The sequence below is a fragment of the Salmo trutta genome, chromosome 16, assembly GCF_901001165.1.
Source record: "Salmo trutta chromosome 16, fSalTru1.1, whole genome shotgun sequence".
NCBI lineage: Eukaryota > Metazoa > Chordata > Actinopteri > Salmoniformes > Salmonidae > Salmo > Salmo trutta.
The window spans coordinates 40637822-40709910 of record NC_042972.1 but is presented as its reverse complement, the minus strand read 5'-3'; positions in this window follow the sequence as shown (position 1 = coordinate 40709910).

Below are 72089 nucleotides of genomic sequence, written 5' to 3'. Positions count from 1 at the left end.
TCCACTAGATGTCAACGATCTTTAGAAAGTTGTTTGAAGCATCTGTGATGAATACAGACCGAATTAGAAAGCTTACAAGTTGACACGTCATCACTTCATTTTTTTGCGCCTGCGCATGAATCTGAGAAGAGTGTCTTTGTCATAATCGTTTATTCTAGACACTTGATAGGTTGTGTGAAAATATTACTGATGTTTACTGATGTTTCACGTTAAAAATGGACCAAAAGATTAATGCTAAACAACGTTTGACATGTTTGAACAAACATAAATAGATTATTTACTAGGTTTTTTTTAGCTTTTCGGCGTGACTTTACACTGCCCACCTCATTTTGTGGGAGCCTACTGAACGCTAACTATTTGGACATAAATTATGAACTTTATCAAAAGAAACCACATTTGTTCTGGACCTGGGATCGCTGGCAGCGCCTTCTGATGGAGATAATCAAAGGTAAGGGGATATTTAGAATGTTATTATCGATATTAGATGATGCTAATGCTAACGGTATAGCTTAGCTTAGCTTATAGCTTAGCTTATGTTGTTAGCATAGTACCCAGTTTATAGCAAAATGTGATTTCCCAGTAAAGTTATTTTGAGATCTGGCCATTCGGTAGCAATTACGAGATGATAATATATTATTCTTTGAATGACAATATTATAATTTACCAATGTTTTCGAATAGTAATTCCGTGATTTGTAATGCTGGATTCACTGGGAGCATTCGAGCCGGAAAAAATTCTGAATTTCACCGCGACTGTAAATGCTGTTTTTGGATATAAATATGAACTTGATGGAACTAAAAATGCATGTATTGTCTAACATAATGTCCTATGAGTGTCATCTGATGCAGATTGTCAAAGGTAAGTGCATAATTCTAGCTAGTTTTCTGTCTGTTGATGCCCTTCTTTGAATTGGCTAAACATTACACGCAGCTATTGTCAATGTACTCTCCTCACATAACCTAACTTTATGCATTCTCCGTAAAGCCTCTGAAAATCGGACAGCGTGGTTAGATTTAGGAGATATATCTTTCAAATGGAGGAAAATAGTTGATTATTTGAAATGATTACTCTTGCAGTTTTGAATTCCCTGCCATGGTCACATGACAATGAATCCCAATACCGGGATAAGATCCTGCCCCCTGGCCTCAACAGGTTAATCATTGGCATTGATTAATTCATTCAATTTGCTTTTGCAAATTCATTCACATCCAACTTCCACATTACTGGTACAGTACTGATGGTTCGTCAACATCTATAAATAGATTAAACTTGTCTTTGCAGCTTCCAATGAATTCCAAACCCAAACATTGAAAAAAAAAATAGGAACATTTTTCCTCTAAATTTTTCTAATAATGTGCAAGCTACCAAAGGAGGTGGTCACCACTCCTCCACTAATTAGTGAACCTCCACCCATAAAAGGATTGATCTCTGACCTCAGCAGCGATACCAACCCTAATTATGCCATTAGTGAAAAATCAGCCGAAATTGCGAACGCTGTCCAAAATCAACCATCAAACACAGGCTTTGTGACCATTCTCTCCACTTTAGCACTTATGTATCGCCATCAAAGGTTGGCATCGATCCAATACCATAGTGCACAGCTGAAGCACGTGCAAGACATGGCTAACATGAGGGCACAGGTGGAGAGAACTGAGCAACTATTGAGCAACTATTGCTAGTCAAGGAACTGCGTTTGAAATCGGAACAATTAAAAGTAATTGCAAATACTTATGACGATGAACGAGCACAAGCTCTTCAACAAAATCATATGCTACAGGAACAACTCGATTTAGCCAAAACTAAATACGATGATGTCCACGCCAAACTAGATAAATCTGAAGAGTTATCTACAAACAGGAGCGCTCAACTTGACAACATGCATGCTGTTTTGTTGAATGTTACTCAAAATAACACGGTGCTCCTCAAAGCGCTGCAGACCAAAGACGATCAGTTAATGAACACAGTGACAAAGTTGGATGATAAATCAGCAGAACTTATTGAAGTCGCTGACCAATTGAATGATGAGAGAACTCAGGTGATGAGGATGGAAATATTGATTTCTAAGTAAGCAAAGGAAATCTCATCACTGAATCTCTCGCTCCGTACTCGAGACCTCTATCTGCAAACCATGACAGATAAGTTTGAGACCGAAAGGAGCAGGTGTGACACTCACGTGTCCAAAATTGGTACTCTAAGCGCTCAAGTGGACTCTGCAATGCAGCAGAAGACCACCCTTAGGTACCAGCTGGAGGAAGTCCAGAATGGTCACGCTCTACAGCATGACTACCCATCCAAGCAACCGGAGTCCGGTACTCAAAGGAGTGAAGATGATAGGTTTCAGACATTGCCTCCATCATGTGTCCCTCAGTCTTCTCCTCTTGGCCATTTGGCACTGAGTAATATGGAGCCTCTTGGCCAACAAAGCCAAAGCTTGGCTTCTCCTCTTGGCCTGTCGGCCCCAATTTCTCCACAGGATGAAGCCAACCCACTCCGCCCGCTTGGCGCGGAATACCTTGACAAACTCCTCAAGAATTTCCCCACCTTTGACCCCGTTCCAGGTCAGCCAAACGATACTGAGACGTTCCTAGCTGACATAGAGGACGCGTTGGATGGCTACCCGAATGCTACGGGTTCTGACAGGGTTTACCTGTTGAAGCGAACGTCGAATAGACACGTGACGAGGTTCATTCGCCTACAACAGCAACACGTGCTAAATGACTATGCTAAACTTGCCACAGCTTTGAAATTAGAATTCAGTGGTTCTGCGACTCGCAAACACGATAGCTCACTGGCTAACACGGTCAAACAAGCTCGAAACGAACACCCACAAGCTTTCTATCATAGGCTTCGTTCAGCTTACTTTGGCCTACTCACGGAAACAGGAATGGAAGAGCTGTTACCATTCAAACAAATGTTTCTGTCGAACATGTATCCCACCTTCATTACCTACTTGGGCCCTGCAGCCCACGTTGGCTTGCCTATCTTACAACTCAGAGAGCTTGCAAGCACAGCTTTTGAGGCATCAAAAGTTCACAACGCTAAGAGCCCTGACCACTCGGTTTTGAAGTTTAACCAGGAGCACTCACTCCAGTTAGAGGGTGCATTATCAGGTATTGGAGAGTCGAGAGATGACGCACAACAGTTTCTACCACGAAACCATGATTCCAATAACCTCTGCGGTCAAAATAACTGTAAAGTACGTAGCCATCAACATGACTACCGCTACAATCGACCCGTTCGCTACGTTCCTGCACCCAACCCACAAAAAGTGTCAGAGCACAAGGGTAACAAAGGGTTGAAGGACGATCAAAACGTAGACCAATGTTCTCCAGAAGTCCCACTATGGGAAGAACTTAACCTGTTAGGGTATAGGGGGCAGTATTGAGAATTTTTTGAAAAAATATGTGCCCATTTTTAACTGCCTATTACACCAACTCAGAAGCTAGAATATGCATATTATTGTTCAGGTTTGGATAGAAAACACCCTGAAGTTTCTAAAACTGTTTGAATGGTGTCTGTGAGTATAAAATAACTCATTTGGCAGGCAAAACCCTGAGACAGATTCTGACAGGAAGTGGATACCTGATGTGTTGAATTGACTTTAAGCCTATACCATTGAAAAACAAAGGGAAGGAGGAATATTTTGGCACTTCCTATTGCTTCCACAAGATGTCCCCAGCCTTTACAAAGTGTTTTGAGTCTTCTGCAGTGAGATCTGACTGAAGAAGAGCTTTGGAACGGCGATGGCCCATTAGACACCTGGCGTGCGAGTTGATGGTGGGTACTCTCATTCCGAAACGTTTTAAAAGAGAACCCAATGGTCCACCTTGAATTTTATTCATGTTCTGGTTAAAAAAGGCCCTAATGATTTATGCGATACAACGTTTGACATGTTTGAACGAACGTAAATATATTTTTTCCGTTCTTGAAGTGAAGTGAAGTCCGGCTGGCTTAGATCATGTGCTACAACACGGAGGTTTTTGGACATAAATGATGAGCTTTTTTGAACAAAACTACATTCGTTATGGACCTGGGATTCTTTGGAAGTGACATCTGATGAAGAGAATCAAAGGTAATGGATTATTTACATAGTATTTTCGATTTTAGATCTCTCCAACATGGCGGTTAGTCTGTATCGCAATGCGTATTTTTCTGGCGCAGTGCTCAGATTATTGCAAAGTGTGATTTCCCAGTAAGGTTAATTTTAAATCTGGCAAGTCCATTGCGTTCAAGAGATGTAAATCTATAATTCTTTGAATGACAATATAATATTTTACCAATGTTTTCTAATATTAATTAATTATTTTGTTGTCATGACTTGACTGCCGGTATTGGAGGGAAACGGTTTCCTGAACATCAACGCCATAGTAAAACACTGTTTTTAGATATAAATATGAACTTGATAGAACTAAAAATGCATGCATTGTCTAACATAATGTCCTAGGAGTGTCATCTGATGGAGATTGTAAAAGGTTAGTGCATAATTTTAGCTGATTTTATGGTTTTGGTGACGCCTGTCTTTGAATCGACAATACACTACACACAGCTATTGTCAATGTACTCTCCTAACATAACCTAACTTTATGCTTTCCCCGTAAAACCTTTTTGAAATCGGTAAACGTGGTTAGATTAAGAAGATGTTTATCTTTCAAAGGCTGTAAGTTAGTTGTATGTTTGAGAAATTTGAATTTGGACATTTATTTGGTTTCAAATTTGCCGCTCTTGAAATGCACCTGCTGTTGATAGGGTGCGCCACGGGGGGCACACTAACGTCCCACATAGCCCTAAGAAGTTAACCGAGAACAATTTGAGAAAAGGGTAAAAGATAAGTCACAAGGACTAGACGGGGAATTACCGGACACCAGGTCCGCAGGAATTAACACCCATAGCAAGGACGTTAAAGTTCAAATTTCTCCCGCTCTCATTCAAGACCCTATCCAGGGCCCGCTTGATCAAGAAACAAGCCCCCGGGCTCTGTCTATAGACTCTGATACAAAAGTTGCGAAGAAAAAGGTCAAACGCTTCATTAAAGCCAAGCCCACTCAAAATCGGAAAAGTCAATCTGCTTCCATCTTGAACAGACATGGCACATCACGTCGTGGCGAACGACCACTCCACTTTGTGGGGAATATGTCCACTAACCACGAATCTATACGGCCATACCTGGAAACAGTTCTGGAGGACTGCATATCTTGTCATGCGCTAATTGATTCGGGTGCGACAATATCACTCATCTCTCAAACACTGTTTGATGATCTCAAAAGGGCTTTGAAGCCAACTAAACGTTGGTTAAAAGTGGAACGATGCGACACTACACTTCGAGGGGTCACTCAGACTACCTCGCCTCTCACATTGAGAGTCATGCTGAAACTACACTTCCAGGATGTATCGCTCGTTCACCCTGTGTATGTTACCAGTCTCGAAACTGTAACCCTGCTACTTGGAGCAGACTTGATGGATCGATTACTCCCATTGATGGATTGGAAAACCAACCAGGTATGGTCACAGGCCACAGTGCCTTCTCCACTGACCACACTGTCTTCCCCTAACGCTAGCTGCAACGCAGTCCTTCACGAGGGGTATCTGTCAAAAGCACCCCTTGGGAAAAAGACGTGCAGAATCCGATCCAAGGAGATATTACAATATCTCGACACATTCCATCAGCCAATCTGATTGACCATTCTTTTCATGATTTCGAGCCAGCTGTCTCTGTGAATGAGCAACTTCCCTCCTCCTTGCAGTTGTGCAATACGGTAGTTGAGATGAACTTCTCTTGCTCTTCGGACACTTCCGCAAGCACTGCGGCCGTCTCAGCAAGAAAAACATTGATGCGCAGAGTACACTCTGCTTCCGATGATACACCTTCTGCTTTGTTGGGGACTGTCACCCCTTACGATGACACTAATGGCGTCAGTCCAGCAACTGACCCGATGACTCCCACTGGTGAAACACTTTGCGATATCACAGACCGATATCCTCGTCTCAGTTTGCAGGTACTGAAGAGGTTGCCACACGCGGACGCGGTGGTGACTGACAGACCTCGACAGCCACTGAGGGTGTTGAAGAACAAACACCAGGAGATTTGGTTGAAAGGTTACAGCCATTCTCATAATAACGCGGCCACTGACAACTCGTACATAGGGTCCGACCTTTTCGTTTGCGCCTCGGACACCAACACCACCCGCTTGTGGGGGGGTCCCGAGACACAAAGGGGGGGAATAGTAGCCCAGACCCATGATGAGCCTCATCGAGGCCGGTGGGGGGGTCGAGACTACGGACAACACCGTACGAGGCCGCCAGAGCATAAATCAAATCTAGTTGTAAACTCCCCTATGAGAACAGTGAGGAGCAGACAGGCCCCTAGACGGGGATTATCTTAGAACACATCTAAGATAGTTCTGAGGTGTACCACACTGGTCGTAAAGGAAGTCCAGTGGACTTGTCCACCTCCAAAACAAATGGCAACAATAATCATTCCTTGCCATGTGTAGGTTCAACTACAATACAACTAGTAATATGCTCCAATCATGTGTTATATATAATATTTCAGAATAAATCGGTAGGACAACTGGACCCCTTGAATACCAGTACCAATACCACAGTCAGTCCAGCAACACTCAGTAAGAGGATTAGTAACCTCACAAGTTAAATTGCTATTGATAATAGCGACATAGGAGTCACTCAGAGTGCAACACGGGGAAGGGAATCTCCATTGCACTCCTCCAATGGTTAACACATGCCACTAATAAATAGAACCCTCCGTTCAGGAGAAAAGTTATTAGAAGTCATGAACCATGATCACACCACGTACAACTGGTCTAATACTTAGAGTACTTCCGTCGTGAGGTTAGCTCCTCCGTGGATAACATAGCTATGAAATAGACTTCATACCTACCGCCACTACAATAGTGGAAGACACCGTGACTTGTAGAAACCTACTACAGACTCCCTTGACACCAATTCTGACTGACCTCCAGGCATTGACCTGAAAATTACCTGACTACGTCAGACTCATTCTGAACAAGTTGTAATCTGCCAGGATACTTGGTTTTCTTCCCTTGACATGCGCGATTGTGTAAGCATAAACGCACATGCACAACGGAACATCCAATTAGGATTTATGCTAGGATCACTTAAGGGTCCAAGCAAAATACCAGCCTTAGTAAAGTTGAACATTTACTTCTAGGCCTTTGACTCTACAGCACTCACCAGTTTTCTAACCAGAAGTCCATAGGTCATCCTGTAGACTGCCCAAAACTAGTGCCTTACAGCTGTAGACTTATCATATAGTTGTCAACTTAGGATAGTACCCTAAGCGCCACCCCGCAAATTAGGAAAGCCCTAGATATGACATTAGACAATGCCATGATAGGGTCATTTTGCCAAGACCATGGACGTAGATAGAATACAGTCCAATTAGATGATTAAGGTGGCATAACTATTTTGTTTTGTTTATGCTTTCATTAATTTTGTTTCATTTTCTTTGGCACATAGAAAGTGATAGAGCCATAAACAACTCCCCCATACAACCATCAGTTAGTGCCACAACGCCGCTCATTTGGGAGGAAATGTAATGATATATTTCATGAGTGTGTGTGCGTTGTTAACCTCTGCCTAAGTTACTGCCCAGATATTCCAGTCTGGACGACCAGACGACGGGTCCGGAACGGCGATCCCAATCCGGACATCCGCTGCCGAGTCATGGAACGGACATCTTCATTTGCAGAGACCCTACCCGGGTCGACCACCAGAGGGGGGACTGAAATAGCAACCACCAACTGGACATCTGCTGCCCAGCCTTGGAGCGGACTTCTTCATTTGCAGACACCCTACCCGGGTCGACCGCCAGATGGGGACCACAACGATGATCCACAACCAGGACAACCCACGTTCATTTTTATGTTGGTTTACAACATGCAGGTTAATCGCAAGATTCAACCCAACATGGGGGGACTGTCATGACGTTGGCCTGTGGGTAAGGTTTATGACCCCCCCATAAATACCTTTCTCCCTTCCCCTCTCTCTCTGACCCTACTGAAGGACTTGAATAGCCTGTGTTAAATATAGAGAGTCTGGGAACATCAAACAAATGGGGAAAAGGAACCATCTTTTGATAATAAAACCAGTTGGAAATATGCTTGATAACGTAATGAGTATGTATGTCAGTTCATTGTTATCTGAGACATTATGATTGATGACAGGACAACATAAACTGTACCTGAGAAAGTATACACCCTCTAGTTATCAGAGTCACATGGAATTGTTATGCAATTGAAATGTTTGATATTGAAATTGTTTGTTAGGAGATTAAATGTAATTTTAGCTTCCAAATGAGAGAATTGGGTTTTCATAAGGAATGTGCCCTGCTCGATCAGTGGCCAACCCTGTGAAGAGACAGGGGTTATAAACGATGAAACACCTCCTTCCCTCCTCTCCACTATATAAGTCTTTGACGAAAAGACATTCACGTGTTCCAGTACGGGAGGTCTGCAGCCTGCGTCAGAAGGACACACATGTTAACTAAACCATATCAAGGACAGAACTAAGCCAACCTCGGCGTGAGTTTTGATGGCGAATGGTATGAACTTTGAGCTTATTCACTACAGAAGTGATACTTCCTAGCCGTTGAGTTAGCGCTGCTAACGTGGGCTAGGAAAGGACGGACGACGGATCCAGTCTAACAACCAGACGAAGATACCACCACGTATCCAATTTGCCACCATTGACATTCTTCCACCACAGGAAGATCTGGTGGCCAACCCGGCCAGCATCTACGACCAATCTACCGAAGCGCAGCTCAGAGTAAATATTTATTGCATTTTCCTTTTCCAAATGGGCGGTAATTTAGAATGCATAAGATAATGTATTTACGATAGCATAGCTGCTGTTTCTTTGTTCCTAAATCTTCCCGCCCTTTTATTCAAGCCAACCCCCTTTCCTTTGTGTAACCAGCCATGATACAGGTTCCGTCCACCAGGACGTTTTCTGTATGACATCATATGTATTCTGTGTATTTGTAATTCTGTGTGATTAGTTAGGTATTTCGTAAATAAATAATTAAACCCAATTTTGTATTGCTGATTCAACTTGTTAGCCAGGGTTCGTGAAGATAACCAAGAATTTACAACTTTCATTATGAGACTGAAAATAAGATAAGGGTTAATATTGACTGCTATCGATGTAAAATATTAATTAGTATTTTAAGAGTTTATTCGGAAGATAACAGCTCTATAAACGTTCTTCTGTGGTGCCCCGACTTTCTAGTTAATTACATTTACATGATTAGCTTAATCAGGTAATATTAATTACAGAGAAATAATTTTATAAGTTAGCATGTCATATCAATTAATCCGGCATAGCCAAAGACACGACACTACATTGTAATTATTTCGCCACTATAGCCTATTTATTGCCTTACCTCCCTTATCCTTGCTCATACGTACACACTGTATATAGACTTTTCCCATTATACTATTGACTGTATGTTTGTTTATTCCATGTGTAACGCACAGTTGTAAATGAGAACTTGTTCTCAACTAGCCTACCTGGTTAAATAAAGGTGAAAAAATTATTATTATAAATTAGCCTATCAGAAGCTTCTAAAGCCATGACATCATTTTCTGGAATTTTCCAAGCTGTTTAAAGGCACAGTCAACTTTGTGTATGTAAACTTCTGACCCAGTAGAATTATGATACAGTGAATTATAAGTGAAATAATCTGTCTGTAAACAGTTGTTGGAAAAATGACTTGTGTCAAGCACAAAGTAGATGTCCTAACCAACTTGCCAAAACTGTAGTTTGTTGGAGTGGTTGAAAAAATTGTTTTAATGACTCCAAAATAAGTGTATGTAAACTTCCGACTTCAACTGTACATATCCCAAATTATTGCAAAACGTTAGCCTAATATGATTCGCTAGTGCTAGCGACCTTCAGGAACAACTACAGGGATGTGACAGTGGAATGAAATGTAAATAGAATGGAATGATGTAAAATGTAAGATACAAAAAGAAGAAAACTAGCATAAAAGTGACAGTTATAAATGTATGTGTGTATTACTGGCGGTGGCTCCTGATAGTAGGCCGTTATTGTAAATAAGAATTTGTTCTTAACTGATTTGCCTAGTTAAATAAATAAAAAAAAGAGTGGTTAATATTTAACATGATACAAATTGTAAAATAAAACAGGGAAAAGCCTGGGTATATTAAAACATTCTAAAGCACATACATCAACTCAACAGGTTCAGCTGTATAGAAGCCTACAGCCTTTGTCTCCAAATTTCATCCACTAAAATTATGAGGGCACACAATACAAATTCCGGATAACGGCACACCTATTTATAGCTTACTTCACTGTGGAAAAGGGGCCACAACAGGTTGATCAGATTTTCAGTTAGCTTCCATATGACTGGTTTCACATTAATCTCCAGGGATAATAAGGAAAAATTACCTAAAACAATCACTGTGTATTTACAATCCCCTTCTCCAAACAGATGACTAATTTATCTAGCTCTTATCAATATCTCTTATCAATTGATACATTACAATGCATGGATAATTATGTTATTTTTATCCAAAAATAACTAGTAAATGCTTTTTCCACTTGGAACAGGCAGGTTCGCGCCACCTTATTCATGGTTTCCTCGAGCAAAAAGGTGGTGGCATGATGAGGGCATTAAGTCAATGTCAGAATAGTGTATCTGTAAACACACCTCCGCCACACTTTTTAATTTCTTACATCTCCACCCGAACAAATAGAGGGTACATAGCATGCTGTTCTCATGCTTAAATTCAAGGTCAGAATATGCATAGAGAGAACAGTGTTTTTACGCTGTTTCAATTATGCTGGCTTAACTCGGTTCGGAATCGACCCCATAGTGCAGGGGTAGGCAACCCTGGTTCTGGAGTTTATCAGACACTTCATGTTTTTGATTTAACCAACCCGGAAGACCATGGGTGTTGAATTTAGGGCATTCACTGAACTGATCAATTAGCTCAGTTGGTCAGGTGTGGTGACTAGTTCGAACAAAATATTGCCGTAGCTGCGGCACTCCAGGAACAGGGTTGCCTACCCCTGACATAGAGGATAACAGGCCAGAGTGGTGTTTTAATATGGATTTTAAGAAGGATGGCAAATGTAGGATATGAGAGACAGACAGAGGGATATATTATAGAGGGGGGAGCAGAGAGAAAGAGCAATCAGATGATGGGACAGAGAGAGAGAGAGACTTAGAAGTTCAGTGCTTTTATAAAGATCATAACTCTCCCCATGTTAGCCAGTTGGCTTCTGAAGACAATCGGATGTGGATATCATCCAGGAATGTCTCAGCGTTTTCATCAAAGCACTATTTCCCCATCAAACCTTTCTGTTCTCTGCATGAAAGTGAAGTTATAAGACTCAATTATTTTCTGACTACTAGCCATCCTGAATGTTTTTTCTTATTACAGACTTTCATTTTCAAAAGTATGTAGAAAAATGTCATTAGATTAGGCAAACTAACTCTTGAAAAGATATTAAAGATGTGACTAACTTTCTAATAAGGTATGATATATTCATCACACCTCTTAATAAAAAGGACAGCAACTTGTATGTGTGAGACATTTTCACTGAAACTTTGTTTTCAACTCAGAATTTTCCACCATCCTCCTGATTATGAGGCATTACACTACTTATACCGTATTTTCCAGCAAAATAGGTAAACCATCTGTTCTGTTTGAAGAAGGGTGTTGACTATTTTAATTCAAATTTAGAACCAGTGAATAAATAACATTCAAATGCATCTCAATGCATCTCAATCAATCATAATGTCAGAAGTTCTCATTCTGTAAAATAAACTTCTTAGCAACTGTTTTACATTTTACTTGTATTTATGCATATAAAAAGCTTTCAGACATTTCACAACCCATTTTAACAGCACTCATACTCTTACACAAGCATTTCGCTACACCCGCAGTAATATCTGCTAAATATGTGTATGTGTCCAATACAATTTGATTTGGTACATGTTGAAGCACATGCCACATCACTTAATTCATTAGCACCATCAAAGCCTGTTCATAGCATGTATTTCCTCTTCCTGAGAAAGGCATCAAAAAATATTAGTTGTGTTCCTCTGCCCAGGCGTTGCATGCGTGGTTGCGTGCCATGTCCTCGACTGTGCAGTCGGGCACCAGATTGCTATAACATATGATGTGGTTAGCTTATACGTAAAATACCTGTCCAGGCATTGTAAGATCTGCATCAGCAACGTCTGAGCTGTGGAACATGACCTTAAGCTGAAGTTTCTTCACAGAGTACATACCTCTTCTGTCCTGGGAAGCAGAACATCACAAGGACGCTGTCTCCACAGTGGGAGAAGTGGCATTCCTTACGTAACTGAAGAAATAGTAATAGTAATCTGTTACCATGTGTCAAATGGGGTGCGCCTGTTTAACCATTCATCCCAGATGTTGTAATCATGTGGGTTGTATCCCTTTCAACAAAAAGGGGAATCCAGAATAAGTCATAAATTAATAAAATGGCAAGAAGTTTTAGAGATTCCGTTTGATGGAGTTTAATTGAGCTGCTGGATTTTCAAAAAAGTTTAAAATGAAAGGTTATCTTGTCAGGCTGTGAGCCAGAGATTGCCTGAAGGAGGAGACCTTTGTGGGTAGAGGGTTAACAGTCTATTCTTTAACTAACATGACTGCCACTGTATTGTCTTAGCCAGTGGTGTAGTTGTGCCTGGAGAAGTGGGTATACTGTAAATTTTCCCAACATTTTATAAATGCCCCGCTCGGTGAAGGAAAGGTGCCCTGTGTAAACTGTTTTCCAGTCATTTTTTTTATGAGTTTTCCTATAGATTTAGTAGGTTTTCAAATCAGGAGACAATTGTCTACGTCTGGGAAAACAAATATTTTGGGACAGTGACAGTCAGTCAATGCAGCCATGCACACTCTTGCCTGCATCTAGCTTATCTGGGGTGTAATCATTAGTCCAAACAGTTGTAAAACATTCCGTTTTGCAACTAAAACAAGAGTTTCTATTGGACAAATTGAGGTAGGTCCTCCCGTTCCGTTCCATTTAGTGGCTGTACTAGAGAATGCAGGCACGCAGGAGACTGGGGTTCAATTCCCCAACGGGGAGGAAGGAGTAGGCAGTCCTTGTAAATAAGAATGTGTTCTTAACTGACTTGCCTAGTTAAATAAAGGATATACTAAGAGCATAACATTTCTACACCCTAATTTTTTAATTCTAGTCTGACCAATACCCAAACGGAGATTCAGTGAAAATAAAAATCTCATTGATTTATCAAGATCAGTTCCCATGCTTGTCTCAGAGCAGCGCGAAACAATGCTAAAATAGTTGTAGGCTATTGCTTCAAATCCATTTGCTTCTAACCTCAATATGCTCTTTAAATAAATAAGACTGACACCACTTTTAACAGCACATTACTTGACACTAGTGAGACTCAGGTCGGCAACATCAGGCCTATATTGTATCGAAAAATATGACGTGACTCTTTGCCAATAATTACTTATAGAGGATTGGAGGATATTTCTGTAATTCATTGATATTTATTCCCATAGTCATTTGTTATAGATCCATAACTAAATAAACATCGGCATTTTGAAAGAGTATTTTTATCATTATTTTATTAACGAAAGCATAAAGATGCCATTATTAGTTATATTGTTTTTGTTTGAGCGTGCAGACTGGCACTAAGAACAGAACAGCAGGAACGTTTCCCTAGTCAGCGATGTCCCTTAAAGTGTTGCCAGTGTGGAGTGGTGGGGGTCCCCCCCCCCTCCTCCCTTCCTCATCGGCTAGGTCGGTCTTCTATATACGGCTCTGTGGCCCATACCGTGCCCCATGCCTTCGTGCCTTGAACCTCGCACGCTTTCAGTGGATACAGCTGGAGAACTGCAAGGCAATCCCATTGTGCGCCACTAGGGAGCCATGAACAATGGGACCAATATACAGTATATTGTCCTGCTAATAACAGGGTTAATAATGTATCTGTGAGAATATCCAACGGGCTTTTATATAATTCTAAATTAATAATAATAATAATCACTTTGTTAAAAAAAATAACAATATTTTGGAGATGATTTTGTTTTCAAATAACGTAAAATGAGCGAGAAAAAGGCTATTCTTGAACATGGGGTGAGACATTGTTACTAATTTGTAAATTAAGCCGGTTTGTTATTTAGAATTATTTATTTCTGTTTTTAGAGGGAGAGAAACCAAAAACCTACAATCATCTCATGGGTCTCCCAGTCAAGGGCAGCACAGTATTGAACCAGCATCTGTAACAACACAGCTATGCAGTGTCTTAGACCGTTGCGCAGTATAATGTACTACAGTAAGTCCAAAAATAATCCTAACAAAATAAAATAATAAAAACCTTAGTGTAACAACAGTTTTAGTAAGTAATACTGAAGTTGTGCACAATTATCAGTTTCTATTTAGGTTTATGTCACCCATTCATTGACAGTTACAGACACAGTAGGACCCAAAAACATAATCAGTGCTCTAACGTCCCCTTGCGCTGGTCTGGAGCAATGTAGTGGTGACGCAGGGTACCATACTAAACCATAAATTACCTCTAAGTCCCGCAGCATAATCACAAAACTTTTAGTGGAGCAACCACTGTATTATCATTATAGTCAACAAACTAGAACTAATGTGTTAATAAACATACAATTCATGTACAATCACTCAGTACAGTTTACAGCAAGCGGTTTAGCAGTTACACCTGCGGGCCCTGGTGGCAATAAGTTCATAAAACTGAAAGCTTACCTTAACTTGCAAGAGTTGCAGTATTGGATTGCCTTAGCCAGCTAGCTATCATAAATAACAGAGAGGAATGCTAAGTTGGCAAAATTGTGTGCAAAAAAATACAACAAAATATAACTAGCGCTCTCTCTCTTTCTTGCTTCTTAATTTTTTAAGAAAAGCATTTTTTCAAGATATTGCACTGAAACTAGGATGTGTTCGGTGTGCATGTGAATATATTCAAATGCTTTTTGTCTGTGTAGCCTACTTTGTGCATTATTTCTGAATTGTACTACATAATTGATACGACGTATACCTCCACTACACTACTTTGATATGCATCAGTGGGGATTAAGAAGTGAGTATACGCAATGCCCACTGAAAACGTGGGTATACGGTGTATACCCGCATATAGCCTCCACTACACCACTCATCTCAGCTACTACATCGCATCATTGTGTGCTTGAAGCAATGCTTGTTCTATTCAAACTGAACATATAGTTAACATGAATTTGTTATTCAACAGTAGGCTACTACATTTCTGTGTTAAAAACAATAGAACTGTGTGTGAATGTGTAACTTAATCATATCAGTACTTTAAACAGTAACTTTTCTTATCGTGGCAATATCATGAAAAAATGTCATTAACCTGTTTAGGATAGGGGCAGTATTTTCATGTCCGGATAAAAAACGTACCCGATTTAATCTGGTTATTACTCCTGCCCAGAAACTAGAATATGCATATAATTATTTGATTTGGATAGAAAACACCCTACAGTTTCTAAAACTGTTTGAATGGTGTCTGTGAGTATAACAGAACTCATATGGCAGGCCAAAACCTGAGAAGATTCCATACAGGAAGTGCCCTGTCTGACCATTTCTTGTCCTTCTATAGCCTCTTTATCGAAAATAGAGGATCTCTGCTGTAACGTGACATTTTCTAAGGCTCCCATGGGCTCTCAGAAGGCGCCAGAACGGGGAATGATGACTCTGCAGTCCCTGGGCGAAAAACAGTAGGGCTTTTGGAAAGTGGTCGTTCTGAGAACAATAACACGGGCGCGTGCATGCATGTGAAGACTCCATTTTTTATTTTCAATGTTTGAACGAAAACAAGGTCTCCCGGTCGGAATATTATTGCTATTTTATGGAAAATTGCATAAAAATTGATTTTAAACAGCGTTTGACATGCTTCGAAGTACGGTAATGGAATATTTAAAAAAAAAATTGTCACGATACACGCCGGCCCTTCACCCTTCGGATAGTGTCTTGAATGCAAGAACAAAACGCAGCTATTTGGATATAACTATGGATTATTTGGAACCAAAACAACATTGGGTGTTGAAGTAGAAGTCCTGGGAGTGCATTCTGACGAAGAACAGCAAAGGTAATCACATTTTTCTTATAGTAATTCTGAGTTTGGTGAGTGCCAAACTTGGTGGATGTCAAAATAGCTAGCCATGATGGCCGGGCTATCTACTCAGAATATTGCAAAATGTGCTTTCACCGAAAAGCTATTTTAAAATCGGACACCGCGATTGCATAAAGGAGTTCTGTATCTAGAATTCTTAAAATAATTGTTATGTTTTTTGTGAACGTTTATCGTGAGAATTTAGTAAATTCACCGGAAGTTTTCGGTGGGTATGCTAGTTCTGAACGTCACATGCTAATGTAAAAAGCTGGTTTTTGATATAAATGTGAACTTGATTGAACAAAACATGTATGTATTGTATAACATAATGTCCTAGGAGTGTCATCTGATGAAGATCATCAAAGGTTAGTGCTGCATTTAGCTGTGGTTTTGGTTTTTGTGACATTATATGCTAGCTTGAAAAATGGGTGTGTGATTATTTCTGGCTGGGTACTCTCCTGACATAATCTAATGTTTTGCTTTCATTGTAAAGCCTTTTTGAAATCGGACAATGTGGTTAGGTAAAGGAGAGTCTTGTCTTTAAAATGGTGTAAAATAGTCATATGTTTGAAAAATGCAAGTTTTTGGATTTCTGAGGTGTTTGTAATTCGCGCCACGCTCTATCATTGGATATTGGCGAGGCGTTCCGCTAGCGGCACATCTACATATAAGAGTTAAGTCACCCAGTCTAATTTGGGAATCTGCTCAAATTTCAATTTGACAGGCTATAGTGCAGGGCCCTAAATAGGCCAGTGCCCATATAAGACATACCGTTTCTATAGATTGCTCTTTATTGTTTATTGTTGACTCTTGGGTTATGGTGACCACGACCACCCTGAGGTCAGTGCTTAATTAAAGCATGTACTGTCTGACTTATTTACATTTTATTTGGTCTTGCACTGCATGTGCCATGACATGGAGTCCCCACAAGAGATGGGGTTACCAGGGGTTAATCAAGTGCAATTCCTCTCTCTGCTTGAAATATGATATTACCTGTTTGACTTTGAGGTGGATCCCTGATTGTTCTAAAAGAGCTATACACTCTTTTTATGGCCTCAAACAGAGCTATACTATCAGGGTCTCTTCACCTCCAATGCAGTACATAGGCCTACAATGCATTGCAGAAGACCATTATATTGGCAACCGTAGTACTCTGAGATTACGCGACTAAACAACATTTTGAACATCTCATCAGGGTAATCATTACCAGTGCCATATCTTCTCCTCCCGAGCCTAACACATGCCCGCTGTTTCATGGGTGTCTGAGGAGCCCTCTCCTTGGCACCATGTAAGTGTACTCTACTGTACTTTGAGTGCAGTCTTAACCCTGAACCTGAGATCACAAATTAAATCTGGCTATTCCCAAAGACTGGCTGTTCTCTGAGTTCCTCCTGTGGCGGTCTCAGCAGGGGAGGACACGAGCGTGTGGAGAGGGTGGCCAAGAAGACAGCCAATAAGAACTCTGTGTGTGTTCTCTTCGAATGTCTGATGGGTCTGCATCAAGAAACCTCTCGAGCTTAATCAGTGTGTCTCAGAATAGAGGCGCGTGTTTGACAGCCTGTCAGAAAAAGGGTATTTTATCAAATCTGGGGAATATAATTTTTGTTGGGTAATTACCGCACCAGCTGCTAAAATGTTTTTACATGCCATCAAGATGGCTTCTGCCACAGAGGGAGGACAGGAGGAAAGAAGCTAGGGCAATCTGTTCTTACTGTGGTTGTGTGAAATTCTCTTCTGGGTTTTTACTGTTGGCCAGAAGATGTGACTGTCAAACAGAAGGCAGAATCAGTGAGGCTTGGAACAATACATTAGGGATAAAATCTTAATCTTTGAATACCATTTGTATGTACAGCGCTGTAAACACCTTGTTCAAACCATCAACTGACACATATAAGATGGTTGCTATAATCGGATATTCATTTAAAATATGTTGGAGAGTTTGGAAGTTATATGCACAAAACTGATGTTAGTTGTGAAATGCATAGAAATATACTGTACGTCTGTAAGAGGCTTCAGCATACTATTATCCAACACTGCTGGCCCTATGTTGCCACACTGACTCCTACCAGCAGCCACCAGCTCACATCATTCAAGGAGGAAGTACAATTAACATTTTATGGTTTGGAGGAAATGTGTAATATTCTTGCTCCATGCAACCATATCTAGCCTAGTTATGTAAGTTCATTATCATTCATATTTTAAATGTCTCCTTTTGTTTTATATCTTCCATGAATCCTACGTAGTGTTTATGTTTTGTGGCTTTCATACAAGTTGTCCTTGTTGTAATAAAACCCTATGGTACAGTTAAATAAATAAAACATTCTAATGGTAGCAAAATATGTAGCAAAATTTGAAATTGTGAATTTTACATTGAATATAAGTAGAGACTCAGAGCTACAAAGTTATATATTATACACTGCAGTTGAGGAAAAATGGGAAAGTAATTCTGCTTTGAAAGTTGATAAACGTGTAACCTCACTTTTGAGTAAATGTCCCTTGAATGTTTTGGTACCTTCTTCTTCGTCTACACCCATTCAGTATCGTTCACACCCTCTTAAGCTTTAGCCCCAACCATCTCTTTAAGGATTCACATGTGCGGCTATGTACTAAACAACCAATGATTTCAAGACTAAAGGCTGGTTTATACTACGGGTGTGTTCGTAAATTTATTCTGGAGTGCCAGAGTGTGCCCTGGGTGTTCGTAAACAGAGTGTTTAGATTCTCTGTTTGTAAATTCAGAGTGTTTCGTCTCAGAGCGTATAGAGCACACACTGATGCTCTGGTCAAGGAGTCAGGTTGATCTGAGCGTTCTGACCTAACAACAGCAGTCAAGCACCCAAGCTAACTGGATAACGTTGGCTAGCTTGCTAGCTACTTCCAGATGCAAATGAGAGAACAGCTCACTCTGACCATTTTACTCACCCTACCCGAGCTGGTTAAGCTGTTTTGATGTTATCCAGAGCTTTGGTGACTGCAACTGTGCTGCTGGCAACATTTTAATTAAGTTTTTTGCCAAAGTTTACATACACCGGCCATATTCAACAGGTGTTGAGAGTTTGTAAATTCATCAGTTATTCTACGTTATCTAGCTAAACAATGAACCATAATCTCAACTCATGACGTTACTACCCTGCATGAATCTGCAGGTAGCCAACCAACCAGGTTCAATGTTAGCTAGCTATCATTGTGCTATAACCTTCAATGCAAATGGTACTGAGATATGAATAATATTACTGCACAGATCATACATGTAACATTAGCTAGCTAGCCAGCCAGCTAACGTTAGCTAGCTAGCTAACAGTACACTTTAACTGGAAATTAAAACCACTTTCTGACAAAATTAGAAATGTGTAATATCTGAAAATGTAGCTAGCTAGACTCTCTTAGCCGTATACATGGATGGACGCTTCTCCTTCTCTGTCACGGATGCCATGGTTGCTCTTAGTTTGAAGATGTAATCCGGAGACAGGTGTTTTATACAACAACCTTCTGTGTGTTCTCTTTTTGACTCCATCTGCATATTTGCAGTAAAATGCCAGAGTTTTCTCCATCTCCTTCTATCATACTCGAATTCCACTGATTTCAAAACTCGGTCCTCCAGAAAGTGTAGAGCAACACTTTTGCAGTTCTACTATGTGATATCTTAAAAAAAAGCTGTGTTAGAAAGGATTACCTTCACATACTGACCAGCTCATGTTATAGACAGAAGTGTGATACATGGCAGACCAATCCGAACTCATCTCTCGGCATGTCCAGCCCACTCATTATCTCAGCCAATCATGGCTAGCAGGAAGGTTGCTCACTTTTTCCGTGGCTAAACCAACTAGGCTCTTAATTTAACAATTTTATTTGTATTTACAGATGGCATACAAGTTTGCTATTAAGGCACATGAAAGTTTACATGTTCCAGAAGGCATTTCTACCAAAAAACACATTTCGATTAAAAAAAGTTTACATTCAAATGGAGCTCCTGTGAGGTAGTGACATGTGACACACGCCTAGTTTCATGAAACGAGTCACAATTCTGTTCTAAAGTGGACCCTCTCTGTCTCTGAAGTTGTTGTCTATGATATGCTCTACTTGAGTGGGCTGGCTTTCACTGTTTCACAAGGCTAAATACCATAGTGCAGTCTCTTGTGTTACTCTACTTCTGTGGTTCCCAAACATGTTGTCTAATGTTAACTTAAAATGTAGTTCGATGTGCTTCCTACATCCATTCACGCTTACTATAACTGTCTTGATAGCAAACATTATGAATAATGTTAAGGCAATAATTAAGCAATAAGTCCTGAGGGGGTGTGGTATATGGCCAATATACCACGGCAAAGGGCTGTTCTAAAGCACGACGCAATGCGGAGTGCCTGGATACAGCCCTAAGCCATGGTATAGTGGCAATATACCACAATCCCCCGAGGTGCCATGTTGCTATTATAAACTGGTTACTAACTAGTAAAAAGTTATGCTTTGTCATACCCGTGGTATACGATCTGATATCACGTCTTTCAGCCAAACAGCATTCAGCGCTCGAACCAACCAGTTTAATATTATGATTTTGGCAGTTTGTCTACCAACCGTGTCTGAACAACTACAGGCACTTTGATTAAATTAGCGTATTATGTGTAATATTTTAACACAACAAACCAAATTATGTTTGATTTGTAATACCAATGTGTCCGAACCCATCCTGAAAACACAACATAATTGAATCAATCGGAGAGAGTTAGGAGTGAAATTTACTCTTAAAGTTCAAGAGGTGATCTACAGAAGTCTTCTCATATGAAATCACCATCCACCCTGTTAAAAATATAAACCAAAGACTTTATCAGGTTTCAGTTAATTAGATTCATGGAAATGTGTTTTGCAGAAGCTGATTGTCATAGGTAATTATTAGTGGAGATTAAAAGATATGCACATGCAGCTGTCATTTCTAACATGGTTTCTGAGGTTCAATGGGAGACTGAATGGAATCATGAATTATCAATAACTCAAGATCTTTGAATTTTATGACGAGGTCCAGATCTTGAATTTACTTCAATCATATTTTAAGGGATATTGTAAGAACACCTTCAAATTTATTGGATGTATATTCTCTTTATTGACATATGTTCCACAGAAAATGCAGTTTTCCCTATTTATTCAGAACCCTGCATGCACCCAGAGGAATTTGAATCCCACAAATGTCCATTTATGAGTAAACTGGGTGTAACAATTTAATGAGGAGGCTGTCTTCGTGCTGAGAACAAAGGCTCATCCTCTGAAGTCCTTTTGTTCACAAGTAATTATCAGATGACCTCTAGTGTGACATTGTAATGCCATCGCATGTATGTCAGCGTCCTGTTAGTGAAGAGCTATGCTGATAGCGGAGATCTGTCTCCATTTACTAGAGTACTGTGTTAAATGTCAAGGAGCTCCAACAAAACCCATTATATTCCTTGGCTCCACATTGTCTTTAATACGGGCAGAAATTGATACATTAAACGGCGCCATGGGGGGACAATTCACACATGCTGATCCCGCCAATATGAACAGACAGTTGCTGTGTGAACTCCTTGACACACTGTGAGACAGCTAGCCAGCTACTGTACTGTAACTATTGTTCAGACGACCTGACGTGAGTGTTGTGTCCATGGTGTGAGTCACTTCTCCAGCATTAGTATTAAATAAAAATCCAATCAAATTGTATTTGTCACATGCGCCGACTACAACGGGTGTAGACTTTACAGTGAAATGCTTACAATCCCTTCCCAATGATGCATATTAATAAAAATAAAAAAATATGAACACGAGGAATAAAATACACAAGAATGAAGCTATATACAGCGTGTACCAGATATTATTCATGGTAACGTTTGTCACTGACAGAGTTAGCAAGGTTTCTGTGTCTACATTCTCAGGCTCACTACTGAGAAGTGGGGCTGTACTAAAGAGGTCAACACAAGTCCTTAGGGAGAGGCACACACACACACAAACCAGTACGTGTTTGGACATCCTACTCAGTGTATAGGACAATACTACTCAGTGAATTTCACAAAAATAAAAATGTTTGAAACATTAAAACAGTTTTTTACATAGATCTATACCAAATATATTCAAACACACTGTTTTGCAATGAAGGTTAACAGTAGCATTAACAGCACCCTCTATGATAGCAGCATGGTGTAGCCGGAGGAGAGCTATTTTCCATCCTCCTCTGGGTACATTGACTTATATAAAACTTAGGAGGCTCATGGTTCTCACTCCCTTCCATAGATGTACACAGTAATTACTTCTGGAGGATGTCCAACCTATCAGAGCACTTGCAGTACAAACTAACATGTTGTTGTCATCCAATCAAAGGATCAGATAATTAATCTAGTACTGAAAGCATAAGCTAAAGCTAGCTAGCCCCCGCAGTGCATAAAGTGTGGTGAGTAGATGACTCAAAGAGAGAAAAAAAACAATCGTTTTTAACAAATTAAGGTGAAGCAAAGGGAGAGTGCTAGCTATATTTTGTTTTTGTTTTTTTGTCTAAGATTACCTATCACTTTTTTAAATATATTTTTCAAACCTTTATTTATACAGGTTTCTCATTGAGATAAAATCAATTTTTCAGGAAATCCCTGGTCCAACAACAGCAAGGGGAACAAAGTTACATTTACATTTAAGTCATTTAGCAGACGCTCTTATCCAGAGCGACTTACAAATTGGTGCATTCACCTTATGATATCCAGTGGAACAACCACTTTACAATAGTGCATCTAAATCTTTTAAGGGGGGGAGGGGATAGAAGGATTACTTAATCCTATCCCAGGTATTCCTTAAAGAGGTGGGGTTTCAGGTGTCTCCGGAAGGTGGTGATTGACTCCGCTGTCCTGGCGTCATGAGGGAGCTTGTTCCACCATAGGGGTGCCAGAGCAGCAAACAGTTTTGACTGGGCTGAGCGGGAACTGTGCTTCCTCAGAGGTAGGGGGGCCAGCAGGCCAGCGGTGGATGAGCGCAGTGTCCTCGTTTGGGTGTAGGGACTGATCAGAGCCTGAAGGTACGGAGGTACCGTTCCCCTCACAGCTCCGTAGGCAAGCACCATGGTCTTGTAGCAGATGCGAGCTTCAACTGGAAGCCAGTGGAGTGTGCGGAGGAGCGGGGTGACGTGAGAGAACTTGGGAAGGTTGAACACCAGACGGGCTGCGGCGTTCTGGATGAGTTGTAGGGGTTTAATGGCACAGGCAGGGAGCCCAGCCAACAGCGAGTTGCAGTAATCCAGACGGGAGATGACAAGTGCCTGGATTAGGACCTGCGCCGCTTCCTGTGTGAGGCAGGGTCGTACTCTGCGAATGTTGTAGAACATGAACCTACACGATCGGGTCACCGCCTTGATGTTAGTGGAGAACGACAGGGTGTTGTCCAGGGTCACGCCAAGGTTCTTAGCACTCTGGGAGGAGGACACAATGGAGTTGTCAACCGTGATGGCGAGATCATGGAACGGGCAGTCCTTCCCCGGGAGGAAGAGCAGCTCCGTCTTGCCGAGGTTCAGCTTGAGGTGGTGATCCGTCATCCACACTGATATGTCTGCCAGACATGCAGAGATGCGATTCGCCACCTGGTTATCAGAAGGGGGAAAGGAGAAGATTAATTGTGTGTCGTCTGCGTAGCAATGATAGGAGAGACCATGTGAGGATATGACAGAGCCAAGTGACTTGGTGTATAGCGAGAATAGGAGAGGGCCTAGAACTGAGCCCTGGGGGACACCAGTGGTGAGAGCATGTGGTGCGGAGACGGATTCTCGCCACGCCACCTGGTAGGTGTGACCTGTCAGGTAGGATGCAATCCAAGAGTGAGCCGCGCCGGAGTTGCCTAACTCGGAGAGGGTGGAGAGGAGGATCTGATGGTTCACAGTATCAAAGGCAGCAGATAGGTCTAGAAGGATGAGAGTAGAAGAGAGAGAGTTAGGTTTAGCAGTGCGTAAAGAAACACAAATGTAATAACTAAAAAAACAGCTGACCTAAAGATAATTACACTCTTCTATGATATTTACATTGACCAAGTGTTTCAAACTCCACCAACATGACTAGATCATCACATTTCTAAATGTTCAGGACAAAATTCCAGGACCATGGAGCTGAGTAACTAAAACTATTTCTACCATGATCTGTTTTAATTCTTGGTACTGTTAAAAGCAAATGAGAATGGGACTGTAATTGATATTTATTTACTGATCTGACTAAAAATATAACGCAACTAATTTAGCATACTCAACAACCTCACTCAAACAGAGCGGAATGCTATTTATGTTAGCTAGCTGGCTAAGGCTATCCAACAATGAAACTCTTCCAAGACAAAGTAAGCTTTCGGTTTTATAAATTTATTGCCACCAGGTCCCGTCGGTGTAACTGCTAAACTTCTTGCTTTACACTGTACTGCGTGATTGTACACATGAATTGGATTGTGTGTTTACTAACGCGTTAGTTCTAGTTTGTTGACTAGGATGTTAATATGGTGACAATGATGTAGCTAGGCTGTATAGCTATTAGCGGTTATGGTATGAAGGTTTGGCTTGGAGAGGTTATTGTGCCTGGTCACAGACAGCTGTTGTGTTGTGCATTGAAGTCCAAAGTGATGATGCTGTGTGGCTGCTATGAAAAAGAATTGTGTGTGCCGGTGATCAGGAGTCTATTAATTCTATCGATTCCGTTGCAAACCATTGGACTAAAGATTACACCCCAGATCAGCTAGATGCAGGCAAGAGTGTGCAAGGCGGTGTTGAATTTGTCACTGCCTGTCACCTTGATTACTCCAATTTGTCCCTCTACCTCTGCAACAAGTTATAAACTTGAATTTGTAGTCTAGTTTGCAGCAACCTCATGATGGGTATAGGGCAAATTTGAGTATCATGCAGTAGCCTAAACCTATTGATGTTAAGTTGAGCTGGGTGAATGGAACAGAAATAGAGATAAGACCATGCTCATAAAAAACATGTATCCTCCCTTATCTTGAACGGCACCAACCTCCACTGCCACACAGTTGCTAGTGAGGACACAAGTGGATCAGCTTTCCCTTCTCTCCGAGACACAGCACGGAGACCAACCCACCCACCCATATACAAACACACGCATGCACACGCATGCACACGTACACACACACACACACGCACACACACACACACACACACACACACACACGCACACGCACACACACACACACACACACACACACACACACACACACACACACACACACACACACACACACACACACACTGAGAATCATTCACATTCACACATCATGCTGCTAATTGTGCTGCTGTTACCTCTGGCCATGCTGAGATATTAAAATCAGCAAGTGAAGAAACTTGAGCTATGAAGAACTTAAATTGTATGATGGAGACAGTTTACAACATACTGGGAAAACCAATGCCATAAAGAGATACTGTAAGAGGGCTATATCCCATTCCATGCCTTTGCAGCAAAACAAGTCAATGTGTCTTACTTTGGTCCTTGAAGGAGTGTCTCTTGCTTTTAGGTGCTTTGTATTTTTTCAAATAGACACAATTAGTACTGCAAATTTCAGTGACATAGCAGTTGCTGAGTTAGCATTTGTGTGGGGCATTTTTAGATGGAGAACAAAAATACTTACTTAAGTCTTGATGAGCCTGATGATGATTCAGATAGACAAAGACAAGTCTTTGGTATATTACATGATTACATTGCATGCTACTAGCAATTGTTCTGCAATCCTCCAGTTCTCCCTGCTGCAGTCAATTCAGCTTTTACTCAATATATGTTTGCCCCATGGATCAACACTCTTAAGTGAAAGGAGAAAAATGTCAGCCTATTTTAGTTTAAAATTGCACATGGTAACTTACTGAAAAACTATTTTAGAGAGAAAAGTGTTTTGCCTTGATATGATATGATGTCTGATGCCCAAACAAATGTTTGGAGGCTATTCACAAGCTCAGGGCTAAATTGGCATATTAGTGTCTCTAATGACATAATATGAGGTGTCAGCTGGTATTTTGTGTTGCAAGAACCCAATATGAGCTCCATAAATACATAATTTCCCCATGAAAATCAATTTGGGACAAATTATGTGACTTACTGCATGCATTTTAAATCATTGCTAAGTTGATTATGCCGTACTAAAACTGTGTGCTATTCATCTTACTGTGGATGAATTTTCTACCAGAAAAAAGAAAAGCTTCTACATCAGAAAGACATATCTCTCCTTCCCCCATTGCTTTGCTTACAGCAAAATACGATGTTGATGTACGTTTTCTACGCTTGAAATACACTACTACCACCCCGAACTCCTTCCCAACAAAATGTCATTGTCCAGTTGCTGTAACAATGTCCTGTGGGGTAAATGGACTAGATCCTAATGCAGTGTGAAGGGCTGAGATAAGGCTTGGCTGGGGTTTGAGCAGTGTCTTGGTGTGGTCCCAGATAACCCACGTGAACATGCAGAGGGTACAGCCTAGCCTAGCAGAGAGGCCACCATGGCTCCCAAGGGCCCAAGAGAGATGACCCCCATGTCCACATGTTCCAAATGGCCATCCCCTGCTTTCTACAGGAACAAATCTGACAAGCTTTCAAGCCAGGGTCATATTCTGTTGCGCATCTTACAAAAAGGACATGGAACAAAACAGAACAGCACTTGTCAGTGTTGGAAGGAGACAATGTATTGAAATAATGACCCCCTGGTGTTTTAGCTTCCAGACGGTTTAGAGAGGGACGGGGGAAACATTGAAATCTATTACATGTTGAATCATTTACTGCCTCGCTCTCTGAGAACATAAAACATCCCTCTCTTCTGTGCCTCAATGGTTAGGTATCTGCAACTGGTGGGTATTTTTATGGCATCGTTTTTTACCTGATCTAACAAAGTTAGCCACAGACATGTTAGATGTACTGTGAAAATAACTCAAGGACATAAAAAGCAATATCACCAACCAGTGCAAGCATTCTGCACTTTTTATGTTTATGTATTTAGTGTGGCTTGAAATACATCTCATTCTGAACACTGCATACTAACCTTGAGGGCTTCCCTGCAATTTAACATCATCTAAACAACAGCCACATGTGACAGACCCTAATGTGGAGCCTTAGCAGTTAAAACCACCCCCTGCTGTTGTGGCTGTTATGGTTAGGAGAGGGTATGTATGCATCAGGTTTACCACACTACACATCCCAAACCTCAGCATTTCAGCCCCTCTGTCCTGGGGGAGACATTGGTGTGATGAATCTCTGTATGGTACAAAAACAGCAACAAAAGGAGTGGCTGTTAGAATGTGTCACACACTTTTTCCCCTCCATGTCTATACTCAATTAACCACAATGGGTCCCTCTTGTTTGCATTATTGGAAGGGCAAGACATATCTATTTCAGACGTCAACTCCGCTTGTGTCTGAAAATACTAAATGAGGAGTGTTTGTTGTTGTTTTTGTTTTGTGCATTTCATGGAATTTCACCAGTGCCTTCGTTCCCCTGGGCATCCATCTTTTATATTCTATAATCTGGTGGCACAATCAGGTGCATATAGACTATCAGGCACTAATGATTCTGCTAACCCCTGGTCAACAGCTTTGTTTGTACTGCTATATTGAACAAGTTTTTTATTCACTGGTGCATATTCATGCAGGAAAATTTGATTAGATTCTCCCTCCAGTTACTATTGTAAACAGCTGATTATGTGTGTGCATAAGTGCAGGTATGTCTGGGCATACATGTGCTTTTTTATGTGTAGTAGACTGTAAGTAAAGTAAAATAATGGACTATGTGATGTGCAGCTGCAGAAGCATGACCGTGAGAACGATGATGTCCCCTCCAAGTGGAGAACAGAGGAGGAGATAGGAGCAGAGCCTTTCGATCTGAGGAAACAGTTGAGCTAAACTCTCCTGTAAAGATCCTCTTTAAGTATTTATCCATCAAGTAGGCTACTTTAAAGCTGTTTTGCCCATAATTAGGGCTAGGAATTGCCAGGGACTTCACAATACGACATTATCCCGATAGCCCAAATTTTTGAACTGTAGTGTAAATGTAATTTCTTAGCAATTTTTGGGCTGTTTTACTTTACTGCCTTAAAGCAAACATGATGTGTGTTTTGGAATATTTTTTTTATGTACAGGCTTCCTTCTTTTCACTTTGTCAATTAAGTTGTATTGGGATTCTTCCGATGGCATTGAGGAGTACACCACATCAGTCACTGGCTTCATCAATAAGTGCATCGATGACGTCGTCCCCACAGTGACCGTACATTTTATTTTTTTAATTTAACCTTTATTTAACCAGGAAGGGCTCATTGAGATTTAAAATCTCTTTTTCAAGAGCGTCCTGGCCAAGATAGGCAGGGCCAAGTCATTACAAAAATTACAGACAAACAACATGAAAAACTACAAGTAATCTAGTAAAAACCATAGAATTAACAAAGAATATAACAAAATCAAAAACAGCAAATTAAAAACATTGACATGTCAGGGAATTAGTCTCAAGATCATTCATCAGTGATTTAAAAATACCAATCGGGACAAGTTCTTCCAGTTTAAAAGTATTTTGTAAGGCATTCCAAGACGATGACGCAGAGTACATAAAAGTACATACCCCAACGTACATACCCCAACCAGAAGCCATGGATTACAGGCAACATCCGCACTGAGCGAAAGGCTAGAGCTGCCACTTTTGATGAGAGCTCGTCTAACCCAGAAGCTGATAAGAAATCCTGCTATGCCCTCCGACGAACCATCAAACAGGTAAAGCATCAATCGAGGACTAAGACTGAATCATACTAAACCGTCTCGTCGGATGTGGCAGGGGTTGCAAACTATTACAGATTACAAAGGGAAACACAGCCGCGAGCTGCCCAATGACAGGAGCCTACCAGACGAGCTAAATTACTTCTATGCTCGCATCGGAGCAAGTAACGTTGTTCTGGATGACAGTGTGATCACGCTCTCCGTAAGACCTTTAAACAGGTCAACATTCACAAGGCCGCAGGGCCAGATGGATTACCAGGATGTGTACTCCAAACATGCGCAGACCAATTGGCAAGTGTCTTCACTGACATTTTCAACCTGTCCCTGACTGAGTTTGTAATACCAACATGTTTCAAGAAGACCACCATAGTACCTGTGCCTAGAAAACTAATGTAACCTGCCTAAATGACTACCGACCCGTAGCACTCACGTCTGTAGACATGATGTGCTTTGAAAGGCTGGTCATGGCTCACATCAACACCATTATGGCAGAAACCCTAGACCCACTCCAATTTGCATACAGCCCCAACAGATCCACAGATGAGGCAATCTCTATTGCACTCAACACTACCCTTTCCCACATGGACAAAAATAACACCTATGTGAGAATGCTATTAATGCTATTAATACAGCTCAGCATTCAACACGATAGTGCCCTCAAAGCTCCTCACTAAGCTAAGGACCCTGGGACTAAACACCTGCCTCTGCAACTAGATCCTGGACTTCCTGACGGGCCACCCCCAGGTGGTAAGGGTAGGTAACAACACATTCAACACGGGCGCCCCTCAGGGGTGTGTGCTCATTCCCCTATTGTACTCCCTTTTCACTCATGACTGCACAGCCAGGCACAACTCCAACACCATCATCAAGATTGCCGATGACACAACAGTGGTAGGCCTGATCACCGACAATGATAAGACAGCCTACAGGGAGGAGGTCAGGGACCTGGCCGTGTGGTGCCAGGATAACAACCTCTCCCTCACTGTGATCAAGACAATGGAGATGATTGTGGACTACAGGAAAATGAGGACCGAGCACGCCCCTGTTCTCATCGACAGGGCTGTAGTGGAGCAGGTTGAGAGCTTCAAGTTCCTTGGTATCTACATCACCAACCAACTATCATGGCCCAAACACACTAAGACAGTCGTGAAGAGAGCACGACAAAGCATGGGTCCTCAGATCCTCAAAAGGTTCTACAGCTGCACCATCGAGAGCGTCCTGACTGGTTGCATCCCTGTCTGGTATGGCAACTGCTCGGCCTCCGACCGTACGGCCCAGTACATCACTGGGGCCAAGCTTACTGCCATCCAGGACCCCTATACCAGGCGGTGTCAGAGGAAGGCCCTAAAAATTGTCAAAGACTCCAGCCACCCTAGTCATAGACTGTTCTCTCTGCTACTGCGCAGCAAGCGGCACTGGCGTGCCAAGTTTAGGTCCAAAAGGCTTCTTAACAGATTCTAACCCCAAGCCGTAAGACTCCTGAACAGCTAATCAAAGGTCTACCCAGATACCTCTTTTACGCTGCTGCTACTCTCTGTTTATTATCTATGCATAGTCACTTTAAAACTCTACCTACATTACCTCAAATACCTCGACTAACCGGTACCCCCCCACATTGAATCTGTACCGGTACCCCCTGTATATTGCCTCGCTATTGTTATTTTACTGCTGCTGTTAAATGATTTGTTACTTTTATTTTCAATTTTTTACTTATCTATTTTTTTAACTTAATTAACATGTATTTTTTTTTAAACTGCATTGTTGGTTAAAGGCTTGTACGTAAGCATTTCACTGTACAATTTGATTTGATGTGTGGTGTAACTGCAATATTGGAGATACATCCTCCATTTTCTCAGTTTTAAGATATGAATTATTCAGTCATTTGATTTTGAATTGTTGGACCCCTTTTGGAATAAAACAAATATATATATATATATATATATATATATATATATGTGTATTGGGGGGTAAAATATTTTGGGGGCATTTACTATTACACGCATTGAATAACACATTCAATTAATGGCAAAAAGGACAGTCAAAAAATAAATCGCTTGAAGTGTCTGTCCTAAATCTAGGAGATATTACGAAAGTTTTTACACATGTTTAACCCCTTTTTTGGGGTAGGAACAATACTACCTTCATACTTCCATTAGCTTTTTACCGGTATCGGTTACCTTCAGACGAGTCCTGGAAACACCATTGTGTTCGTGATAGTCTCCCCTTTGTGGTCAAAGTAGTTTGTAGGTCAAATCGTTTGGACTCTACAGACTTTTATGTGAGAAGACCAATTTTCAGGATGTCTCATGGTCTGACAAACACCGCTCTGCTACCTTTCATCGCAGTTTCAGAAGCGCGACGCTGGCGGATGTGGTGGATTGAGAAGAAAAAAAAAGATCTCTACTGCTGGATTTTGATGGAGATTTCTTTTGTCAATCGACTCTATGTGACTTGTTATGCAAATTTTCAGTACTGAATTTACAGTATTTAGGCATGCCATAACAAAGGGGTTGAATGCTTATTGACTCAAGATATTTCTAAAATCATAATTTCACTTATGGGGAATTGTGTGTAGGCTACTGACAAAATAAAACTCTATTTAATTAACTTTAACTTCAGGCTGTAACACAGCAACAAGTGTGTGAATACTTTCTGAAGGCACTGTATGTGTGCTGTAGAGAGACAAGAGCGCATCAGAAAATGTTTTTGGATCAGTCATGGAAATCAAAGTGCTCAAAATGTGTTGGCTCACTATTTAAAAATGAGATGGAGAACAAGCTAGTATGAACAATACGGTAGTTTTGGTGTAGTAACAGCCGACTAGTACCAGCAAGCAAAAAATAATATAAAATGTATCTATACAATATTGTTCAAAATAATATTGCGATATGTACAGTGCATTCTGAAAATGTTCAGACCCCTTTCCACATTTTGTTATGTTACAGTCTTGTTCTGAAATTGATTAAATAAATAAAAAATCCTGTAAGAACCGACACTGGATATGAGAACCAAATACAGGAATTTAACATTTAACCTGTTGGGGATAGGGGGCAGTATTTGCACGGCCGGATAAAAAACGTACCCGATTTAATCTGGTTACTACTCCTGCCCAGTAACTAGAATATGCAAATCTACTAATTATATGCATATTCTAGTTTCTGGGCCGGAGTAATAACCAGATTAAATCGGGTACGTTTTTTATCCGGCCGTGAAAATACTGCCCCCTATCCCAAAGAAGTTAAAAACGTCTTAACTTCTTCGTGCTAGGGGGCAGTTTTCAGAAGTTTGGATGAATGAGGTGCTCAAAGTAAACTGCCGGTTACTCAGGCCCAGAAGCTAGAATATGAATTGAATTGGTAGTATTGGATTGAAAACACTCTAAAGTTTCTTAAACAGTTCATGTCTGTGAGTATAACAGAACTGATATGGCAGGCAAAAACCCGAGGACAATCCATCCAGGAAAAAAAGAAATCAGCTTAGCTCTGGTTACAATGGCTGGGAATGGGAATATAAAAGGAAGTCCTCCCAGATTGCAGTTCCTAGGGCTTCCACTAGATGTCAACAGTCTTTAGAAAGAGTTTCAGGCTTGTTTTTTGAAAAATTAGCTAGAATTTGTATTTTTTCTAAGTGGCTCCCATTTTGGCTGTAGTGTTTGTGGCGCGTTCCGGTGAGTGCGCGTACTTCATTATTTATCTCCGGTGTCATGACTGTCCTGATCAGGTCAGGGTACAGGAGACCACCATCCTACAGATTATCTCCCAAACCCCCAACAGAGGAGGAGAGATCTAGGGGTCTGAAGATGTGGGGGTTTTATGACACCTCATGCCCATAATAAACCTTAAGGCCACAGAGAAATTCCTTTGTCCTAACAATGGAGAACTGGCCTCAGAACGTTAAACATGCAATAAAGGGACTTTGGAACAATGGTTTCCGTCAGCCACAATGGTGGTTATGACGAAAAGTGGAATATTAAAATGTATGTAACTTTTGTATTTGTTTTTAAAGGTTAAGAGATGACGTTATTATGAAAACATTGTACCTTTAAGAGTTTTCCCCGTATGTGCCTGATGTTTATACATTGTACGTTGAGTGGAAAATATCCAAATCAAACAGAATGTTTTGGTAAAGATGAAATGTGAAGTTAGTGTCTAAAAGTGGAATATTAAAATGCCTTGCCCCTTTACTTGGTCTGCCCAGGGAATTGCCCTAAAGGCGGTTACACCCACTTCTGACCCGAGGGTATAAGACAGGAGAGTGAAGAATTAACATTGGAGACTATTGACCCCAAGCTGCAGCTAAGGTCTAACAAAGTCGACGAACCCCAAAACGAAACACAAGGTTGAAGACAAAGAAATATTTTTCTACACGAGCTACGGACGAGTAGCTGTGTCTAAGCGGGTGAATTCAAGCCGAACCACCCAGCCTCCACTCTCCATTGAATCGTGGTATCGACCCCGTTCGGGCCGAAGCTGTGAGCTCTGAGCTACAGAGCTGTCTGTCCTCAGAAGACCCCTTTCAGATCAAGGGTGAGGGATCAGACCATTTAGCCAAGAAGGACACTGACATCGTGAGGACAACCAGAGAGTTGCGCCGGAGAAGTGCGTCATTTAGAAGCCTAAACGACCCACGCGGAGCTTCCCACCTGAGACCTCCAACACGTAATTACATCATTATATTCTGACCCATAAGAGCGGCAGTTCGGGGCAAGGCTAGTTAAATAAGCATGGCTGACAAATAAACCCAAATGTATATTTCTCTCGTGTACTTCCTTTGTTTCTCTCTCCTTAAAATCCCCATTTTGGGTAACAAGCGCCATAGTGTGTTGGCCCGTTATACTAAGTCCTAATCAATAGCTAGACTGTGTTTTGTGTATGTGTATTTTTATCATCATTTTAGCTTGCTAGTAAATAAATAATCAACTATGATTGGTGTGGTAAATTCAGTGGTAAAGCCCGGGTCCGTGCAGATTCCCGGATTATACGACGTTCAGATTATGAGACTGTAGAGGAAATTGATTAATTTAGCGACTGTTGTAATCGATATTCTGATATCCTTTGAGTTAATTTGGGAAATAGAAACTCAATCAAAACAATGTTCCCATGGTGCCCCAGGTTAATGAGTTAATAATTGCTTGATTCATTGCTTAATTCATTTAATCACGCAATTATAAACCGTTAATCATTCGATGAGCAACAGTCGTCACATTAACTAATACAACGTCACGACACCGGTAATGGGCTCCGGTATTCTCCGTCTTAAATTTTTCGTTTATTTATATAATAGGGTACATGAGGATTGATTAGGAACGTTGTTTGACTTGTTTAGAAGAAGTTTATTGGTAACTTACGGGATTCATTTTGTATGCATTTTGAACGAGGGAAAACGGTGGATGACTGAGTCAAGCGCGTCATTGAAACTGACTTTTTTGAGATGTAAAGAAGGACTTTATCAAACAAAAGGACCATTTGTTATGTAGCTGGGACCCCTGGGATTGTAGCTGGGACCCCTGGGACCCCTGGGATCTTCAAAGGTAAGTGATTAATTTTATCGCTATTTCTGACTTTCGTGATGCATCTGCTTGGTTGGAAAATGTTTGTGGCACGATCTGGTGAGGGCGCGCATTTGGTTATTTATCTCTGGTTTTGAATATACTATACCCCGTCTTAAATTGTATCATTTATTTACATATTAGGGTACCTGAGGATTGATTAGGAACGTTGTTTGACATGTTTGAAGCAAGTTTATTGGTAATGTTTGGGATTCATTTTGTATGCATTTTGAACGAGGGGAAACAGGTGGATTATTGAATAAAGTGCGCCAAATAAACACTTTTTTGGGATATAAAGAAGGACTTTATCGAACAAAAGGACCATTTGTAATGTAACTGGGACCCTTGTGATTGCAACCAGATGACGATCTTCAAAGGTAAGGGATTTATTTTATCGCTATTTCTGACTTTCGCGATGCATGGTTGGAAAATGTTTTTAATGCTTTTGTATGCGGGGCACTGTCTTCAGATAATTGCATGTTGTGCTTTTGCCGTAAAGACTTTTTGAAATCTGACAACGCAGCTGGATTAACAAGAAGTTAAGCTTTTAAATTATGTATGACTAATGTATTTTAATATTACGATTTCTGTCATTTGAATTTGGCGCTCTGCAATTTCACCGGATGTTGTCAAGGTGTGCCGCTAGCGGCATATCTAGCCCAAAGAGGTAAGAAGTTAAAACATTTTTTGAAACATGTTTTAAAGACATGCATGTACCAGAGTCGTTGTTGTTTTACATTCCATAAGTGTTACAAAGTACACTCACAGACACCATTCAAACAGTTTTAGAAACTTTAGAGTGTTTTCTATCCAAATCTACTAATTATATGCATATTCTAGTTTCTGGGCAGGAGTAATAACCAGATTAAATCGGGTACGTTTTTTATCCCAAAAGGGTTCGACATGGTTCTACATGGAACCGAAAGGGTTCTACCTGGAATCAAAAAGGGTTCTTCAAAGGGTTTTCCAATGGGGACAATAACGATAACTTGACTATATACACGGGGTACCTGTACTGAGTCGATGTGCAGGGATATGAGGTAATTGAGAAAGATATGTACATATAACTAGGATTAGAGTGACTAGGCAACAAGATAGATAATAAACAGTAGCATCAGCATATTTGGTTAACTATTTGGTTATTAACTAAGAATTTAACAGTCTTATGGCTTTGGGGTAGAAGCCGTTCATGGTCCTGTTGGTTCGACTTGTTGCATCAGTACTGCTTGCCATGCGGTAGCAGAGAGAACATTCTATGACTTGGGTGGCTGGAGTCTTTGACCATTTTTAAAGCCTTCCTCTGTTACACCTAGTATAGAGGTCCTGGATGGCCGTGAGCTCAGCCCAAGTGATGTACCTGTCTGTACCATACCACCTTCTTGCGCATTGCGGTCGGATACCAAGCAGTTGCCATACTAAGCGGTGATGCAGCCAATCAAAATGCTCTATATGGTGCAGATTGTTGAACTTTTTGAGGATCTGAGGGCCCATGACAAATCTTTTCAGCCTCTTGAGGGGGGAGAGGTGTTGTCATCCTTTCTTCACAACTGTATTGGTGTGTGTGGACCATAATAGATCCTTAGTAATGTGGACACCGTGGATCTTGAATCAAGCAACCGGCTCCTCTACAGCCATGTCGATGTGAATGGGGGCATGCTTGGCCCTCTGTTGCCTGTAGTGCACAATCAGCTCCACTGTCTTGCTGGTGTTGAGGGTGAGGTTGTTGTCCTGGCACCACACTGCCAGGTCTCTGACCTCCTCCCTATAGAACACTTAGTCATGCGCGACCACACAGTCGTGGGTGAACAGGCAGTACAGGAGAGGACTAAGTACTCACCCCTGAGGGGCCCCGTGTTGAGGGTCAGCGTGGCGGAGGTGTTGTTGCTTATACTCACCACCTGGGGGTAGCCTGTCAGGAAGTCCAAGATTCAGTTGCAGAGGGCTCATAACAACACTTAAAGGCCCTCTAAACCACACAGTCACAAATAAGCACATGAATGTGGGCACATCCCTGCAAAGCAGAGCTAAAAAAACAGCAGATAATGAGGGTAAGGTGGTTAATAAAGAGAAAAGGCTGCTCTGGGATCTGGGAAATTGTCAAATCAGATTTAGTGTGCCATAGGAGACAACAAGAATTAGCTGAAGGCTTTACATTGCTGAGGGTCAGGAAATAGCAGTGGAAAGAAGATATGTTGTTGCTGCCAGTTTCACTATATATGTGATTTACTATAAGTATGTGATTTTGGTAAAAAAAAATGGCTCTTCAAAATAATCAGTGGGATAAGGAAAGTCCGTAACATATTAAGAAAAGCATTCCAACCCTTATTTTGTTTTAACACTTTCACATCTTTCATCACAACTGTAAAGTGCTTAAAAGCATTGCCAAGGAGTCCAGGGAATGGGATTTGGTAGCCTTGTATGAACCATTATAATCTTGCGAGGATTAAACGGTAACAAAATGTAAACTCGTGAGATCAAGATGGTTCGTACCTGTCACATCTGCTTGTGCTACGCCCCCTAGTGGTCATCCGGTGTCTGCTTAACCTGCAGCCATTCCCCCAGTACACTCTCTCTCTCTCTCCCCTCCCTTTCTGTCTGTGTGTGTGCGATTTTGTGGTTGGAGACAGGTGTGCTGGTGTCAGAGCAGATCCCTACCAGCTGAAACTCATTCCATTATCAAGACCTCCACAAATACTCAGTTCTGCCACTTCCACTCTGCCAGATCGTAATCTCTGCTCAGTCAGTTTATGCTTCTAGCCATTATTATTATTCAAGATCCTGTTACCCTGCTGTACTGTTTCCCTGCTTGACGCTGTTTATCCTCACTGCAGTTTTGCCACCCTGACTCTGGCTCCTGTCTCCTGTTCCACATCTCACCACCCTGCTACCCTGTTCTGGACTCACCACACCAACACTCCCTTGGATTCCCCTCTGGACCTGTTTACCCTGTCCCAACCCAGCACACTCCAACTTCAGCCTCCACATTTGGTTTCCTACAACTCATCCAAGCTTCCCCGGATCTGCACTCCATATCCTCCTGTGTTAGAATAAATACCTTGGTTCATTAATCTCTGTTTCCTCGTCTGAGTCTGCTCTTGGGTTCCCCTGTGCTGCTCCGTGTAACGGTACCAGAATAGCGCTTTGATACAATGTTGAAAAATGGACAATAAGAAACAGTGTGAATTGAACTCTACCATTAGTCAAAATTCCATAACATGTCATGATGATTGACACAACGACCACAGTAATGGATTAATTCCTGGTGGTTATGCCTGATGAATAACACAGCAGAAGGTTACATTGATTTTCTTTATTGTATCGATGTTGGAATAACATGTCAGTCTGCTATTTACTCAGCTCGATGCAGAAATACAATTCTGTCATTGATATACAATGTGTGAGTGGCTGTGCCCATAGCTTTCTAGTGGTAATCAAGCTGTATAAGGCCCTATGAATTTTAAACAATATTATTAAGCATGAGGGCTTTTTCAAGGGCAATAATTCAAAGAGTTGGGGGAGAATATCCATCTAAAACGGGTCCAGTCAGATTAAGCCTCCCCACACAGAGAGAAGAATATAGCCTGGCAGACAGGACTACAGAGTTCTTATCTGGCCATCGCTTCAGGTCCAACACTGTGTTACCTCCGTTCATATGTCCCTTATAAAATCGCTTTCCTTTGAAAGGTTTGTGGTTGATCGTAATATTAAATAATTAGTAGGCACATATTATAATAGGATATCGTTAAAGCATATTGAATATAATTAGTTAGAGAATAACGATGTAATACATTTCACATGCTATGGAATGAAGTTCCAATTAGAATGCACGTCCGGATTATATTAAATGGATGACTTGGAGAGGTCCTATTTACCGAGTTATGGTTTAATTACCTTTCTGACATGGTTAAAGGGCCTAATGACTACCAACATCTTTCATAGGATTACCAGGCCACCGCTGCAATGGCACCATGAATCACTTTACTTTATCGTCTGAAACTAAGTGTACATAACATTGTGAGATTGGCTCCTGGGAAATTCTCTGACTAATGTTTTGCTTGTATTTCAAGAGAAAGTTTCACTGAACTTCATTGATTAGAGGTTTTCATCACAAAGATTTACTGATACTATTTAAACTACAGTTGAGTTCGGAAGTTTACATACACCTTATCTAAATAAATTTAATCTCAGTTTTTCACAATTCCTGACATTTAATCCTAGTAAATATTCCCTTACTTAGGTCAGTTAGGATCACCACTTTATTTAAAGAATGTGAAATGTCAGAATAATAGTAGAAAGAATGATTCCCAGTGGGTCAGAAGTTTACATACACTCAATTAGTATTTGGTAGCATTGCCTTTAAACTGTTTCACTTGGATCAAATGTTTTGGGTAGCCTTCCACAAGCTTCCCACAATATGTTGGGTGAATTTGGGCCCATTCCTCCTGACAGAGCTGGTGTAACTGAGAATCGTTTGTAAGCCTCCTTGTTCGCACACATTTTTTCAGTTCTGCCCACAAATTTTCTATAAGATTGAGGTCAGGGCTTTGTGATGGCCACTCCAATACCTTGACTTTGTTGTCCTTAAGCCATTTTGCCACAACTTTGGAAGTATGCTTGCGGTCATTGTCCATTTGGAAGACCCATTTCTAACCAAGCTTTAACTTCCTGACTGATGTCTTGAGATGTTGCTTCAATGTACCCGCAAAACACCAGTCTCAACGTCAACAGTGAAGAGGCGACTCCGGGATGCTGGCCTTCTAGGCAGAGTTGCAAAGAAAAAGCTATATCTCAGACTGGCCAATAAAAAGAAAAGATTAAGATGGGCAAAAGAACACAGACACTGGACAGACGTACTCTTCCTGGAATGCCAGCATCCCGGAGTAGTCTCTTCACTGTTGACGTTGAGACTGGTGTTTTGCGGGTACTATTTAATGAAGCTGCCAGTTGAGGACTTGTGAGGCATCTGTTTCTCAAACTACACACTCTAATGTACTTATCCTCTTGTTCAGTTGTGCACCGGGGCCTCCCACTTCTCTTTCTATTTTGGTTATTGCCAGTTTGTGCTGTTCTGTGAAGGGAGTAGTACACGGCGTTGTACGAGATCTTCAGTATCTTGCCAATTTCTCACATGGAATAGCCTTCATTTCTCAGAGCAAGAATACACTGATGAGTTTCAGAAGAAAGTCCTTTGTTTCTGGCCATTTTGAGCCTGTAATCAAACCCACAAATGCTGATGCTCCAGATACTGGCCTCGTGGGGCTCAGTTGGTAGAGCATGGTGTTTACATGGGTTCGATTCCCACGGGGGACCAGTATGGAGAATTTTTTTAATGAAATGTATGCATTCACTACTGTAAGTCGCTCTGGATAAGAGCGTCTGCTAAATGACTAAAATGTAAAAAATGTAAATGTAATACTGAACTAGTCTAAAGAAGGCCTGTTTAATTGCTTCTTTAAATGAGGACAACAGTTTTCAGCTGTGCTAACATAATTGAAAAAGGGTTTTCTGATGATCAATTAGCCTTTTAAATGATAAACTTGGATTAGCTAAAACAACGTGCCATTGGAACACAGGAGTGATGGTTGCTGATGATGGAACTCTGTACGCCTATGTAGATATTCCATAAAAAATCTGCCGTTTCCAGCTACAATAGTCATTTACAACATTAACAATGTCTACACTGTATTTCTGATAAATTTGATGTTATTTAAATGGACAAAAATTTGCTTTTCTTTCAAAAACAATGACATTTCTAATTGACCCCAAACTTTTGAACGGTAGTGTATATTCTGTCCTAACAGGGCAATAGTTCCCTTGACATGAATCATAGTTTTATCTTGTGTGTTTTGGCCACCCATGTAGTCACTAGAGGAGACACCACAGTTATGCGAAAAACTCATCTTCCTTCCTCTTTCCACCATCATTGAATGTAAATGATGCTGTGCATAGAGTAATTCAGCTTCTTTTTAAATTATATTATCCCTGGACCATCATGGATGTCAGCAAGGGAGTTTATTATGAAATGTGGATGGAGACCTCAAGCATAACTATCATTATTTACCAGTGATAGATATGCATCTTCTGGTTTGAAATGGATGTGCTTTCCATTATTGGTACATTATGGGTAACCGTGTACAGACCTGGGTAATGGTACCTCTCCTCTTTCCCCCAGGATTTATTCATAAATATCTTAATTATGTGGACGAGAATAAAATAGCGAAAGGTGATGTAACCTCTTTTATGACTGGTTATTTAAGCCCTGGCCATGTTTTTGGTGTAATGTGCAGCCTATTGCACAGTGGTTTCTACTACTCCTATGGGTATGAGTGCACGGATGAGATTCACAACAACAATTACTCTCATGTTTGTGCTCATGTCTTCAATATGAATGTTTGCTAGCAGTGTTATCCGCATTACATTTTCACCTTCCTAATATTACTTATTCTGTTAACAATAGGAACACACTATTTGGCCAATAATCACTTCCACAGATCTGTCAGTTTCTACAAGTGAACAGAACAACAGCAAAGAGAAATACATCCTGATCAGAGCTAGTACACTGCTCAAAAAAATAAAGGGAACACTTAAACAACACAATGTAACTCCAAGTCAATCACACTTCTGTGAAATCAAACTGTCCACTTAGGAAGCAACACTGATTGACAATACATTTCACATGCTGTTGTGCAAATGGAATAGACAACAGGTGGAAATTATAGGCAATTAGCAAGACACCCCCAATAAAGGAGTGGTTCTGCAGGTGGTGACCACAGACCACTTCTCAGTTCCTATGCTTCCTGGCTGATGTTTTGGTGACTTTTGAATGCTGGCGGTGCTTTCACTCTAGTGGTAGCTTGAGACGGAGTCTACAACCCACATAAGTGGCTCAGGTAGTGCAGCTCATCCAGGATGGCACATCAATGCGAGCTGTGGCAAGAAGGTTTGCTGTGTCTGTCAGCGTAGTGTCCAGAGCATGGAGGTGCTACCAGGAGACAGGCCAGTACATCAGGAGACGTGGAGGAGGCCGTAGGAGGGCAACAACCCAGCAGCAGGACCACTACCTCCGCCTTTGTGCAAGGAGGAGCTGGAGAAGCACTGCCAGAGCCCTGCAAAATGACCTCCAGCAGGCCACAAATGTGTATGTGTCTGGTCAAACGGTCAGAAACAGACTCCATGAGGGTGGTATGAGGGCCCGACATCCACAGGTGGGGGTTGTGCTTACAGCCCAACACCGTGCAGGACGTTTGGCATTTGCCAGAGAACACCAAGATTGGCAAATTCGCCACTGGCGCCCTGTACTCTTCACAGATGAAAGCAGGTTCACACTGAGCACATGTGACAGACGTGACAGAGTCTGGAGACGCCATGGAGAACGTTCTGCTGCCTGCGACATCCTCCAGCATGACCGGTTTGGCGATGGGTCAGTCAAGGTGTGGGGTGGCATTTCTTTGGGGGGCCGCACAGCCCTCCATGTGCTCGCCAGAGATAGCCTGACTGCCATTAGGTACCGAGATGAGATCCTCAGACCCCTTGTGAGACCATATGCTGGTGCGGTTGGCCCTGGGTTCCTCCTAATGCAAGACAATGCAAGACAACCTCATGTGGCTGGAGTGTGTCAGCAGTTCCTGCAAGAGGAAGGCATTGATGCTATGGACTGGCCCGCCCGTTCCCCAGACCTGAATCCAATTGAGCACATCTGGGACATCATGTCTCGCTCCATCCACCAACGCCACGTTGCACCACAGACTGTCCAGGAGTTGGCAGATGCTTTAGTCCAGGTCTGGGAGGAGATCCCTCAGGAGACCATCCGCCACCTCATCAGGAGCATGCCCAGGCGTTGTAGGGAGGTCATACAGGCACGTGGAGGCCACACACACTACTGAGCCTCATTTTGACTTGTTTTAAGGACATTACATCAAAGTTGGATCAGCCTGTAGTGTGGTTTGCCACTTTAATTTTGAGTGTGACTCCAAATCCAGACCTCCATGGGTTGATAAATTGGATTTCCATTGGTTACTTTTGTGTGATTTTGTTGCCAGCACATTCAACTATGTAAAGAAAAAAGTATTTAATAAGATTATTTCATTCATTCAGATCTAGGATGAGTTATTTTAGTGTTCCCTTTATTTTTTGAGCAGTATACATAGTGTGACAGTGAGGGCTGTCAAAAATGGTCTGCATTGTTACCCTATCTATTTTTATATTCTTCTCTCAAATTGGATCCAGGTTCTTGAATGGGTAGAGTCATTAGTGTATGGAATGGCTTTAGGAGCAATGTGCTTGAGCAGTCATGAATCTTTATGTAGTGTTTGTGGTTTTTCCTTGTTCAGTGTATAAACACTGAACAAAGGATATGTATAGGCTGTTGGCTCCGCCCGGTCACTTCCTAGCTACACCCATCACTTCCAGGGCCAGTTCAGTAGGCAAAGTTGTCAAACGTTACAGATAGAAGTGCCATGAATTGAGCCGACTTGATTCCTTATTCTACATGTCAGAGAGGCATGTTTGTTTTACAAAGCGTATTTCTGCCTGAACGCTCCAAAATGTTCCGTGACATTTGTGCCCTCCCTTATTTTTCTGTTAGCGGCGTTGAGTTCAGTAACTAACTGACCAGTATAGGTGAAAACAAGGTTGAATGGGATTCAGTGGTAGTCCTATATTCAGTCGGCCATTACTGGTTGCAGAAGTGAAAATGAAGCCGATATGTCTATACTGTTTTGACATCCACAGTGCTACAGTTATTGAAATGTGTCTCAGTGTGTTCCCTTAATTTGATATGACTGTTGAACATTTTTATTTCAGCTTAAACAGATCATGAATATCCATGGCATGATAAACATGTAATTCAATGTTGAACTGAATTTCACTTCTTGTAAGTGTAAGAATGGATTCCTTTGGAAGAGCATTCCCTGAGGTCTAACATTTTAAGACTAATGCTAAGCCAGTGATTCTGTTAGTGGTTGTTTTGCATGACATTTTGAAATTATATGATTCATCTAGATATGTGTGGTACGTCAAACATTCACATTGTGAAAGATGATTAAAATAATATAAATGCACTTTTCTAGAATGTGAGTGCTCAACAGAAACCAGTAAGAAATGTAATCAGAACCGGCCTCCCTCTGGTTTTGGTTTATGAATCATAGCTAGTTATGGGAGAGAAAGAAAAAATATATCAATTCCCAAATACATCTTCAAAGCTGCTTAAATTAATTAAAAAGACATTATGTTAGAGAAGATTGGGGAAGGTCCAAGGGGCCCATAGCATGCTGTTTGCCTGTGGCTAAGAAAATAAAGTGATTATGTAAGCCATCATGGAGCTGGCCTATGCCATCACAGCTCAGGGCTGAAGTTTCCCCTGGCTGTGATACCCATGGGTCGTGGTGCCAATAACATGTCAACCCCCTGCCCTCTGGGTTACACACTGTGACATTAACGACAAGGTAACGGACCGCTCCGCTATGAAGACTCTCAAACTGTTCTCCCCGGAGTGTGAGCAAGAGAAAAATTACAGCAACATTCTACTCCCCAAACACACAGTAAGGCACCAGATTCTAACATAATTAGCTCCTAACTTTTGTCTTAAAATATATGGGAGCAACTTTGTTCATTTCTCTCTAATCAGCATTTTTCTTTTCTTTTACCATATCCAAGGCCTCTGAAAGTATAACTCCCTTATATTTGTGACAATTCATTATTTTATAATAGAAATGTAGTTAACTCAACTCATAACCCATAGTGCGTAAAAATGACTGCAAGAAATAAAAGGTTGCTTGAAGGTGAAAAAAAGGTGTATTCTCAAAGCAATACCACATCAGTACTCGCAATACTCATAACACATGAAAGGCCCTGTGATGGTCAAAGCTGTGTGGCACAGTAGCCTATACTCAGTTGTTCTTTATTGGCCTTCAGTAAGTGATGTGTTAAAGCTCAACATATCAGCTGTGCAGTCAGAAGTACTGCAGGTCTGCAGTGTTTCACACATGTCCCTAGAGACCACATATCCAGTCAGCATCCTCTTTCCCTCCCTCCAGTGACACCTCTCTCCCTGGGGTGGACAGCTGAGACCTAGAGGGCCATGGAAATGGGTCTTTGATCTGTACCTCTACATCCACTGAAACGCTTCAACAGAAAATAGTCTTTGTAAAGTTTACAGATGAGCCCCACTGAACAGAGTATGGCAGCCAAAATTATCCAAAAAGTGATTCAGCATCTCTACAGCATACTTCTCTGAAGTCCCTGACATGTCTGCCCATGAAACGAATCATAGCATTTGTGTATGTGTGTGTGTGTGTGTGTGCTCTGTTATTTACAGCTGAATTACGCTAGTGAGGTGCATTAGCTGAGGAATTTAGCTCCACTTTTTTGTTTGGTTTGGAGTTTTGTAAAAAAATAAAAGTCTAGCGACCAATTAACTGAAGAGCGTTGAGTTTCAACGTTAAGCTTGGTAATTCAGTCGCTTTATAATGGGCAGGTCATGGATGTGTGACAGGTAGCCTAGAGGTTAAGAGTGTTGGGTCAGTAACCAAAAGGTTACTGGTTGAAGTCCCTGAGCTGGCAATGTAGAAAGTTCCACCCGTAAGCAAGGTAGTTAACCAACAACTGCTCTATGGCCACTGATGATGTTGATTAAGGTAGCCTCCCTGCACCTCTTTGATTCAGAGGAAGTAGTTCATGTACGGAAGTTTGTGTCAAACTGTATTGCACATCTCTTGATTTATGATGTGGTAATAAAATTGGGCAAATAAAATAAATAACCAGGTGGTTTCACCTGTGGTTGGAAACATAGGGTTTGTGAGGAACTGATGTTGGGGGATGGTATTTCGATACGGGGGATGTTCTCCACTGGCTGTAATTATGTTAATTAATACTATGCATTAGCGTGAAGTAGTTTTGTGTCGGGGTTGTCTGTGATTTAAGTATATTTATATCATATGTTGTAACGTTTGGTAGAACCTGCCCCGGGAGTCGTGATTTATGACCATAGATGTCAAATCTGTGATTAGGCTTTGATTTCTATAGAAGGTTATTTGTACTTACAAGGAGATCATGTTACACATATTAAATATGTATATATTTTTGGGTGGTGAGACCAATGAAGATCTCTTGAACATACCAACATAACACTATCCACTGATGCTGCAGACAACATTTTTCCAAAAAATTACACTGGTGATGGAAAATGTCTTATGTTGAAAGATATACTTCATCACATTTATAATCTTTCACATCACAGTCAGAGAAGCTTATGTCAAGAACTCAGTCCTGCCAGTGATCACTTGACAGGTCGTAATCTGTTATGGCTCCCTGTTAACCAACAAGTAATATACCACATATTCTCTACAGAGGGATATTTTGGAGAAAAAATGGTGTGTGTAAGGGGTGTTCAACTGACAACAGAGAAGTCAGACGCAGGAGAGAAATAACTGTGTTTCCAACGGTGCAGTTTATTACAAATAAACCACCGGAAAACATAATAATAAAAATCAATGGGTAAACATAACACGACGCAAACCAGTACAGACGTACACAAACACTTACAATAAACAATCTCCGACAATGACATGAGGGGAAACAGAGGGTTAAATACACATGTAATTGATGGGATTGGAACCAGGTGTGAAGGAAGACAAGACAAAACCAATGGAAAATGAAAAATGGATCATTGATGGCTAGATGATCGGTGACGTTGACCGCCGAACACCGCCCGAACAAGGAGAGGGACCGACTTCGGCGGAAGTCGTGACAGTGTGGGGTTTGTTAGGGTAGTTTTTACATGGTCTTTTCAGTCACGGTATACAGTATACAGAAGCCTTTGCAAGGTTAAATCTGCATAAGCATTTTTGATTTGCTGTTACCTCAACATCAAAGACACGTCTCTCTTGACCCCATTCTATATTGTGGCTAATATAGGGCGGTTTGCATCAAACTCTAGTTCATGCCTCGCGATTTATGAAGGGGTTTGTCCTGAGGGGTAATTAATTAGGTAACCACGTGGTCACCTTGTACTGTATATGTAAGCACTTTTGATGTAGGTTTTGTTTGTTTGAGTGTGTGCACCATTATACTTTGTTTAGTTTAGGCACTCAAAGCTGAGAGGATGAATCCATTGTGAAAAGGGGTGTCCTGTGATCAAGCTAACCATTTTTAATACAATGGAGGATCCAACAAACACCAGCTAGACAATAGGTTGTTTTTCAGGCTCTTGTATCCAAGCGTCTCTGTTGGATGTGAGAGTATGTGTGTATGTAGAAAGGTGTGACTGTATGGCCTTGTGTATAAATATAAAACATTTTTCAGATCCCACTGTATTATCTGGTTGAAAAGTGATTATCTCGTGGGCCAGGTAACAACATACTTCTCTCTTTTCATTTTTCCACCTGTATTTCAATTATTATTTTAAAAAAAATAATAAAATCGCAACCAGCTTTCTCAATGCTTGTGTGTCCACTATTCACAGTGTGTTCAATCAGAATATTTAATATGAATGTGGGGTGATTGAGATTTAAAACCAGATTATTATAAATCGTTCTCACTTTTAGAAGTTCTTAGAAATTGTCATTTGATCTTATAAATGCAACACTGGGAGAGTTTATAGAAATCTGTAAGTACACATACCTTCTGTTATCTTCTTTGGGATGGGGGCAGTATTTTCACGGCCTGATAAAAAACATACCCGATTTAATCTGGTTACTACTCCTGCCCAGAAACTAGAATATGCATATAATTAGTAGATTTGGATAGAAAACACTCCAAAGTTTCTAAAACTGTTTCAATGGTGTCTGTGAGTATAACAGAACTCATATGGCAGGCCAAAACCTGAGAAGATTCCATGCAGGAAGTGCCCTGTCTGACAATTTGTTGTCCTTCTGTTACATCTCTATCGAAATTACAGCATCTGTGCTGTAACGTGACACTTTCTAAGGCTTCCATTGGCTCTCTAAAGCCGCCAGAAAGTGGAATGGGGTGTCTGCTGTCTCTGGGCAAAGTATAGTTCTGAACATCACATGCTAATGTAAAAAGCTGTTTTTTGATAGAAATATGAACTTGATTGAACAAAACATGCATGTATTGTATAACATAATGTCCTAGGAGTGTCATCTGATGAAGATCATCAAAGGTTAGTGCTGCATTTAGCTGTGGTTGTGGTTTATGTAACATATATGCTTGCTTGGAAAATGGCTGTGTGATTATTTGTGTCTATGTACTCTCCTAACATAATCTAATAATCTAAAACATAACAATTATTTTAAGAATTATAGATACAGAACTCCTTTATGCAATCGCGGTGTCCGATTTTAAAATAGCTTTTCGGTGAAAGCACATTTTGCAATATTCTGAGTAGATAGCCCGGCCATCACAGGCTAGCTATTTTGACACCCACCAAGTTTGGTACTCACCAAACTCAGATTTACTATAAGAAAAATTTGATTACCTTTGCTGTTCTTCGTCAGAATGCACTCCCAGGACTTCTACTTCAAAGACAAATGTTGGTTTGGTTCCAAATAATCCATAGTTATATCCAAATAGCGGCGTTTTGTTTGTGCGTTCAAGACACTATCCGAAGGGTAACGAAGGGTGACGCGCGTTTCGTGACAAAAAAAATTCAAAATATTCCATTACCGTACTTCGAAGCATGTCAAACGCTGTTTAAAATCAATTTTTATGCGATTTTTCTCGTAAAATAGTGATAATATTCCGACCGGGAGTCGTTGTTTTCGTTCAAAAACTGAAAATGTAAAATGGCCCTTTCACGTGCACGCACGCACCCGTCTCATTGTTCTCAGATCGACCACTATCCAAATGCGCTACTGTTTTTCAGCCATGGACTGCAAAGTCATCATTCAACGTTCTGGCGCCTTCTGAGAGCCTATGGGAGCCTTAGAAAGTGTCACGTTACAGCAGAGATCCTCTGTTTTGGATAGAGATGACATAGAAGGCGAAGAAATGGTCAGACAGGGTACTTCCTGTACAGAATCTTCTCAGGTTTTGGCCTGCCATTTGAGTTCTGTTATACTCACAGACACCATTCAAACAGTTTTAGAAACTTTGGAGTGTTTTCTATCCAAATCTAGTAATTATATGCAAATTCTAGTTACTGGGCAGGAGTAATAACCAGATTAAATCGGGTATGTTTCTTATCCGGCCGTGAAAATACTGCCCCCTATCCATAACAAGTTAACGAGAGTCTTGTCTTTAAAATGGTGTAAAATAGTCATATGTTTGACAAATTGAAGTTATAGCATTTTTAAGGTATTTGTATTTCGCGCCACTTGATTCCACTGGCTCTTGACTAGGGTGGGACGATTTCGTCCCACATACCCGAGAGGTTAAAATCCCCGACTACAATAAATGCAGCCTCAGGATATGTGGTTTCCAGTTTACATAGAGTCCAATGAAGTTCTTTCAGGGCTGTCGATGTGTCTGCTTGGGGGGGATATACACGACTGTGATTAAGATCGAAGAGAAATCTCTTGGTAGATAATTCGGTCGGTATTTGATAGTGAGGAATTCTAAGTCAGGTGAACAAAAGGATTTGAGTTCTTGTATATTGTTATGATCACACCACGTCTCGTTAATCATAAGGCATACACCCCCGCCCTTCTTCTTACCAGAGAGATGCTTGTTTCTGTCGGCGCAATGCGTGAAGAAACCAGGTGGCTGAACCGACTCAGATAGCGTGTCTCGACTGAGCCATGTTTCCGTGAAACAAAGAACGTTACAGTCTCGGATGTCTCTCAGGAATGCTACCCTTGCTCGGATTTCGTCTACCTTGTTGTCAAGAGACTGGACATTGGCGAGTAGTATGCTCGGGAGCGGTGCGCGATGTGCCTGCCTGACCAGAAGACCGCTCCGTCTGCCCCTTCTTCTACGGCGTCGTTGTTTTGGGTCGCCGGCTGGGATCCGATCCATTGTCCTGAGTGGTAGGCCAAACAGAGGATGCGCTTCGGGAAAGTCGTATTCCTGGTCGTAATGTTGATGAGTTGACGTTGTTCTTATATCCAATAGTTCCTCCCGACTGTATGTAGTAAAACCTAAGATTACCTGGGGTAACAATGTAAGAAATAATACATAAAAAAACGAAATACTGCATAGTTTCCTAGGAACGCGAAGCGAGGCGGCCTTCTCTGTCTGCACCGGAAGTAAATCAGAATTGCTTACACATTGATTACTACATAATGCAATGAAAAGTCCCAAGTGGACTAAACCCGATATGACGGCTTGGTAGACAACGGAAAGGGGTGTGGACAGATAAAGAGCAGGAATGTCAGAATGGACCCACTATATACAGTTGATAACTATGCTCATGGAAATGCTAATACTTTGCACATGAACGGCCGCTCAATCAAAAATAATTGCAATGTACATATTTACGCTTGTATGTCTTGTCGTCTCTCTCTGTTGAAATGGCCCAGTCCATTTTCTGTGGAGAGAAATTCATCAGAAGTCTCTGTGTTCCCCAGAGATCAACGTCTTTCGTAGTTGTAGGTCAGTTATAATGGATACGTCAGACGTACCAATGGTCATTTGATAGGGAAATGTACTTTAGAATGGATCTTTCAGAGTACCGCCTGCTGGTTCTCGGTCGAGTTTAGACTAAAGTACTTAAACAGCTGCAGATTGAATGTTCCTGTGTAGTCTTAATCTTCTTCACTCAAGAAAGTTTCAGAGTTTTTTACCATTTTGCACCTTTCAGCTCACGTTGTCCATGTACTGGTCTATAGAATGGTAGCCATTTGTGATAGAAAAATTATGTATTCACCTCATTTGTTGGATATGTAACAATTATTTACTTAACAAACAGTAAGATATTTCTGTCCTGCTAATGCTGTGTTTTATAGTCTCCACTCTAGCACTCTGCAGCTAATCTGGGCGTATGATTTTACTAGAGATAGCTTGAGCTGACAATTGATTGACTTAGTGATAAAACCTAAAGCTAGCATTCCAGTGACAGGATGTGGGGTGGTTGTAACTGGGATAGAGAGGAGTAGAACAAAGGCCTCAATGGTCCATAGACATCATGGCATCTGGGAAATTAGGCCAGGGTCGGGGGTTAAGATAACGCCAGGTGTAGATGAAGACAGGATGAGCCCAAAGTGGCTTATGTTGCCCCCCAATATATATGGGAGGGGTGGAAGCAAGCATTCTGGGTATTACCTATATAAACTGTGCGTTGTCTGTAAATGGTATACTCTCAGTCCAGCAGTCAAGACTGTTGGGCTGACGGTTTCATTATTGTAATAATTAATCAATATTAAATAAAGATAATTGTTTGAAGAAATGACCAAGTCTCTCTCAGTACTGAATTTTCCACGACACATTTCAACGTGGGGACTCCCGTCCTTCCGTTTTCTGGACTAAAGAGATTTTCTTCTGGGTACTGCTAAGACCACTTTCCACACCAGTAGCAACCCAGGGTGTTTTGGTCTTGTAGAGTCTAACCATTTGTGACGTCCGGTTCAATACCGTCCGCCTGCTTGGTCTAATGTTAATTTTGCTAGAAGTGGGTTTTATGCACTCTGGGAAAAGGGGGCGTACCATGACGCCGACATAATGTCTGTGCTTAAGTGGATGTGGTCACTGACTTCAAGACTATATATGAAAAACAATTCTCTCATTTAGAAGGCTAACATCACATTTCATCTTCTCACACATAGTTTCATGTTTAATCATATAAGTTCCCCAACATTTGGAGTTGGGGCGGCAGGTAGCCTAGTGGTTAGAGCGTTGGGCTAATTAGTGAAAGGTTGCTGGATCAAAACCCTGAGCTGACAAGGTAAAAATGTGTCTTTCTACCCCTGAACAATGCAGTTAACCCACTGTTCCCTGGTAGGCTGTCATTGTAAATAGGAATTTGTTCTTATCTGACTTGCCTAGTTAAATAAATGTTAAATAAAAAAATAAATAGTAATAATGTGAACCTGACAACTGGAAAATATACACATTCAGAGATACAGTTATGTTGTTATACTGTCCTTAGTTACATCACAAATTAGTAACAATTAGTAACAGGATTGTTCTTTAAGTACCCACGGACCATTCAAACTGTTAGGATTACAGAAATATTGTGTCATTATACAACTTTTTGATGTCATAGTACTACAAAATCTCCCTCTGTTGTAACTAAGGGATTTTTCACTTCCCTTTCATTGTGTGGGAGAGAGAGAGTTCCTGCAGGTATTTACGACCGTTTTAAAACGGCCAACTTTACCCCCTTCCCCTCTGCGTGAGAGAGAAGGTGCTGTAGAGTGGACCCACTGTAACCTGATCCTTCAGATCTGAACAGGTGAGTCATCACAGCCCTGACCATAGCAGATGCTGCAAAAGGCTTCAAAGTTAATGTGATGATCCTACAGACCAGGACTATTGTGTATTTTATAAAGTTTTGTTAATGAAGTCTGTATGTTTGCAATGGTTTGTGATAATTGGTTCTGGTCCGTATTTGTACACATTTGTTTGGTTACCGTTAATGTTAATGGTTTATAGGTTTGTAATGGCTACTTATACATGGGTGTAGTCCACATTTCAGTTACTGCTTATGACTTGTTTGTCACTTTAAGCTTTATCATATTAATGCAAACTTTGGCAGTATTTTCCATGTTCTTTTTTTTGGGGGGTGCTTATGTTGTTAAAAGCATTTTTTTATCGCTATTATTAAAAATGGGCCCTAAATGACCATAAACACAAATTTTAACGAATAGGCGCAAGGCAAGAAGAGTTAGTGATCATGCCGTGAAGGTCGAACCACCACCCAACTTACAACCTCAAAACCCCACAGTTGTCAGCTCTAATTCATCCATTGCACAACAGCCATCTACACTTAACCTGTACAACCCATCCACACACCATTCTAACAACCCAGCACAACAACAATTTAATAGGATTCATACCACATCAATCACCCATCGCTCAACCACCACACATACTCCACACATTACAGTAACAAATCATCCTAACATCTCAACACATCAGTGATCCAATAGATTATCTTTGACTCGTAAACGGAAATCTAAGACACGCAACATTTGTGAAAATGTTATCCTGAACATCGCCTCAAACACTAACCCAAGCAATACCAGAAACCCCTTCACAGACACCCCCCATCTACATCACCTCAGTCAGACTCTGCGAGGCTTTCTTATCACATTCACCCTGATGATTTTTAAAGATATGCTATGGCAGCTGTTGTTTTTCGCCCTGACATCCTAGATGACCTGACAAATGATGAAGTGCCTCAAAATGTCCAAGATGTAATCGCTGAGATAAACGATGGGTAGATTATACTGATTTAATCACTGCACCCACAAACTCACCGATGCTTTCTCAACATGATAACCTTACAGAATTTGAGAGATATAGAGATATCTTACAGCAGGGTGGTGGCCTGGAAGATGTGAGGATTACATAACCTAATCGTTTTGACAATGTAGAACTCAGACAGTTTTTGCAAATGCTGGAATAGATGATTTTGCAACTTTGTATTTACTCATGATACAGAATTTGGATGATTTGGTCCTTAGAGCCTCAGAGTTTGCAGATGGTCCAGGTGACCATTTACAGATAGAATTGTCTGGTGATTGACTGTTATCACGTGTGACACTTGATGGATATAATGAGTGTACTTTTTGAATTATGCTTGAAGGTATGATGTAAGTCAATGAAGGACTTTGGACTTTGGACCTTGGAACTGGTCATCCAAATTGTTAAAACCCTAGGAGCGGCGGCAGCGCTCAACGTTAATTGCAAACCCTCATCGAAAGTGATATTGTAAAAAATGACGCCAACTGGACAAAAGGAACACCTACTGTACGTGAGAATGCTATTCATTGACAACAGTTCAGCATTCAACACCATAGTGCCCTCAAAGCTCATCACTAAGCTAAGGACACTGGCACTAAACACCTTCCTCTGCGACTGGAGAACACCCTAAAACATTATTTCTATACCTGCAAAATGAACACTACCATGGGATATTGAATTTGAAAAGGTTTTGTCTGTGTTTCAAATATTTGTGAGTATTGTTACACTGGTTTCAACACCATAGATGTAGTGTCTATCTTCATAAGGAATGTCGTGCACAGATCATGCACACAGTGCAATGTGAGGATTGCGAACGGATTTGCTACTCACAATTTAGTCTCGACCAACACCGTCGTTTGACATATCACAAAGAGACTGGGCATTGAGTCAGTCAGTGTGACATGAAGAAGTATTGTTCTGATTGTGGTCATCATTACAACATTAGTGTTCACAGCCCCAAACAGCACAAATGTGTTGTTAAATTGTGTGTCCATTGCAAGGAAGAGCTAGCCCCCAAAATAAAGCATGAACGCTTCATACAACCAATTAACATAGAAGACCCTAATGAGATATAGGTGTATTCTGATTTTGAATCTCGTGCTCAGGTTAGTCTTCATTTAGCTAACTATGTCTGCGCTACACGTTTTGACAATAAGCAGTGGTGTGCTGAGGGTGATGATTGTGTAGCAGCATTCTTCCAAAAGATTTCACAACCAAAATATAGTGACTACACATTTATAGCACATCATTCTAAAGCATCTGATGGCTACATTTTGAACAAGTATCTTGTTCAGAGTGGCATTATTCCTTCAATCATTGCTCAAAGTAGTAAAATTATGTGCTTTACAAACACACTTTGAAAACACTGTTACAATGATAGTCACTGCTTCCTGCCAATGAAACTCCACGCAATGTCTGCTGCTATGGGCTTTAATGACTCTAAAAATATTTTTTTTCCCCATATAGATTTAATATGAAATAGAATGAGAGTCTCGTTTTTACAGTGTGATTACTGTGATGGCTAAAGAAAAGCTTGAGTTTACGGAGTGGTACAAGTCTGTTTCCGATGGGGTATTTGTCATGAAATTAGAGCTTATTTTGTGAACGATGTAATCATCTTGAGGGAACAATGTATCAGGTATAGGCAGGAGTTTCTGGAGTGTGGGGGTGTCGACCAATTCAAATCTATACTGAACAAAAATATAAACTCAACATGTAAATTGTTGCTCCCATGTTTCATGAGCTGAAATAAAATATCCCAGAAATGTTCCATGCACACAAAAAGCTTAATTTTGTGCAAAAATTTGTTTACATCCCTGTTAGTGATCATTTCTCCTTTGCCAAGATAATCCATCAACCAGACAGGTGTGGCATATCAAGAAGCTGATTAAACAGCATGATCATTTCACAGGTGCCCCTTGTGCTGGGGACATTAAAAGGCCACTCTAAAATGTGCAGTTTTGTCACACAACACAATGCCACAGATGTCTCAAGTTTTGAGGGAGTGTGAAATTGGCATGCTGACTTCAGTAATGTCCACCAGAGCTGTTGCCAGAGAATTGAATGTTAATTTTTCTACAATAAGCCGCCTCCAATGTCATTTTAGTGAATTTGGCAGTACGTCCAACCGGCCTCACAACCGCAGACCATGTGTATGGCATCATGTGGGCGAGCAGTTTGCTGATGTCAACGTTGTAAACAGAGTGCCCGATGGTGGAGGTGGGGTTATGGTATTGGCAGGCATAAGCTACGGACAAAGAACACAGTTGCATTTTATCGATGGCAATTAGAATGCACAGAAATACCGTGACAAGATCCTGAGGCCCATTGTGAGGCCTATTTTGTTAAGGTACTGTATCTGTAAACAATATAAATGAAATGAAAGCAATAGTTAGAATTTATTTCAATTGACTGATTTCCTCATATTAACTATAACTCAATAAAATCTTTGAAATAGTTGCATGTTGCATTTATATTTTTGTTTAGTATATTACAATAGCATCAGTCTGTATGAATGTGTTTTGAACCAAATTCCTTACCAAAGACACAATTGCTTGGTCACCCCCAGATAATTACCTTGAAAGTCAGAAAACGTTCCCCAACAGTTCTATACAAAGGCTTGAATATACTGTTTGTCAGCTACTGGAAATGTGTTCATACATCATGATTTGAACCATGCATGTGAGATGAAATGCAATGCTTACTATACAGATTGGTTTTGGCATGGTCACCCTGAATGCCATTGTTCGACTAATATTAACCCTGTGACTAAGATTTAGTTTGGTTTGATGTACCAACAATGGTTGTTGAATGTTGAAGTTTTGAAAAATGTGCATGTGGTGTATAGTTGGCGGTGTGAATGGAATCGCCTTAAAAGTATTTTGCTAGAGGTCCAAGCATTCTGAGAGTCCTTTGATGTACCAGAATGGTTGAACCCACGAGATGCTCTTTTTGGTGGTCATACAAACGCAATTCAGCTCAAGTATACAGCTCAAGGAGAGTTGATCAAATATTACGATGTGTGCAGTATTTATCCGTTTATAAATAAAAAACAAGAAATATCTGATAGGCCATCCTGCCATCATTTTTTGTGACTTTGAACATCTGGAGAACTACTTTGGTGTTGTCAGGGCGACTGTGTATCCGCCGAAAGGTCGATTTCACCCTGTATTACCTTACAGGGTTGGTGGAAAGCTTTTCTTTCCTCTTTGTTGGTCCTGTGCAGAGTATGAAAAACAGATATCTGACTGTTCAAATAGCGATGACAGTGGTGCTCTAACAGGTACATGGGTTTCTGTTGAATTGGGGAAAGCAGTGAATTGGTATATCGCGTCGTGAAAATATATGAAGTTTAGCATTTTCCCGACACATCTGATAGTCTCTTTACAGATTGTGTGCACACACTTCTCAAACACAAGCAGGAGGCTAGTGGTTTTCCCCCATCAGTGACAGAACATGTAAAAAAAAACATTACATTAAAGAATATCTTGTAAAATATCAAATAACTTGTTGAAAATATTAAAGTGAATAAGGCTAAGAGATCTATGGCAAAATTGGCTCTGAATTTGCTTTGGGATAAACTGGCCCAAAGGACAAATCTGTACAACACAGTTTTAATAAAGGATCCAGAGGAGTTTGAACGTTGGAATGTTCTTCAATGAAATAGAGGTCATCCATTTTTATTTTCTTTCAGACGACATCGCTATGATTCAATAGCGTTATAATAGTAAAACGCCTGTCAGAGGGGATGATGTTAATGTTTACATTGCAGCTTTCACCACAGCTTATACTAGACTTGTGTTGTATTCCATGTTGGAATGATTAGACTCCAGAGTGATCTACACTGACACAGATTATGACATCTTTGTCAATCGACCAGGTGACTGATCCCCTCCTCTTGGGCCGTTCTTACAGTAGGTATCCTCACAGATGAGTTAGATGAATGCGACAGCATTGTCCAATTTGTTAGTTTGGGTCCTAAAATGTATGGCTATAAAACCCTTAAGGGGTTGACATGTCTTAAAGCAAAAAGCATAACTCTACACAGTCACAACATGTCTATTATAAACTTGAAGTCTCTAACTCACATAGTGGATAACTACAGCGCATTCGAAAAGTATTCAGACCCCTTGACTTTGTCCAAATGTTATGTTACAGCCTAATTCTAAAATTGATTCTATTTTTTGTTTGTTCCTCATCAGTCTACACACAATACCCCATAATGACAAAACAAAAGCTGTTCTATACAAATGTTTGCAAATGTATAAAAAAATACAACTGAAATATCACATTTGCATAAGTATTCAGACCCTTTACTCAGTACTTTGTCAAAGCACCTTTGGCAGTGATTACAGCCTCGAGTCTTCTTGGGTATGACATTACAAGTTTGGCACACCTGTAATTGGGGAGTTTCTCCCTTTCTTTCTGCAGATCCTCTCAAGCTCTGTCAGGTTAGATGGGGAGCGTCACTGCACAGCTATTTTCAGGTCTCTCCAGAGATATTCGATTGGGTTCAAGTCCGGGCTCTGGCTGGGCCACCCAAGGACATTCAGAGACTTGTCCCGAAGCCACTCCTACGTTGCCTTTGCTGTGTGCTTAGGCTCACAGTCCTGTTGAAAGACAAACCTTAATCCCAGTCTGAGGTCATGAGCGCTCTGGTGCAGGTTTTCATCAAGGATCGCTCAGTACTTTGCTCCATTCATCTTTTCCTTGATCCTGACAAGTCTCCCAGTCCCTGCCACTGAAAAACATCCCCACAGCATGATGCTGCCACGCCCATGCTTCACCGTAGGGAAGGTGTCAGGTTTCCTCCAGATGTGACGCTTGGCATTCAGACCAAAGAGATCAATCTTGGTTTAATCAGACCAGATAATCTTGTTTCTCATGGTCTGTGTGCCTTTTGGCAAACTACAAGCAGGCTGTCATGTGCCTTTTACTGAGGAATGGCTCCTGTCTGGACACTTTACCGTAAAGGTCTGATTGGTGGAGTGTTGCAGAGAGGGTTGTCCTTCTGGAAGGTTCTCCCATCTCCACAGTAGAACTCTGGAACTCTGTCAGAGTGACAATTGGGTTGTTTGTAACCTCCCTGATCAAGGCGCTTCTCCCCCGATTGCTCAGTTTGGATGGGCGGCCAGCTCTAGGAATGGTCTTGGTGGTTCCAAACTTCTTCCATTTAAGAATGATGTAGACCACATTGTTCTTTGGGACCTTCAGTGCTGCAGAAATATTTTGGTACCCTTCCCCAGATCTGTGCCTCGACACAATCCTGTCTCAGAACTCTACGGACAATTCCTTCGACCTGATGGCTTGGTTTTTGCTCTGACATGCACTGTCAACTGTGGGACCTTAATTAGACAGTTGTGTGCCTTTCCAAATAATGTCCAATCAATTGAGTTTACCACAGGTGGACTCCAATCAAGTTGTAGAAACATCTCAAGGATGATCAATGGAAACAGGATGCACCTGAGCAAGGGGTCTGAATACTTATGTAAATAAGTTATTTCAGTTTTAATTCATTATACATGCGCAAAAAGGTCTAATCATTTTTTTTTGCTTCATTATGATGGGGTAATGGGTGTAGATTGATTAGGAAAAACATACATTCAATCAATTTTAGAAAAAGGCTGTAACGTAACAAAATGTGGAAAAAGTCAAGGGTCTGAATAATTTCCGAATGCACTGTATGTGCAGTACAGAGGTGATGAACATAGTCTTGCTAATGCTGAGACAATTGTGAGGGATAGCACATTGAAAAACAGATCAGTTATTAAACGTTTCAGAGTTGTGTATAGCAAGCGTGTGCTTTTCCCTGATTACAGTACGAGACCATATGGGTACTAAAGGCTATAATGGTGATGTTAAAGAGTCCCCAAAAAATTACACACTATTAAGACGTCCTTTCAGCTGTGTTGTGAGTGGACCTAGTAACTCTGGAAAATCATTATTTTGTAAAAAATATTGTTTGGATTTATTCATTTTGGCAGTCCTTGTATGATGATTTGATGAAAATAAGGGATATCACTTTTTTAGAAGGACTCCCTACGTCGTTGTGTGATGACATCCTTTTACCCCCACAGAAAAACAACCTTTTGATTATTGATGATTTAATGAAAGTGCATCAGAGAGTTTGGAGGTTGAGAAGGTCTTCACTTAGCATACACACCATAGAAATCTTAGTGCAATCTATTTGGTTGAAAATATTTTTGTTCAAGGTAAATCAAGTAGGATCATCAACCTAAGAGCTACAACATTGGAAGACTATTGTCTAAGAATGGGGTTGGTTTCAGGGGAGTGGCCTGTCGTGTATGTTCCTAAAAAACGTTGATCATGTCAGCTCACATTTGCAGAAACTTGCAGTTTTTGAAAATACTATTTAGTTCCACAGTAAGTCAGAGGAAAGTTATTTTACAATCAGCCTCCACAGACCTCATTCTTACAATCTGTGAAATAGCTCTTAATTTACTGTGTCGGAACATACCCTTAACACGAACACCGTTCGAGAAATTAAAGAGGCAAAAATCTAATATTAAACTTATTGCTAAAAAGAATACATCTATCACCAGTAAAAGGACAACCATGAATCAGTCTGGTGGTTTTCTTCTACCACTACTAAGCATTGCTGTACTCTTTATAAGAGGCTTATTGGCTTCGGTTTGAAACAAAATGGAGCATGCAAAGAAGATGTTTTTGGTACCACAACCGTAGTTAGATAGACTAAGGAAATCCAACCCAAATACTTCTATTAGACATACTGTCGAAAATAACTTGGATTCCTCTATACGAGGTATATTGATTATGAATGATATGGATATAAATGAGAAGGCTAAGAGGTACTTTGCTATCTTACAATAATTCTTGACTTTAGTTAAACAGGGTGAGCATGAGTTAAACCGTCTAAAACGATCAATGCCAAGATCAGAGGTTATTGAGGAAACCTTAGCAGGACCGAAGAGGTATAATGTTGAAGACAAAGATGATGATGTTGTGAATAACATTATGAAAAACGCCCCATCAAAAGTAAAAATACATTATATCCTAAATAGGATGATGAAATCTAAAGATGTGGCTACATGGAGTGGAAATTGTGAATTCATTTTTAAAGAAAAAAAACGGTAAAGGGTAACACATGTTAAATGTTTATGACAGAAGAGCTTTGGGTTGGACTGAGTTTTAGCGGCTATGGCTAGTCTTAATACACCATTCACAAAAGGTTAGACGATATATTAAAATTTTAAAAAGTTCTCAACTTGAGACACCCTCACTACTGGCTACACCCAAAACATTTAGTCAGGTGCGCTCCCGTGGTCGGAATTCACAATCCCCATCACCAGAATATCAACCCCTAAACCTGTGTTTTGACCACCTGCCATAGATTCATCTCAGGGGATGTCATTTCATATTTCTAATGTCTGTATAACTATGACTAGTCACTGTATGAATAATACTATGCAAACATTGATGTTATTTACTATGTTTTTTTTTCAAATAAAAGATTACATGAAAGTATATTTTTTGTGTGTGTGTATTTATTAACAGCCATGACACAATTTAAACATTTCACCAGATTGTACAACATGTTCAGAGTTAAACATTTGACTATCACATACATTGGGGTATATTCCACATAGAGACCATTGTATCAATTCTCTGTAAATCATTACTATACATTGACACTGGCAATTTTAGCATGCAAATCTTGGTGGGGCAACAACAACAGCCGCTAAACAATACATTAATTGCACTATAACGGTGACAGACAGTGCCCACAAACTGTTAAGGCCTACATTAACATGTCCCAACATCAATCCCATCATTTTACCACTGCTACACCTGGCTATCAACAGTTCATTCAGCGTCATTTACTGCCTTTTAAAAAACATAGCTGATATGGCTGACTTGCTGAAACAAATGTGGTTTCTAATGACAATTGAGATGTAAAAACTATGGCATAACGGGACGACAAGCGGATAAGAGGCAATCCGTAATTTCGATTAAGACATTCATGAGCGAGCTAGGACAGATGTAGTCAATATAACTATTTGTTTAGCACTTTTGAAATGTACAGCGACAGAATTCAGAACATGGGCCATTCTTACAGTGTTCTCCCTGTACACAAGTCAGAACTGTAGGATAAATTAAGGGGGCATATAAGCAGACAATGAAAGCTCTTACAAAATTACATGATTACATTTCTCTAAAACAGGTTATAGGCTACATGTGCACCACCAAGTCAAAACAGTAGGCAAAATTAAGAGGGGTAAATAGACCAAAGTATTAGCACATGGGCTACTAACAGCTTACTACACAACATACACTTAGTATTACTTTCTTAGCTACATTATACATATCTCCCTGGCATACTACATCATTTATGCAGCAGTATACAATACATTTCTGGACTTACCTTGTTGGCCTGTGCTCACTTGAACCAGAAGAAGGCACAGCGGGCCTTCGTGGGCATATTTTGTCATCAAAGTCTGTCATTCTCTGGATTTATGGTGCTTTCAAGACAACTGGGAACTCAGAAAAAAAGGTTGAATCATGATGATGTCATTGATCTTCAGGTCGTAGCTTTATAAAGAGGTCTGAGTTCTTGATTTACAATTCCGAGTTGGATGACCTTTCAAAATGTATCTTCCAGTCAGAGCTCATTTTTTTCTGGAATTCCCAGTTGTCTTGAACTCACTGAAGACACGTTTTTGCAGTTCCTGAGTTAACAGCTGTTTTGAACGTGGCCCAAATCATGCTTCATTGACAGCATGACCAATGTTGAATGTTTATCATTTTAAACTTGGAAAAGAGACACAATCCCAGATTTGGGACCACACAGCCACTTCACTGAATATCAGGCTAGCGATTGCTTTGCAATGCTTGCAGTTAGACGCTGTCAGTGATTCCTTCCAAACCAGTCATTGTTGAATTTGTGACTTCCAACTTGTTGTGTAATATTCATGTCCAATGGCCAATGAGCACTGATATGTTTTATCTATAATGTCTCTTCATTATTCCTCTTCATATGACAAGGATTAAAAAAGGATTTGCCAGTAGAACTTCATTCATGATTATGACTGCTAGCTAAGATTTTGAAAGTATGATGTTGACATGATCAGTCCTGTAGATATAACGTGATTTGATGTAATTTTATCTGTTGCCAATGACCTTGAGCCTTCTTGGATGGGCACTTCTAATGTAACTCTATAGCAGCACCCAAGGGGCTTGAATTTTCGAAGTCTACCCTTAGACTTGGCGGTGACGTACTGTCCCCACGTGTGACTGAACACTGAGCTAATCATGGTGCAACTAGAGAACATTACCAACACCTATGCTTCATATTTTCCGCTGGCTCCCCCACCACCACAGAATTCACTGAGCTAGGCTGAAACACCTGCATTTTGGAGCTGCCTTACTCAGGAAAGTAAAAAAGAGACCATGTTTGTATGCGGCTTTATACATTTTTTTTTTTACATAGTTTGCAAACTGATACGTGACACGTATTAATGCCAAAATAACATGCGTGAAATACAGTTCAAACCAAGTTCAAAACATGCTCTCTAACACATGTGGACACTATTTTGTATTCTTTATTTCTCTATGGCCCGTGGACTCACCTATAAAGAAACTATGTTAATGTAGTGGCGACCCGTTATTCAGGGCAGGTGGGGCAGAGACACATTTTTTGCAACAAAAACATGTGTATAGTAATAAATAAAAATATAGTGGGGGCTTACTTATTTTGCTCACATGTTTTCAGAAAAGTGTTGATGGACTTTATTCCCAAAACTGTCAGAAAATCTTCCTATAACATCTCTTGTGATATAAATTACCAACCAATGCTCCCAAGCCTGATTTCTCGGATGTGTATTAATAACCATTATTGTAGGTAGATCTATAAAAGGTTGCTTAGGTAGTTGATCGCAGGCTAGTACACCATAGGAATAAGTCTTGAATGAAATTCGATCCATAACAGCATTGAACTCCACATTATTCGTTTTAATCTAATTATTGTCAGCAATAATCAACCATGACTTGTCTTCGATTGGACACCTCAATAATAGTAAAAAATGTAATATACTACCAAACTAATTGCATGGGGAAGGCAAGGGTGCAACTTTCACTGGGGACGGGGGTACATGTCCCCCCTACATTCTGAAATAGCATTTTTGTCCCCCCTCCCCAGTTGTATCATTGGAATGTGATACAAAACTAGGCAACGGTGTGCTTTAGGACCATGCGGACACCTCCGAGCGGTCGCTTAGGCTGTTTGGAGTGTTTATCCGAATGGATAGAAAAGTTATGTCCACCCCATTTCTAAAACCAAAGTTGTGCCCAAGGTGGAAGGGGTTGTCTAAACCTCAACTCAAGTCGAGCATTCCCTGACTTGATCAAGGAGGGGTGTTGTCCACACTCCTCGTCTGGTGAAAAGTTGAAAGCATACAAAGCATAACCATGCAAGAAGTCTGACCCATCAATAGCCAATGCTTGATCTTAAGTGTTTCCTGAAGCCAAGGCCAATTGATAAAATTTGCGCACTGCGGATCCTGAACCATAATCTGGCTGAAATGGTTTGCTTGGGAACTGTTGTCTGTATACATACATAGCCAAGGATTCCAAATTATAATTTTTTAAGTTAAAGGGATTCTTATTTTATGTACCTGTAAAACTATCATTGTCCACCAGACCAATAACTATACATTTTGCTAGTGGTCCTAGAAACAAATGATCTTGATTACACACGCGGTTACCTGCAGCTAAGCTAAATGTCTTCATATACACCATTTCAATTGGGTATTTCTCAGTTGCTGACAATAGTGCTTGGGCATATCCAAGTTTCACAGCTGGTAATAGAGTTACCTTCTTGCCAAAAAGTGACTCTGATACTATGTGAATACGATACATACATCCCCAACACCCATCAGGCAAAACTCATCTTTACAGTGCACCATGCAAATCTTAATTTCCAAACCGTTCAACATGAGTTTCTCTCGAAAGAAAAGTTGACAGTGTATTGCCCCAAACATTTCAAATATTGTACTATCCGATGAATATGTAGCCCTTTTAGTCAGTCCGCCGTTAGCCCCTGCGAGGTTGGTCACGTCCATTTGCCCAGCTGTGTCCTTGGAAAACAATCCAGGTGAAAATTGGTTCTCCAAAGTGTCAGCACCATAATTAAAAATGCTTTCTATAATGACGATATATGGGTAAGTATTGCTACTCTGACTGATTATAAGATGACTCAAGCAAACATCAACCTGTGAAAACAAGGTGTTCAGGCGACAAGATGTGTTCCATTTGGTTTGGTGGCTTTGACCCATAGGTATAGCAAAGTATTATTCAGATCCACATAATCTTCACCATTCCCAGCTATGAAGAACTCCAAAGGTGCTGTATCCGAGATTGCTGAGAGCGGCTGTATTTCAATATATGTATTTTTCTCGATAGATGTTTGTTGAAATGGAACTATGAAACATATGATTTGGTACACGCCCCAGACATACTATGTACACAACGGGTGGGTCAAATCCTGAATGCGGATTGGTTAAAACCTCATTCCAGCCGGTGTCATTCCACAAGTTACTACCTGCAAAATCTATGACGTTAAAATTCCTATTTTCTCTGTTCCATCTGACTGCGCAATCCACTGTCCCATCAGCCCAGCCAAGCAATTTATAAACTTGGTCTACACTATAAAAAGCATCTAGATATGATCTCACATATCTTTTAGACTAACATTTAGTTTTCAACAGTGGAAATTTGTATAAACTTTGCTGTCTATCTCTCTGACATTTGTTTCAACATTGTTTCAATATAAAAATGTGATCTCCAGCTGTCCAATAGTAATGAATGTGTAGGGACTCAGGACAAGGTGGACAGACAGGCAGCGTTTCTCAGCCAGTCGAAATCATGAATCAGCTGGCATAATTTTTATGGATATATACAAAGAAATGTCAATTGAAAAAAAAAGTCAAACGAAACGAAGTGCAACTAGTTTGCTGTCTTTCTAGCTTCAGTTTGAAGTGATTGTTTTAGCTGTGTTGTTGGCTAGCTCATCTGAACAACAGTGTCCTGATGAGTGAGCACATTTTCTATACCAGGCAAAATTGTGCCTCATTAGCTTATTGTTATGAATGTATCCAAATAAATGTCACTAGAAAACTGCTTAAACAAATGCAAATGCAGCTACTTTGCTGTTATAGTGACTAGACTTTTTTTATGTTTAATTTTTTTTTAGGGTAGATCAACTTTAATAATGCAGATAGTGTAGATTCCATCAATGTAATTGTCTGCATCATTTCCAATCCCCCATATATTTTTTTGTACATATACAGTTCATTTGGAAAGTAATCAGACCACTTAACTTTTTTCACATTTTGATTCCATCAATGTAATTGTCTGCATCATTTCCAATCCCCCATATATTTTTTTGTACATATACAGTTCATTTGGAAAGTAATCAGACCACTTAACTTTTTTCACATTTTGATATGTTGCAGCCTTATTCTAAAATTGATTAAATTGTTTTTTCCCCTCATCAATCTACACACAACAGCCCATAATGAGAAAGCAAAAAAAAATTGGGGGAAATGTTTGTACTGTTATAAAACTGAAACATCATATTTTCGTAAGTATTCAGACCGTTTACTCAGTACTTTGTTGAAGCACCTTTGGCAGCGATTACAGCCTAGAGTCTTAGGTATGATGCTACAAGCTTGGCACACCTGTATTTGGGGAGTATACATTTGCTAAAATGTCTAAAAACCTGTTTTCGGTTTGTCATTATGGAGTGTTGTGTGTAAATTGATGAGGGGGAAAAACAGTTCAATCCATTTTAGAATTTAAATGCATTCCATGTGACTACCTCATGAAGCTGGGTGAGAGAATTCCAAGATTGTGCAAAGCTGTCAAGGCAAAGGGTGGCTACTTTGATGAACTTCAAATATAAAATATATTTTGATTTGTTTAACACTTGTTTGGATACTACATGTTTCCGTATGTGTTATTTTATAGTGTTGATGTCTTCACTATTATTTTACAGTGTAGAAAATAGTAAAAAATAAAGAAAAACCCTGGAAGGAGTAGGTGTGTTCAAGCCTTTTACTGGTATGTTGATGTTTAAATTACAAAATGTATGCTCATGAAACACTACTAGACCATGGTACCTGCCTACGGAGTAGAGAGAGGAACTGCCCCTCCCTACCTCCAGGCAATGCTCAAACTCTACACCCCAACCTGAGCACTCCGTTCTGCTACCTCTGTCTTGGTCCTCTGTCTTGGCCCTGAAACCCTACCTCTTCAAAGAGTATCTTAAATACCCCCCCCATAAAATAAAAATAAACTTTTCTGAACCAACACTTTCACTTCTAGCTCTGACTTTGCTTATAACTACTTTATTTGGGAGAAGTGTACTTACTATGCCTGTGATATGTGGTTGTCTCACCTAGCTATCTTAAGATTAATACACTAACTGTAAGTCTTTCTGGATAAGAGCATCTGCTAAATGAAAAAATGTAAAAATGTGCCTACTTCTCTTTCTGTGGTGAAGGTGATTCATCAGGCAAATTCTCACACTTTCTTTGTGTTCTGTATAGAATCGATTAATGATGTGTTAAAATATACATTTTATTTAAAGCCAGCTTCTTTTATTTAAGGTCTGTGAACTCTAATCCCTATGTGGCATGTTAAATCCTCTTATCTGCAGGAAAGTGTTGAGACACAAAAACTGCTCAGAGGAGTTATAGTGAAGGTCCTTTACACAGGGACTTAGGATTTCTGCCGTGTGCAGTAATTTATAAATGAGCAAGAGGTCATTCATGAAATGGGGTGTGTTGTTCTGTGAGTGAAGGGCTGGTCTGAGGGATAGACAGGATGATTACTCATCCTGGGTTTGATGTGACTGAGGCTTGACCAGGCGTTTACAGGGAATGTGAAACTGCTAATGTTGTTAATGCTGATGCTGGGTTCATGTGGTTGTTGTTGTGTGTTGTGAATCAGGGTCGCAGGGTCTCCATTGTGAATCCCTTGGTGGATTGTGTGTGTGAAAGCAAAAGGACATGTGTGGGGTTGCATCAGCTGCTCCACTGCATGAGATATCAGTTCAAGATCTCAATCCCAGGGCGAAGAGCACCCGAACTTGAGCATCTCACTGGCACATTGGATGAGGGTGAAAAAGGGAGCACATATATTTACAGGGAAATGTTATTATCAGTGATTCGCCTAGGGACCCTCCTCCTGAATGTGTGTACTCAAGGAGAGGTAATTTTAGTGTACCCTTCGTGGCTGAGGCAGGGAAAAAGAGGAATGTGATTTGAACCTGGGTGATATCGCTGGATCATTTATCACTCCAGTGCCTCTGTGGCCGGGGTTCAGTGCAGATGGCTGCATATTTCCACGGTTGTTCCACTTGCTCCTGTCATACGTGTGTGTCCCCAAAAGAGGTCTGCTGAAAGGAATTGTGATTTGGCTTGTAGGAAGGGACTGGGGGCTGTGAGCTCATTCATTCTCCATAAATGGAGGGCGTGCGTGCGTGGCGGACAGGCCTAACCCTGCCAGTACCAACACCTGGTCCACTGAACTCTGTCTGCACGGATCCACGTGCACGTTTTTCATTACTCTGTTTCTGCTGCCGTCTGCCTGTGCACTGGAGGGAGAAATTCAAGAGTTTCTAGAAAAGTCTCAAGCACAGTTCAGGTCATGGAGCTTAAAACTTGTGTTTGGAGAAAATAGCTGTATTTTCCGTTTAGTTCTCATTTCTGTCTGCAAACCTTCTCCTGCTAACGGACATTTTGTAACATGAATTACAGCCCAGACGTACTTTTTGACCTCGTTCACCTCAGTCCAACATTGAATGTTCACATTCATCTGTGTATCGTTACATATCCAGGCTGCATCACATCCGGCCGTGATTGGGAGTCCCATAGGGTGGATATGTAACGATACACAGATATATATACAGTGGGGGAAAAAAGTATTTGATCCCCTGCTTGCCCACATACAAAGAAATGATCAGTCTATAATTTTAACAGTAGGTTTATTTGAACAGTGAGAGACAGAATAACAACAAAAAAATCCAGAAAAACGGCTGTCAAAAATGTTATAAAATGATTTGCATTTTAATGAGGGAAATAAGTATTTGACCCCTCTGCAAAACATGACTTACTACTTGGTGGCAAAACCCTTGTTGGCAATCACAGAGGTCAGACGTTGCTTGTAGTTGGCCACCAGGTTTGCACACATCTCAGGAGGGATTTTGTCCCACTCCTCTTTGCAGATCTTCTCCAAGTCATTAAGGTTTCGAGGTTGACGTTTGGCAACTCGAACCTTCAGCTCCCTCCACAGATTTTCTATGGGATTAAGGTCTGTAGACTGGCTAGGCCACTCCAGGACCTTAATGTGCTTCTTCTTGAGCCACTCCTTTGTTGCCTTGGCCGTGTGTTTTGGGTCATTGTCATGCTGGAATACCCATCCACGACCCATTTTCAATGCCCTGGCTGAGGGAAGGAGGTTCTGACCCAAGATTTGACGGTACATGGCCCCGTCCATCGTCCCTTTGATGGGGTGAAGTTGTCCTGACCCCTTAGCAGAAAAACACCCCCAAAGCATAATGTTTCCACCTCCATGTTTGACGGTGGAGATGGTGTTCTTGGGGTCATAGGCAGCATTCCTCCTCCTCCAAACACGGCGAGTTGAGTTGATGTCAAAGAGCGCCATTTTGGTCTCATCTGACCACAACACTTTCACCACTTCCACTTTCACTCTGAGTCATTCAGATGTTCATTGGCAAACTTCAGATGGGCATGTATATGTATTCTTGAGCAGGGGGACCATGCGGGCGCTGCAGGATTTCAGTCCTTCATGGCGTGGTGTGTTTCCAATTGTTTTCTTGGTGACTATGGTCCCAGCTGTCTTGAGATCATTGACAAGATGCTCCCGTGTAGTTCTGGGCTGATTCCTCACCATTCTCATGATCATTGCAACTCCACGAGGTGAGATCTTGCATGGAGCCCCAGGCCAAGGGATATTGACAGTTCTTTTGTGTTTCTTCCATTTGCAAATAATCGCACCAAATGTTGTCACCTTCTCACCAAGCTTCTTGGCGATGGTCTTGTAGCCCATTCCAGCCTTGTGTAGGTCTACAATCTTGTCCCTGACATCCTTGGAGAGCTCTTTGGTCTTGGCCATGGTGGAGAGTTTGGAATCTGATTGATTGGTTCTGTGGACAGGTGTCTTTTTTACAGGTAACAAGCTGCAGTTAGGAGCACTCCCTTTAAGAGTGTGCTCCTAATCTCAGCTCGTTACCTGTATAAAAGACACCTGGGAGCCAGAAATCTTTCTGATTGAGAGGGGGTCAAATACTTATTTCTCTCATTAAAATGCAAATCAATTTATAACATTTCTGACATGCGTTTTTCTGGATATTTCTGTTGTTATTCTGTCTCTCACTGTTCAAATAAACCTACCATTAAAATTATAGACTGATCCTTTCTTTGTCAGTGGGCAAACGTACAAAATCAGCAGGGGATCAAATACTTTTTTCCCCCCACTGTGTATATATATAAAAATATATCATTATATATATATTTTTTCTGGAAACATTTGAATAGAACACAAGGTCAACCAGTGGGTTAATCTGTTTACTTGTGTCTAACATATATTGATTAATGGAGTGAAAGAAACGCTATCAGAGCAGTACGTTTATTTATCATCCATTCCATATAGAGAGAACTCTATGGACATTGGCACTGGCACAAAGCACACTCACATCCCAAAGATTACATAAGCGTCAGATAGTCAATGACATAGGGAAAGCTTAACAGATGTCATTAAACTGTTATGACGGCTGACGTCAGCTTATGACAACTTGCCACAATCACAATACTAACCAATATTCAGGTAAGCTTGTGCAATGACCTGCGTCAGAGGGTTCAAGCAAAGTTACATTTAAATATGTTCTGTTCACCTACGTATGGTGGGTCCTTGGCACATTTTGAACTGATCCTCCAAACACAAACAATTTCCCTTTGTTTCCAGCCCTTTTACTGTAGCTTTTTAGAACATTTTCAAGAAGGATTTAGTTGTTCTATAGTGTTAGCCCCCACAATGCAAATCCTTAACTGACTTGCCTAGTTAAATAAAATAAATGGTCTATGTGACCTTCATCACTGATGGTCCTATGCAAATGCAGCTTTTCTTAATAGTGGTGTCCAGTGTAGTCAAACCTGTAGATTCACTGGTTAACAATAATCTAGACCTGCTTCCTTACACTATATTTCTTGGATGGAATGTAGGTGTTCTTTTGGTCCTCTGTAGCTCAGTTGGTAGAGCAGGGAGCTTTCAACGCCAAGATAGTGGGTTTGATTCCCAGGACCACCCATGCAAAAAATGTATGCGTGCATGACTGTAAATTGCGTTGGATAAAAAAATCTGCTAAATGGCATATATACTGCTCAAAAAAATAAAGCGAACACTTAAACAACACAATGTAACTCCAAGTCAATCACACTTGTGTGAAATCAAACTATCCACTTAGGAAGCAACACTGATTGACAATACATTTCACATGCTGTTGTGCAAATGGAATAGACAACAGGTGGAAATTATAGGCAATTAGCAAGACACCCCCAATAAAGGAGTGGTCCTGCAGGTGGTGACCACAGACAACTTCTCAGTTCCTATGCTTCCTGGCTGATGTTCTGGTCACTTTTGAATGCTGGCGGTGCTTTCACTCTAGTGGTAGCATGAGACGGAGTCTACAACCCACACAAGTGGCTCAGGTTGTGCAGCTCATCCAGGATGGCACATCAATGCGAGCTGTGGCAAGAAGGTTTGCTGTGTCTGTCAGCGTTGTGTCCAGAGCATGGAGGCGCTACCAGGAGACAGGCCAGTACATCAGGAGACGTGGAGGAGGCCGTAGGAGGGCAACAACCCAGCAGCAGGACCGCTACCTCCGCCTTTGTGCAAGGAGGAGCAGGAGAAGCACTGCCAGAGCCCTGCAAAATGACCTCCAGCAGGCCACAAATGTGCATGTGTCTGGTCAAACGGTCAGAAACAGACTCCATGAGGGTGGTATGAGGGCCCGACGTCCACAGGTGGGGGTTGTGCTTACAGCCCAACACCGTGCAGGACGTTTGGCATTTGCCAGAGAACACCAAGATTGGCAAATTCGCCACTGGCGCCCTGTGCTCTTCACAGATGAAAGCAGGTTCACACTGAGCACATGTGACAGAGTCTGGAGACGCCTTGGAGAACGTTCTGCTGCCTGCAACATCCTCCAGCATGACCGGTTTGGCGGTGGGTCAGTCATGGTGTGGGGTGGCATTTCTTTGGGGGGCCGCACAGCCCTCCATGTGCTCGCCAGAGGTAGCCTGACTGCCATTAGGTACCGAGATGAGATCCTCAGACCCCTTGTGAGACCATATGCTGGTGCGGTTGGCCCTGGGTTCCTCCTAATGCAGGACAATGCTAGACCTCATGTGGCTAGAGTGTGTCAGCAGTTCCTGCAAGAGGAAGGCATTGATGCTATGGACTGGCCCGCCCGTTCCCCAGACCTGAATCCAATTGAGCACATCTGGGACATCATGTCTCGCTCCATCCACCAACGCCACGTTGCCCCACAGACTGTCCAGGAGTTGGCGGATGCTTTAGTCCAGGTCTGGGAGGAGATCCCAGGCTTTGTAGAGAGGTCATACAGGCATGTGGAGGCCACACACACTACTGAGCCTCATTTTGACTTGTTTTAAGGACATTACATCAAAGTTGGATCAGCCTGTAGTGTGGTTTTCCACTTTAAGTTTGAGTGTGACTCCAAATCCAGACCTCCATGGGTTGATAAATTGGATTCTATTGATTATTTTTGTGTGATTTTGTTGTCAGCACATTCAACTATGTAAAGAAAAAGTATTTAATAAGATAATTTCATTCAATCAGATCTAGGATGTGTTATTTTAGTGTTCCCTTTATTTTTTTGAGCAGTGTATTATATTCTAACTATTTTGCTACACAACAGACCAGCCCCCACGCTCTCGAGGTGTTCTCACTCAGGTCCCCTCTGATAACTCTAATGCCAGCCTCATTCTCAGTTAGATGAGAAGCCTGACCCAGCTCCTGACCTGCTTCTTTTAATTATCCCATCACCATGAATTAGATACACTGGAATTAGCTACGAGTAAACAGAACAACTTGTTGTTATCATACCATGTAGTAAGGAAGCCCACTAGAATAATGGTGCTCCTATCTCAACTTTTTATCCCATCCTGGTAAATATGATAAATGTTTTAGTTAATTAAAGCATTAATAGAACAGAAGGAATGCTTTAATTTGCTATTTTCTCCACAAGATAATTGACCCGCTCTGCAACGTAAAGG